Source organism: Mytilus trossulus, chromosome 1, assembly GCF_036588685.1.
Source record: "Mytilus trossulus isolate FHL-02 chromosome 1, PNRI_Mtr1.1.1.hap1, whole genome shotgun sequence".
Lineage (NCBI taxonomy): Eukaryota > Metazoa > Mollusca > Bivalvia > Mytilida > Mytilidae > Mytilus > Mytilus trossulus.
Genome location: NC_086373.1, coordinates 65395339 through 65467427, shown reverse-complemented (window position 1 = coordinate 65467427; position 72089 = coordinate 65395339). Strand labels below are relative to the sequence as shown.

Sequence of the window (72089 nt, the reverse complement as noted above, 5' to 3'; positions counted from 1 at the left end):
TATTTCTGCACATAGTAATAATATATAAGGTGATAGGGGATCCCCTTGTCGGCAGCCCCTCTGAATCTCAAAAAAATCTGAGAGATGGCAATTTTGAGTTACTGCAGATTGAATCTTAGTATAAAAAGTAGTGATCCAAAGTTTAATGGAAGGCCCAAAATTAAAAAAGTCTAATACACTTTCAATAAAACTCCAAGAAATTGAATCAAACGCCTTTTCAAAATCAATAAGGAGGAGAATACCAGGTATGTCATGTTCTTCTGTATACAATAACTTTTAATATAGTTTCTTATGGTATCACACTCGTCAATTTAAGTTTCGCAACTATTAAGTTGAGACGTACTATACATGCACATCGGTTAACGTTTCATAATTTCGTTCATTAATTGATATCAGTTATATAGAAGAATATGTTTTAACATTTGTGAATTGAGATTTTCACCTTATTTTGTAGATATGCTCTTCGTCTGCTGTTGTTGCACAAGTTGCAGAAGATGCAAATGTTGGTGACAAATTAATAACGCTGACATGCTCTGATCTGGATTCAAATGCAAATGCACAAATTACATATTCCATTGTATCCGGAAATGGCGATGCGTACTTTAGCGTTTCTACAGTCGGTGCTAATGGCGAGAATGGCGAAATTAAATTGGCTAAAACATTTGATTACGATGCTTTTCTAGCTAAAACTTCATATCAGGTGAGATCTGTTATATATATATATGTGTTACTACAGAAAAGGATTAGGAATGTGTCAATAAAAAAACAGCCCAATTACACAAAATAACCACAGAAGACATATTAAATAGCCAAAAAAAGGGTCGAAGGCATCATTTGTGTTGAATATACAAGGTTCTTTATATTGGTGATAAATGACAAAACAAAGTGTAAAATCTTTAGTGTTTCAATTCGTTTTTATTTAGATACCGATAACAGGAAACAAATTGTTGAAATGGCCTTGGTTTTGTCATATATATTATCTAAAACTACTAGTATATCATGTTAACATAGATTTTTATTTCAAAAATTATCTCTATTTTAGTATTCATTTCATATGAATATATGTTTCATATTTCAAATCACTTAAGAAATATGACCTGACGTCATTCTACATTATTAATGGGTATTGATATTGCATCCAAGGACTTTGATAACATTATTGGTTTTTTGCAACATGAATCAGTCCTACCCTACTTTACAAATACGTTTATTTAGTATTTAGATAGTAGTCTTGCAATAAATGAATGTTTTCAAATTGTTCAAAGGATAAATATTGTTTTGAATAGAAAAAAATACTAGATCCCGCTTAGATGTTTAACGCCGCCACATTATGTATGTATGTGCCTGTCCCAAGTCAGAAGCATGTAATTCAGTGGTTGCCGGTTTTTTTCGATGTTACATATTTGTTTTTCGTTCATTTTTCATATAAATAAGGCCGTTAGTTATCTCGTTTGAATTGTTTTACCTTGTCATTTTGGGGCCTTTACTAGCTGACTATGCGGTATGGGCTTTGCTCATTGTTGAAGGCCGTATTGTGACCCATAGTTGTTAATTTCTGTGTCATTGTGGTCTCTTGCGGAGAGTTGTCTCATTGACAAACATACCACATCTTCTTTTTCATATAACTGAATATCTAAAGCATTTGAGTGTCATTGTAATCTTCTTTAGATAAAAGTACGCGCTAGTGATGGTGGGACACCAGTGTTATCAACTGATTTAGATTTAACTATTAACCTAATTGGTATAAATGACATCAACCCAGAATTCATCGATACAGGAGCATTTGTCACAAGCCTTCCTGAAAATCAAAACACTATTGTAGACGGAACCGGATTTGTTTATGAAACTACAATATTTGATTCAGATCTGATTGACTCGACGCTGGGGACATTCCAGCCAGTAACTTGTTCAATAGCCGGTAAGTTTATTGTGTTTTTCAATATATCATCCGGTATGAAAATTAATGGCGTCATTAAGGTTAGACTAACATTATTGATATGATTCGTTTCAAACCCTTTTCTATGACTTGATCGTCATGAAATTATTTTATTTGGAAATGTCAACATAATAACATAAAATCAATGCTGACCATGTATCAGGGTTTTTTTTAAATTTCCGTATACTTTTTCAGATGTCGTAGAAAGTTTTTAAAAATGGAGACATATACAAAACAGATTCAGATGACACTTAAAGACAATGAAACCTGACAATATATTTGGGGAAAAACCACAAAACACTAAAAAAAAGCAATTTGTAGACGACTGAACTTTATAAACCAAACTAAAACCAAGTTAAATAAAAGTAATCCGGAAACGTAACCATATCCTGCATCACAGGTGGCACCTGATTAAATGGCCATGGCAAGTAAAAAAATATGTAAAGGAAGCGATGAAATCAACTTTATCATTAGGAACCCTAGATTCAAAAGCTTTTGATGCAGTTATATTACCCTCTATCAAGCAATCTTGAAACAAAAACACACAAGCTCTGTAATAAGGTATAAAATTAAAAATGAACAGTACACTCCATATGCAGGAGCTGTGTAGATATGGTTTAAAATGAACACTCTTCTTTTGTTGTGGCCGTGGCCCTTCTCTGTAGCACAAATATGTGCTGAAAGATACAAAATGTGTGAATTGAATTGAAGGATTATTTTAGAATATATGTCTACAATAATTGTTTCTTAATATTGTTGACAACAGCTGGAGACACAGTCATGTTCCGTGCAGAAACAACAACGTCACTCACATGTAAGATAACACTACTGAAACAAATGGATTTCGAGACTGCTACTTCACATGTATTGACGCTTCAACTTGATGATGCTGGATATACACCTGTTAAAACATTACAGAAATCCCTTACTATAACTGTCACTGATGTCAATGATAATGCACCGGTAAGCTCTGTTAAAGACAGTTTGTTGCACTTTGAACATTCAAAATTTGAGTTTATTTATTAAATTGTTATTATATTTTGAAGAATGCCGTTTTCATGTCAATTGCTTTCATTAACGAACAGAGACTATTTATGGGGTTATAAAACAGTTATTTTTGTTACTTTCCTATAGCTTTTAAATTTATAATCTAGAGTGGGTCTTGATGATTATATTATATTTAAAAGGGTTTGAAATCATATCCTAATAACATATATGTGCCCTATGAGTTTGGACAGCTACTATTTTTTAACAGGTATGTACGCCTGATATACATACGGTCACTATACAAGAAGATGCAACAGTTAATACAGTTCTGAAAGACCTGTCTGGGACATGTTCTGACGTAGAAACATCAGCAGCAGCCCTAACATACAGCATAACTTCCGGTAAAGAGATTTATTTTTTAACCTAATTGTAAAAGTTATACTCATTGCTGATCTACTACAGCTTTTTAACATAGAAATTGTTCTTCTTTGTCATTCAGATCTAATTTAATTTGTCAATGTCCTCCCTACAAAAAATGTATTTTAAACGATACGAAGGAATGAACACAAATCTAGATTTTCAATTTTAAAAGGTGTAAGTTATTTGAAATCATGTTACCATAATTATATTTGTTTTTCTTTTGAACTGTCTTATTCAAAATACATACATGAAAGAGAAGAAAGTCTAATTACATAAACAATAAGCTATTTTCATTTTTGTATTAGGAGATACCACAAAGTTCCAAATGAATGCAGCATCACTAGAATTGAAATCAACAATAGATGTAGACACAGAAACAAATCAATGGTCAATTGAAATAACTGTAAACGATGCGACACCTCAGATATATGCCACGCCTACTAAAGTTCTTGTTATAGTTGTCGTTACCGGTATTGACGATAATATCCCTGTTTGGCATACAGATCATAATGGGGTTTATACGGCTTGTGAGTTTTGTAATATTTCACATGTTCTTTCTGTAGATCATTTTATTCGAAATATATTTTGATAGGAATAAACAACCGTATATACGTACTTGACAAATGATATGCATATATTTTAAGGCGAACTTGATCTTAAATCAGCTGAATTGTTACAAATATAAAGACTAAAAAATACAAACGCTATAAAAAAAAACCTGCTTAGATCTTCCATATACTAAAATATATCTAGTTTACTGCAGTAGGGAAATTATTGTTATACGTTTGTTTTTGTGATTTCATATTCCGCGGGTACAAATATTCAGTATACTAAATTAATTGTTTCAAGTTTAAAAACTATCTGTCGTTTGGCTTGTAACAATTGTGAAGAAATAAAATTCGTTTTGGTTACAAAGTTGCTTCAAATGGAAGATAAATATGTTTCTTCACATAATCTCAAATATTTTACAATGTTTTGGTTTCAAAATAATGTCCTATTTTCAATGAGTGATAAGCGATATAACTTTACGTCGTCTTAATTAAATTGATTAAAGCAAGAGAAAAATACTATTTCAAAAAGCATTCAATATATCGTTCTAAACATCAACAGCTGCTTAATTTTACAAAAGATTTAAATCATAATTTTATTTTAAAAACCTGTGGTAAAAAATGTATGGATCTCCTGTGACCGCATTTGTAAACAATCATCTTGAATCTTTGTAGCCATAACAGAAAATAGTGCAGTTGGAACACAAGTTCAGACTATCGCTGCTACTGATGTTGATCAAGCTGCAACTGCTGATTCTACAATAACATACGGCATTGAAACAACAACATCTTTATTTGGAATAGAAGCAGACACTGGTGTGTAATTGGGTGTGATAATCACCTTTTTACCTAAAGAATATTTCTTTTATGATATCTTTTTACACTATTTCTATATAAAGTCTCTGATACGGATGTCGTATTTAGCTGCTTTAGAAGAGTTTATTTTTCCTTGTCCAGCAATAACATCCGTTTTTTATTTATGTTTTACATATAGAAAATGAGTGACAAGAAGTAAAATGACAAAATACCGAACTCCAAGGAAAGTTCATAACGAAAAGTACTTTATCAAATGGCGAAATTAAAAATCAAACAAAACAAACGAATTGAAAACAACTGTCATATTCCTGATTTGTAAATGACATTTCCATAGGTAAAAGATGGTAGATTTAAACGGGTTTTATAGTAAGACAAACCTCTCACTTGTGTTACAATTAGAATTCAATAACATTTACAACAAATAGTGAACAAAACAAAGAGACATAAGGTTCATGTGGACCCTTTGGCTTAAAAGGCCGTATTTTCACCTCCAAATTTACTTTGAGTACAGACACATATGTGAATCTGGTAAAGTTTTAAGGATAAGTATGCCCTAGATAGATAGAATTTAAATGCATTGCATGATTTAGAAAATTCATAACTTGGATTTTGCTGTGCACTTTTTTCGTCCCTGAATAAGATGATAAAATTAACAAACAGTTGAGTTTTCCTTGATATGGTTCACTCAGGTACACAGTTAATTCACCAATTATTGTCAGGTATCAATTGGCCGTGCCAATCAACACAGCTCACACACACTTCAATTATTACCTGTGAGCAAGTTCTCCAATCTCTTTCACAACTTAGGTTATTTTGGCACCTTTTGGAGGAATGGAAAATAGTTAACTGCAAAATCCTGGTAAGTTTTTATTTTTCTAAAACATAAAACATATTTGAAATTTATTCATCTAGGGCATGCTGTGCCTTAAGAATTTTACAGATGCGTAGGTTTATCTGTACTCAGAGTAAATTTTGAGGTGAAAATACGATCATTTTAGCCAAAGGGTCCACATGTACAGGTTAATAAACTCATCATAGATACCAGTATTGCATTTTTTTTAATTTATTTTAACTTCATATTTGTCCCAGACGCACGTTTCGATTACAAAAGACCTATCAGTGACGCTCGAATAGAAAAATGTTAAAGGTAAAATAAAGTACGAAATAGAAGAGCATTGACGACCAAATATTACTAGAAGTTTTGCCAAATACAGCTTAGGTTATATATTATTGAGGTAGAAAGCCTTAGTAAAGGAGTTGAATATTGGTGTCATGCAGTAACATTATAACCGTTATCACCATAAACAAATAAGGTTTTTTTACATTTTTATTCAAAATATGTCATATGCAATATGATATATTTAAATTTTTTTAATAAACAAATCACAAATAGTAAGCAACAGAAATTAAAAACACATAATTTATTATTTATTTTATTTAATCTTTACTTGTTATTAATTATAGGGAGAATATACGTAACTACAACGTCTTTAGATAGAGAAACAGCTTCCTCGCATGTTCTTACTATTTCTGCATATTCATCAACAATGACGGCATTAAAGATTACCGGAAGTATAACAATTACCGTTACAGACGTAAATGATGTCACACCTACATTTACACAGGTATATTGGATAGTGTTAAATTGTTACTTTACTGATAAATTTACATTGTAATTCGTCTTTGTTGAGTTTACAAGAATTTGTAGGGTTCAAAGTACAGTCTGCCAATCATCGATACGACATAAGCAGTGAATTGTATTTCGAAAAGTTTCGAGAAAGGCAAGGTGTTTTTTTCTACATATAGGTAAAATTCGACCAAGTGAAGAAACTAAAAATTGTAAACTTGTTGAACACTCAAGTAGGTGTACGTATTGAAATGTGGAAAAAGAGAATAACATAAATCTTTACCTTTTCAATCTAAAATATATGTCTTATGAAATACGTATTGCTTATTAGAATGGTTCAAGTTTTGAATTGCGTTGTAGGATATTTATACCGTAACTCTACCAGAGGACACTGCTGCTACAGCGATTTCGTTTACACCACCAATATTGGCATCAGATACTGATGATACTGGAGTAAATAGTCAAATCACATATGTTCTGACAGGTACTTACTCATTAGAAATCTTTTTTAGATAATTTAATTTTGGATGTCTTCTGATTGGCTGACGTCGTTTTGTTAATCATTTCATAGACACAATTTTGTCATGTGACCATGACGTCATCAACGTTGTTTCATGAATTACGCCGGTTTAAAATGGAATTAAGAGTTAGATTATAAGAAATAACTGTAATATTTTTTCTATCTATTCGAAATAACAAAAAAATGTTGTGCACACTGTTACAAAATCCGCTTATGCGCGTTATTCAGTGTGTACCACATTTTTTTTATGTTACTTCTTCATAGATAGAAAACATATTAGTCATTCCTTAAAGAAACAATATATATTTGACTGTCAAATTAAAAAACAAATGAATCCACAGCAACACAAACATATCGCAATAAAAGTTTTTAAATGACTACAGTTTTTGAAAAATGTCTTTAATATTGATGTTACAAGTATGAAATAGAAATCGTCTGCAAGGGAAAAAAAGAAACACCGAATTACTTAGGTGTCTATACGTTTTATCCTGTTATGTTTGTCCTTGACAGTCATATCACAATAAATTTTGTTTATAATTAAGGTGGACACACAATTACTGGATGTCAAATGTCTATCAACTCCGGGACTGGGATAATTTCATTAACAAATAATTTGGATTATGAAAGCGAGGCGTCATGTACTTTGATATTAGAGGCTAGGGATGGCGGAACACCTAACTTAGTAGGAACAGCTACAGCCATCATTATCGTTACTCCAGTGAATGAGTTCACTCCAAGTTTTACTGGTCTTCCATACAGCAAAGATGTTTCAGAGGACACTGCAATCGGTAAGATGCTTAGTAATTTCTTACCCATTATTCAACCCCTAAAATACCATTGATATTCTTATGGTTAACGTTGCAGTAAATATCTATCAAATTTCATTACTATATATAAAATTCTTCATAAAAACTATGCGTCGGAATTTCCTTGCCTGAAGTAAAATTCTTATAGATAAAAGTATAATAGTACAGATGGAAAATAAATCAGCTTCATAATAAAATTTGCACTATAATTAATAACACCGAATACATATTTACGCTCCTATAAACTAGGTCTACTGTTACAAACTCTACTTACATAAATGTTTGTATTGGATAAAATGCATGTTGCGGATCTCATTCCTATTAGTCATTAATTAAAATTACAAGTTTGTTGAATAATCAAAGCAACAACTGCTTTATTGATTGAAGGATTAAAAATTAATTTCATTGACAGGTTGAGATTAACATAAACTCAGTAAAGATGAACCAGACAGTAGACAATACGGCTTTTTGTGTTGCATACAGCAATATGTTTTCAATAAGTAATTTGTATTCAATAACAAGCTTAGATGTGTCTTAGAATATTTACTAGTATAAGCTATTATTTTAGGAACTTCCATATTTACAATCGCTGCAACGGATGATGATAATGGGGATGATGGTCGAATTGAGTATTCCTTGACGACACACACTGATATGTTTAGTATCGAACCAACCACAGGAATTATACGACTTTTGACAGGTCTAAACAGTGAAGCATTAAATATATACACAGTGGATGTCAAAGCAACTGACCTCTCGACTTCTTCCCGATTATTTACTACAACGTCTGTAACAATCAATGTCCTTGATGTGAATGAATTCTCCCCAAGTTGTATTAATGTAGTAACCATACGATTATCACCACCTGTTGCTGTGTCTGATGTTATCTACACTTTAAACTGTACAGATGGTGACACTGGCATTAACGGTCAGATTACCTACGGTTTTGTTACTGGTAATACCAACTCGGACTTCAGCATTGCAGCAAATGGAGACGTGACAGTGGCCAATACACTAAGTCAACTGACGTATGATTTAGAAATTCAGGCGTCAGATCAAGCAGCTGTACCTAAAACGTCAACTATATATGTTAATGTCATTATTGCAACATCTCCTACTTTTACTACTCTACCAGACACAAAAGATGTTAGTGAAGCAACATCTGTCGGAACAGTTGTCTATACAGTAACAGGGAATTCTGCAACTTCTTCGAAAATATTCTCTATCACAACTGGTAATGGAGATAATAAATACACCATTAATTCGTATACAGGAGCTATATATCTTCTTAATACACTAGATAGAGAAACTATTTCTAATTATGTCCTCACAATTCGTATATCGGATGATATAAGTGCAACATTTGCAGATGATACGTTAACATTTAACGTCCTTGACAGTAATGATAACTTTCCAATATTCGCAGCGGACTTTTTCAACATCCCTATTGTGGAAAGCGTACCTCCGACTACAGAAATTATTGATTTGGTAGCGACAGATGCGGATATTGGTATAAATGCGAATATTGTTTATGCTATCACGAACGGAGATCCTAGTAGTGTATTTACTGTTAATGCCGTGGGGAAATTAGTCTTAAATTCTGTTCTTGATGTGGAAACGGTATCTTCATATATACTTGTCGTAACAGCTACAGATGGTGGAACACCACCTCTTTCGGGTTCAACAACATGTTTCGTGACAATTTCTGATGTTGATGAATTCCCTACAGAGTTCCTTTCAACTGCTGCAGGTGGAATTTATTCTACATTATTAGCGGAAGATACGGCCATAGGAGCTAAAGTTTTCAATATATCAGCACAAGACCTTGATGCTACTGCAAGCATCACATACTCAATAACTGCTGGAAATACTGACCAATCTTTTGTTATGGATCGAGATACTGGTTTTATATATCTGAGTAAGAGGTTAGACAGGGAAACAAATGCAGCATATAGTCTGACCATACAAGCTGACAACGGGTTAGGGGATACATCAACGGCTACTTTTAACATTCAAGTAACTGATGTCAATGATAATCAACCGAAATTCACACCATCAACCGGAAATTACAACGTTGATGAAAATGAGGCTCTTGGGGCTCTTATTACAACAGTTATTTGTACAGATGCTGATGATGAACTTAATTCTAACCTAATATACACGTTAACAGCAGGAAATACCGGTAATGCGTTCCGTCTAGACGGAGCTGTAGTTGAAGTCAACACCGCTTTGGATTATGAAACAACAAGTCAGTATATTCTTGTAATAGAAGCCAAGGATCAAGGAACACCACCAAGATCTGCATCGATGTCAATTATTATTGATGTGAATCCAATATATCCTCTACCAGCATTTATTGCTGGTACTGATAATATCTCAAAGTTGGAAAATACGATAGTGGGCACAGTAATTTATGATTGTGATGCAACTACCGCCGGTGCAACTGAGGGTATCGCCGGTGCTCTCGGAGATTTAAACTACATTATCCAGTCTGGAAATGGTGAAGGCAAATTTGGCATAAATGAACATTCTGGGGAAATACAGGTAGTTGCTGTATTGGACAGAGATACAACTGCCAGTTACACACTTTTAGTTAAAGCTGTTAACCGCAACGATGTCACAAAGAAAGATTTCTTGTCTCTAACAGTGAATGTAGGGGACATAAACGATATAACGCCTTCTTTTGGTAGTAGTGAGTACACCTTTGCTGTAGATGAAAATGTAGCTTTGAATACTGTAGTTAATACAATGGTGGCGTTAGATGGAGATGACGGGGTCAATAGTGCGATAGTATACTCATTTACAGCTGGTGAAAACATGATACATTTTGCTTTATCGTCTTCAGGGGTTATAACCGTCAACTCTGCCCTCGATGCTGCAACGCAACCTTTATATTACCTGACTGTATCAGCTGTCGATGGAGGAACACCATCGTTAACTGGAACATGTAAAGTTATAATAACTATTAACGATATAAATGATCAAACACCATCATTCTCTGCAGCTATGTATAATTTAAGCTTATCGGAACTTGTTAATGTGAATGACATTGTTTTTCCGTTCCGAGCCAGTGATGCAGATACCGGACCAAACAGCATTTTAACGTATAGCATTGCGTCGGGTAATGGTGATTTTAGGTTTAGCATTGATCCTTTAACTGGTGATTTGAAATTAGCTGGAATATTAGACCGCGAAACAACAGATAGTTACGTTCTTGAAGTACATGCAAGTGATAGTGGAATTCCCGTCAACACTGGAACAACAGTTTTGTCTATTACAGTTACTGATGCAAACGATAATGACCCTGTATATACGTCTGGTCTGGGGACACAAACTCTATATGTGACGACTTCTAGAACTTCTGCGGTCGGAACCAATTTAATTACCATCACAGCAACAGATGCAGATATAAACAACAACGGACAAGTTGAATACTTCATAATTAGTGGTGATCAAGATTCGTTGTTTAATATCAATACTATCAGTGGAGAAATAACAACAGCAAACAGCATCGTACCTGCTAATGATTTATATCAGTTAGTAGTACATGCCGTTGACAAAGGTTCAATAAGACGAACAGCTACAGCAACTGTTCATGTCACTGTTGATCCTCCATTGACTCCAACTGCTAATGATTATACATTCAATGTCAACGAGGATGCATCGATTGGAACAAATATTGGTACAGTAGCTCCTGATCCTGTACATGCGCCTGGGGCAACAATCAACTTTTCTATACTCAGTGGCGATACAAATAATGACTTCGCAATAACTCAAATTAATGGACTAATAAGTACTGCGAAGCTTCTTAACCATTTTACAAAATCAGAGTATTACATTACCGTGTTTGTTGAAGATCAAGGAGACACTTCTATTAAGTATAACAAGGCTGTTCGTATAACAGTCGTCGATGTTAATGATAACACTCCTGTTTTCCCAGTTCCAAATCAAGCAATTTCAGTCGTTGAAAATTCACCAGTAGGTATATCTATTGGCAGCGTTACCGCAACTGACAACGATGTTGGTGTATTTGGTACAATAACATATGAAATTGATCCAACAAATACTATAGCCACTTCTTTGGTAACGATAGATAACTCAGGAAAAATTTTATTGATTGCCTCGCCGGATTTTGAAGCTCTTACTTTTTTCTCTTTTTTCCTTTTTGCAAAAGATGGTGGAGTTCCATCTTTAACGGGAACATCTACGATTAATGTTAACATAATAGATGTTAACGATGTCGATCCATCTCTTGTGGGAAATCCTACACCAGGATACTTTTCTCTCGAATGTCCATCAAATGCAATCACCCGAGACGTTATCACAATGCTAGAGCCTTCTGATTTTGGAATCACTACGTCGACAACTGATACAGTGCAATACATAACAATGAACGACCGTGGAGTATTTGATTTTAATACCACATCAGGAGAATTCTATGTTAAAAATTCAAACTATTTGTACGACCAAGCCCGTTACATTATGTGGGTGGTGGTACGGGTACAGTCGGCCAGTGGACAATCGAATGGAACATCGGCTATGATCAGAGTTGACTCTGTTACACCCAATCTACATCTGATTGTTCTGAAACATAGTGTCACTGCAGATGTGGTAGAAGCTCAAAAGTAAGTTGTATTTTGGAAGTTTTCGTTTTGAAAGTTTTTCATCGATCAACTTCTATTACTAAGATTATGTTTAAGAGAAATGATGTTCCTGTCTTATATAAAATCGTTTCAACACGATAACAATTGAAAAATATGTAATTTTTATTGTCCGGATAATTTGTTTAAATAATTCAAAACATTCGAACTTCAATTAGTCATACGAATTACTCCTAAAACAAAAGGTATTGGTTGTAATTACGATCAATTCTTTGTTTCTTTGTGTATTGAAGGAATCAGTTAAGGGCATCTTTACAAGCAATCTTTCCAACAAAGCGAGTTGAAATATGGAGAATCACTGGAATATCATCAGCAAGGCGACGACGACTGCTTGCATCTCAGTGAGTACATAATTAGTAATAAATGGTAGGTTTTGAAAATGTAGAAATCTTATTAGTTCTACAAAATGTAACATCGTAGGGACGAATATGTTTTTGTAATCCTTCTCCTCTTTTAGGGGCTCGCAATCACTAAAACTTCTTTTAAGACTATGTTTTTAATATACGTTCAATAACATTTTAATCTTAATAAATCTAACTGGTCAAATGTAAGACATTTGTTTTTATTGTTTATCATTATCATTTCTAGAGTTTATTTTACAAACGATTACTAGCTAGTTAAAACATTATTTGATAGAAGTACATACGATTGTCCCTAGATTTTTTTTATTAATGTTGATCAGTCTTTTAATTACTACGGTATGTATACGAGTGAAAATACAATTGAGTTGCAATGACAATCACATCAGCGAATAAAAATAAATGTACTCGATAGCAAATAGTTTAGTGCAATCAGAAACACATGTCCTATTGCTATTGTGTCTGTCGTATTTATATCATGTAGTAGAGGTGTCCGATATTGACGCCTGTTTTTTTGTTGAAATCAAACATACATATATTTATTTATTTCGTTTAGCAATGTTTAGCTTCTTTTATTATAATTTTATGAATAAAACATATCATCGGACTTGTACCAAGTATTTGAGGTGCATGCAATATTTTACAATTTGGAGTTTTACAATGAAAATTATATATGCAAGTCGTGTGACTACCAAATCACTAACCAAATAGAAGCCAAAATGCAAAGCCGATACTTTAATAAAATTCATTGACTCCATGGAAAATAATAATACCACTTGAATAATCACTTTGTATTATATAGCTCTTTGTTGAAACCATTCTGGTCTTCCTTTTTGAACTGGTGAAAATTGAGGTGAAATGCCGACTATATGTTTCATATTTTGTTTTCTTACTCACAAAGTATGATGTATCCTTAGTTTCATATTCAAATGGTCAAATATTGACATTCGGTCAAGCAGAGCTACAAATTTACCCTCCACATCCATATACATGTATAAAAATATATGTTTAATAATCATTCCAGGTCGGAGACTACATTTTATGTTGTGGACAGCACAGCAGCAGACACTATAGATGGCATAGAAAATGAAAAGAATTTCATGACACAGTCGGATTTACTTACTGTATTAAGCCAAGGTGACGGCACACCGACATCTGTACTCGAAACTGCTGCGTTCACGTCATTTCCAGTGACGTCAGTGGAACCTTATGTTGACACAACAACTACTTCATCTGAAAACTGGGCACAGACTACCGTCGGAATTGCTGTTATCACAACTATTATATGCGCATTAGTCCTTTTGGCACTCATCTTGATATTGTATTTCTGGTTTACCAGAAACTCTGATAAAGAATATAGGTATAACATTTTCTAATTATCTTATTATCGCACATAAAGATTTTACAATTTCAAACTAATGCTTTGGACATGTTTAAATTTGTATCATTTTTTTCTTGTATAATACAAACACTGGACAAATAGTGAAATGTGTCTACTCCAAATCACTAATGCTACCAGTATTAATGGTGATCATTGAATAAGTTTATGACATTCTGAATCTATCGTGGTTATTTTCGGGATGTGATATGTGTAGACAAAGCCGGATTTCCAGGGTGTTCTAGGGGTTTGTTGTATCGTCATTGTTGATTAAAAGTGCGGTTGTTTGCTTTGACGTCATAAATTTTAGTAAATATGGTATTTTAAAAACCGAGACCGATCAAAAGGGTTTTGGATTACATGGTTTGGTTGGGGATTTTTTTTAATTTTATGACAAATGTTAAAATGTGTTATGGTTTTGTGGTTCCGCATGTGAATCTTAAGGAAAGGGATTTAGATCTTAACATTATTATGCTTGATCAGTCAGGAATCTTGACAACGCTTGGTATTTATCACATCTTACTAGTATTTTACCGTTGTTTGGGTCTTTGATGAAAATTTTAGACTTTTAGCTTTGTTTCTCGCACAGCTGAGTAACCCTCATGATGAATGTTGTATCATGTACAAACAGTTTTTTCGACAATATGTCTCGTGGTTTTAGGGGACGAAATGTTCAAATGTGTTATATTTCTTTTTGGCTACAGTATAATCTGCAGAAAGTGATTTGCATTGGCAACTAGGCATAACTCATGCTTAACTAGGTTTACATTTACTGCCTTTTTATTATTCCTTATTTGTAATAGTAACCAATAGGTATTTTTTTCAATAGAATGAAAAATAGAAGATTTATGGTATTCAAAAATTCTATAAAAGAAATAAGAGCGGTTGGTTAGTCGTTTTACTTTTTGATACAGATGTTTATTATTAACAATTTTTATACCCCATTTACGGGCATTATGCTTTACTGGTCTGTGCGTCCGTTCGTCCGTCCGTTCATTCGTTAGTTCGTCTGTCCTATTTCAGGTTAACGTTTTGGTCGAGGTAGTTTTAGATGACGTTAGTACACATGTTCTCTATGATATGATCTTTCTAATTTAACGAATTAGAGATTTTATCCCATTTCACGGTCCACTGAACAAAGAAAATGATAGTGCGGATGGGGCATCCTTGTACTATGGACATATTCTAATTTGTAATTCCAATGTTGTCTTATTCAATCTAGGTTTAAATGCCTATGTATGTAAAGAGATTATCTGACTCAAATTGAGTGAAAGCGCTTACAAATTATTCTCCAGCATTTATTTTCTCACTTTTATTAATTTTCAGCTTTGATGACAAAGAAGATGACTGTTTTAAAAGTAAGGGTATCTATAAGTTATGTACAAAACATTTTATTGATATGAAATACATCTCATGTTTGTTTACTTTCATTATTTAATTTGCATTGGTTCATTAGAGTTCATTAGTTATATGTATTTCAATGATAAGGCTTATTAACCAACTTGATCAACTTTCCAACAGTTATTTTGAAGCATACAATAAGTGGGTTTTTTTCCCATTTAGATGAGATTTTTTTCTCACGTTGTGAAAATAAAAATACGGGTTATGGTTTATTTCCCCGGTGTTTTATTCAATGTTTAACTTTTCATTGAGTAAAACCAATGGTTTCTGTATGATGATCACACTTTTTTGTTACTTCTTATATGTAAAAACTTCGTATCAAAGTGTTATGCTCTGTATGAAAAATGAACCTTATTATATGTCTTAAAGTTTTCTTTTATACCATTAATGTTAAAATGGCCATGCGATAAAGTGATTTTTTTACAAATTTACAAATGTTTTACTTTTTGTGGCCTGTGGGAGGGGGCCGGTAGTCATATTAGATAATCTAGCTACTGTCACTGAATGATTACTAGCCGGTCAACACTGCGGTTGTGAAACAAAAAACGTGCCGCCATAAATATAAATAAGAGGGCTGGTATTAAACACCAACCTCCCCCTCACCCCCCCCCCCCCCCACCCAAATAATAAAACTTTTACTCTTTATTATATAATGAGTTGACTAAAAACTACCCAACAATCATAAAAGTCGTTTTGAGATTTTTCTATATTGTTTAATTTGTTCGCGGTAGTAGTTCCGTGGTATGTTATCTAGATTTTTAAAGCAGTTAAAGAATAAATGATTGTACCAAAACCGTTTTAAAACCGCTAAACTATTGTGAATTTTTACCAAAAGCAATGATTGTACACATATAATAATAGTATATATTATGTATCTTCGGTATAAAAGCTTATAGCGTTTTTTCTGGAATGGTCGATGTTCAAAATGCCTTTTTTTAAACCAAAAAATCAAATAAAAGAATACCTGTTCACGAGAACCTTTAAATTCTTTTTTAAATAGGGAAATAATTGCTTGATGTATAATCGGCAGTACATTTTTTAATATTGTAGATAACAATGACAAGATTCCTTACTTGTATGCAAACAGCCCATTAAAGGTAAGAAACATTAAATAATAGCTATTTAGGTATTCTCAATTGTATACATAAAACAAAGGTATACATAAAACAAAACCAGAAAGATGATGGTGCATTCGAACGCAACTTTCCAGTATTATGTAAATTGTGAATGATATAGTGATCTATTATGAAAAATAATGAAACACCAGTATACCAGTATTCCATGGTGAAACTTCTGGTATATATATCTTGTTTTGAAGTTATTCATTCAACGCTACCCATGCCAATTGTGAACTTTTCATTTTGAAACAAAATTCTACTAGCAGTGTCTGCATATTGAATATATATCTCCCCTTTGATACAATATGCCATGTAAAGATTTCCTTTATAGAGGGATGCTGCTCACAAGGAAGCTATTAACCGAAGAGTTTGAGATGGGGAAGATGAAATAAAATATAACAGAACCATCCCGTCTTGGTAACCCCTTACCGAATATCTGTTTCACAGATGACGACGGATATGTTCAAACGTCTTTATCATTTATAATTTATATTGCCCTCCTTATCCCCGAGTGTGACCTTCCGAAATAGGCTCATCTCCGGGTTTGTACTTTAAGGAGCAACATGACGAATAGCAAATGTAAAGCAGGATCCCCTTTCTGGACACCTGATTTTTGGCAGGATTCGTGTTGTTCAATCTTCAGTTTTCTAAATAATGTTGTATTTTATTTACTGTTGTTTTTGTTTTTGCCAGGGTTTTGTCAGGTTGTTTTCTACTCAAAAGTTTGAAAGTCCCTTTTGTACATTTTGTCTCTCTTTTATCATTGTGTCCATTGGTTGGTTTGTCTTCCAGAACTTTGCATACTAGACTCCTACTTACCGGCCAGTTACTGGATTTGCATGTCCTTAAATGGAATATGTGCGCAACAATACTTTTATGGTTTGAGTTCTTTCTTCATTTCAATTTAGTGAAGGAAAAGGGTGGATCAATCAAAACCACAACGTAAAAGCAAATTGTTGTATCCAATGTTCGTTTAATGTTGATGTTTTGGCCATTTACAGTTTTATTCCAAGGTTATCACTATTCCGTCCATTCATATAACATTGGTAATATATATCTTTTCAACACCATTTCAGATGGAACTACCACCTGAACCTGTCCTTCCAAGATCAAGCACACATGTGTTCAAAGGATTGCAAAGTGAGTAAAACTAATTTATCAGCAACAACTTCATTGTCATCTATAATGATGGTCTAGATTGGGTTTACAGAAAATAAATTATGGGAAATATCAGTATAAAAGGTTAATTAGATAATTATAAGAATAAATAGTATAAATTAAAATTGTAGACAATGGAAATTGAAAAATTCAAGAAAACACAAATCATTGAAGACCATCAAAACGCTATTAATTTATAAAGCTCTTTCTGTAAACTATATTTATGTTTTAATATGGTTGATGTGTGATAATACCAAATTAATTGTGCTACATTATAACAAAACTAATCGTATAACGTAGACATTCAAACTTATCAAAACTGCAATCAGGAATAGCAAAGTGATTTTGATCACTAAGAAAATGAGCTTCCAAAAGACTCCTCAAACCGAACCATTTTCTTACTTTATGGACAGTTGAAGAAACCTTAAACTTCAAACTTCATTTGTTTTTCCTATTTTCAACCAATGACCATGAACACAAGAACAAGAAGAGTAAAAACATACTCAGTTTAGCCTTTCCGAAAAGTATTGCTTTTATCAACTATAACTGATAAAAAAAGAAAAATATATACAACTTAAAAAATTCGTTGTCGAATCAAATATTTTTGACGACTTCACAAAACTAAAAGCATCATGATACAGAATTTAACATGAACAGTACTAGTGCTTCCATTTGCAAACGTACTGTTACAAATATGAAAACACCCAAAATGTATCACGAACCCACGGACATGGATATAATAAGTTAATATTATAGTACTTCTTTCTACTGCCATATCTTTTTAACACAGCCATCTAAGTTACACTATGTAATACGTACATCTCTTATTTTGCAAACCAAAATTTGTTTACCTTGTATAAAAATCATATTATTTCATATGTTCTAGATATTAAGACATTCTCTTTTTTAAAGATAATATAAGCAATAGAGGAACAAAGCCAAAGAAGGATAAACACAGTATGACGGTATCAATGATGAACTTTGACTCAGGAAAAGATGACGGTAAGATGAAATTCGTGTACTAACCATCAGTAAAACGACTGGTACCACATTTGGAGAAGGATAATTATACCGTAGTCCTTCCACTTTCGGAATACTTGATAAGTTCACTAGTTTGTATTGAGGTTCATGTTCCTGTAGTGCTTTGTGGAGTGCTAGCTGTTTGTCTATTCGTCGTTTTTCGGTTTTTGGTAATGATTTGACGATCACTCCAACTTTGGAGTTAGTTTTGATTTTCCTTTTGTATCATATGCCTCTTGACGAACAAACACGGTACCGGGACACCTAAACGCATTATATTAGTTAAGAGGGCACGATTCAACCCTCATACACTTTTTTCAATTTTAAGTGAACTATGATATTGGTGTAAAAAACAGAATTCGACATATAATATATATGAGTCGATGTGTCCACTATCTAATGGTTAGCTAACTCTTGTTTGAATTGTTTCGGGTTTGGTTACATTTTATAGTCGGCTATATGGTATAAGTTTGGAGCATTGTTGAAGGTCGCACGATGACCTATAATTCCACAAATCTGCTTTGTATGTTAAATAGTTGTCTATTTGGCAATTATCGGTTCTTACCATGTCTCCTAACATACCTGAGGAACTAATAATTGAAATAAACTCCTCATAAATACCATGCAGGATTACAATTGTGTACGCCAGACGCACATTACATCTTCAAAAGACTCATCAGTGATGCTCGACTAAAAACGTTTCAAAAGACCAAATAAAGTACGAAGTTGGTGGGGAATGAGGGGCATACAATTACGAAAGTTTTTGTCAAATACAGCTAAGATAATCTAATCCTGGGTAAACAAAAAGCATTATTTCGAAAAATTCAAAGATTTGTGAACAGTTAAAATAAAGTTATGACTATATCATTGATAATGCATGTCAACACTGAAGTGTTGAGCTAATGAAGATATATAAATCCATAAATGTGACATTTCAATTTCAGTTCCACCTGCTTTATTTCAAGATGGAAAATACATGAAGGAGAACCCCAATGCTGATGTTGGACGAGAAGGCACTATAACACCAAGACAGATCCTAATTGAGTCAAAAAGATCATTCACAGGAAATTATTCCTATTGAAAACGCCTTTCCAAGGAAGTGTGTTTTATATACATGAACTTTATAACAAATTCATAAATGATTTTAAAACTTAAAAATGTGTCACAAGTATATTGGTTAATGCTAGCACATGTTTGTATATTTTCAATGATAAACCGATTAACATTAAATTAATGAAACATTTTAATTTGACATACAAGAATAGTTTCCAATTAGTAAATTCGCGGATCTAGGGGTCTTAAGGGGCACATGTCCCCTTTTGTTAGCCAAATTTTTTTATTTCTCGCAATTCACACAATTTTTTTGGGGTATAAATCGTCCAAAAAAAGTGGTAACTTGCCAACATCAGAATAAGTCACTATCAAGACCAGTGTTATAGTGCAAATCAAATATTGAACTTTCAAAAAATCTAACTTCAAGCACGTTGAGAAAATTCAATCATTGGAAATATTATTGACTATTATAATAACATAATAAATTTTATTTATTTATTTATTTATTGACTTTGTTATAGTTATACACCTTTACACCTTTCAAAATGACAGCCCCCCCCCCCCCCCCCCCCCCCCCCCCCCCCCTTTTTTTTCCAAAAAATCCTGGATCCGACCTTGCTGTTTACTGTCTATCAGAAATGTTATTCGCGGATTGATGAATACAAAAACTTAGTTTTCTCTTTTGAATTGTTTTACATTGTCATTTAGGGGCCTTTTATAACTGACTATGCGATATGGACTTTCATCATTGTTGAAGGCCGTACGGTGGCCTATAGTTGTTAACTTTTTTGTTATTTTGCTCTGTTGTGGAGAGTTGTCTCATTGGCAATCATACCACATCTTCTTATTTCTATATAAGCTCTGGTTTCTTTGTGAACACAACTTTTTTTCATTGTTGAATACCAGTCTGTTGACCTATAATTGATTATGCATTGTTAATGTATCTATCTATTTGAACTATTGGCATTCATACCACATCTACTTATTTTTATACTGTGCACAAAAAAATACAACAGGAAAATATAAACTTGCATTTTAAAATTTCGTTTCATTAATGCTATTTTCTTAAAATGGTAATCACGGGTTTTACATTTTTGTTTTTGTTTAACAAGCACAATAAACGAAAATACAAACTTTGTTCTAGATCATTCACCTCAAAGCTTTAGGACAGACAGGACAATTGCCCAATAGTTGCCATTTGAGGGCAAACACTCAATAAGGGGTCATCATATGGTTTCTGTTGTATTGGCATCTTTGTAAATCTTGAATTGTAGGGGTTTTGATTTTCTTGTATTGTTAAAGGACATCCTTGTATTTTTCCCTAGTAGTTGTCTCTTTGATATAAGCCTATTCACATTCACACAAAGTTTGGTTAAAATCTGTTTGGTGATTTCAGTGGGGAAGATATTTTTATTTAGTTTATATCAAGGAAGGATCCTTAGCCATTGAAGACCCATTGGTGACCTTCTGCTGTTGTCTGCTCTATGGTGGGGTTGTTGTCTCTTTGACACCTTCCCAATTTCCATTCTCAATTTTGTTTGAAGACAGCAATAAATTACTCCCCCGTTCAACAACATTAAAATCTCTGTAACCTCTTTTTGAGGGGAATAATAGTATAACACAAAATAATAGAAAGCACTGTTTTATTAGCACTAGATCTCAGCACTGGACATTTTTATAAACTTTGAAAATTTTATCAACATAATCTTTACATGTATAATAAATAATCTTAACAAAACTTTACTATAAACATGACAAACATGTAAACGTAACACTTATATATATGCATGTGCATAAAATTATGCAGTTCAACTTCACAATCAAATACTCTTGTAAAAATTTACACTGTATACATGATATAATAGACTGTAAAAATGTATCTTTACAATTTATATATTTGAAAATCATAAATACATGATATAAACTTAAATGCTTTGTTTAAAGTACAATTGCTGAATTACATCATGTACAAGTAGGTATTACATGTATATCAAATTAAAAAAAAAAACACATTATAAGTTCTATCATTCCTTAATTTTTTCCCCCTCATACTGCTGTTTCCAAATACATTTTCTCAGCTGGATTTATATTTATTTTAAATGCAATGCAACTAATTGTTTCTCCTACTTATAAATTTCTGGTTGAACATGTTGAACATTAAAAAAATAAAACCAAAAAAATAAAAGATATATTTTTTTTTTGGCTTTTCTTGAGGACGTGTTAAAATAAATTCACCAGTATTACAGGGCTGACGGGCAGGGGCTTATTCAATAACACATAAAAATATAAAGAAACAATAGATATTACAGTGAATGATGTTTAAAAAGACATTTAACCATACAGTCATGTACATGAACCTAAATATTGGTTTAACCAACAATGCCAGAATGTAGGATTGCTATTTCTAGCTCCAGCATGTCCAGTGTATGTGTAAAAATGTTGCACTCAACAAAAAAACATGTGTAACATAAACATTCTTAAGCAAAATTTAAACTCTGTCAGCAGCACTAGCAAAGCCAATTTGGTGGATTGATGTCTCATTCCCATTAGTCCCAATTTTCATGATGTTAGAATGTTTAACAATTCTGCAAAGTTTTACAGAATTAGTTTTAAAACAAGCAAAATTTGCAATGATGTATCAAACTCATATTCACAGCAAAAAGCGCTGAGTAACATTTTGATTTTCAAATTAAATATATAAAATTGGTCTAAACCCAATGAAAGTCAACATGGTATATTATTACTTAAAATCTTAATTCAAAGAACAGTAAATTTTGACATGTTCAGATGTTCATCCCTTTAAGGTGGTACCTAACACTACAGGGAGATAACTCTGTAAAATCAGCAGAACGTTTTAATGACGTAGTGCTCATAAGGGAATATTAAGCTTCTCAACGATCAAAATAGGTGTTTGTCAAACTGCTATATAACCAGTGTAATTTTTCTGATAAAACAGTTGGTTCAAATTTTTTGAAATTTTTATATATTTTTGTCAAAGGGTCAAAGTAAATACTTTGTCAAAATGTTAAGAAAATTAAACGAGCCAAATTAATTTTAGTTAAAGTGTTAGGTACCACCTTAAGTGAACAAATACAAATAGCAATACCTTTTTGATCAAATATAATAATACATTACTGTAGTACACATAAATAAATTTAAACCATTTCTAAGATGAAGATACCTACAATGTGCTTCATTTTCTCAACAGCATCAACTACATGGAAATGGTAAGTCACTTTTAAGAATTGAATTCACATATATATATGTGAATTTAGGTGTAATACATAAAATTGGATCATTGGCGATCAATAATATGACAACATAAAATTTTGAATCACAATAGCATGGACATGATAATAATAGTATATATGTTACCTAAAGTATGGAATATCTACACAACAAATAAATAACAATATATTGTAATCCAATGAAAAAAGTTAATATCCTTACAACACTTGTACTGTACACATAAATATTAACCCACAGTAAACTAATCAAATTTTAAGGTTTCACAAGCTTTTCCCTGCAAAGTCAGGTATCTGACAATGACTTTTAACAATTAAATTTCTCAACAACATATCTTATTTTTTAAATTATTTTAAGTGAAAACTACTTAACAATCATCATGATCATGACAATAAAATTTTCTAAGGACTGAGGATGAATAATATGGGTGTCTTTTAAACCAGACTGGGTGTACAGTCAGGGGTACTACTTGTACAAGTATTTTTTTTATTAACTTGAAGAAGTAATATAAATACACTTATATAAGTAAATTTGAAGGATACTTATACATGTACAAGTGATTTTTTTTACTTGTATAGGTGAAAAAAATTGCTTTAGTTATGTCCCTTTAATAGCTATAGACATTCAATTTTTTTTTACTTATACATGTAAAATGTATACATGTATAAGTGAAAAAGTCATCATATCTTCTTTTCTTGAATTCTTAAGATTTCTTTGCTCTAATAGAATTTTAAATTATCTGCCTTTTGCAGATCTAAATGACTTTACAAATCAGTAGTGTAATTTCATGGGCAATGAAAATCCCATTTGTCTATTATCTTCAGAACACAGGTCATTTACAAACCCCCAAGGAGCAATTTTTGAAGGCCTTGCACAAATACTTAAGGTCTTTGCACAATCATTTTCTTTGTTGAATTTATGAGATGAAACATTGAACTCTTAACAAAAAAATTATGAGCTAAATCATTAAAGGCATATTTTACATCTCAGAACATCAGAATTTTCATGGGATTGTAAAACAAATCACTTAAGTACAAGTGATTTTTTAGAAAATAAGAGATTATTCAAATATTATAATTAACTTATACAAGTATATATTTTTTACTTAATAAAGATTAATTGTACAAGTAGTACCCCTGCATGACTGGTGAACATGTACATGTATATCTATATGACTTTTTTGTATGGAACATTACATTTTTGAACATGGTTTTAATAACCAGATTTAAGGACATGTACATGATTTCATATGATTTCATTATAACTTCAATTATTCATATTGTATTCATAGAATAAAGAAATAAATTAATTTCCATTAATAAAATATATACCTCAATATAGCTGGCTATTTTTGCTTATCATGCTTATTTTCGTGGCTAGAACAAAATTGCCAAAATAAATTCCGCAAAATTTAAAGTGTATGTGCTAAGGTATTGATAAAAGTTTTGAATCCGTCAAAATATTAACCCCTAAAATATTTCGTATACCTTATTCAATGAAAATTGCAAAACTTTAAACCTGCGAAAATAACCTGTTATACAGTATCGTTCAGCTTGTAAACATGGTAAATGAACAGTTGTCTGCTATCAACATAATCAATATTCAAGACATTTTTTTTCAGCTAAATTATAATTACGGGTAAATAAATTAAATTTCTAGCCCTCAATGATCATTTAATAAGAAAAAACAGACAGATCTATTAAAGTTGTAAAAAAAAAGTGAAAAAAGCACTACATACAGTACATATAACATACAATGATGTACATTTGTACATGCTAGTAATTTTAGTCAGTATGAGGCTTTTCATTCAAGAAAATGCGAACACAGCCATACGAATACATAGGTACTGGAATTGTTCCTACTTTTTCCCAAGCATTCTTTTTAGGGTCAAAGCACTCAATTATATCTGTGTATAATCTGTCTTTAGCTCCACGCCGTCTCCCTCCAAAAGTGTACAATTTCTCATCAATAACAGCCACGCTAACAAAGTCTCTTGGACATATCAGTTCTGGTAGAATTTCCCAAATTTCAGTTTCAGGTGTATACCGGAATGCACCTTCAAGTCCTATTACATAAATCTGTTTGTTAAGAACTGTGCTACCTAGACACATATCACATGCCGGAAGTGGTTGTGACAATATGGTACACGTTTCCATCATTGTATCGTAACACTGAACTGTATTGGTTACAATTTCATCATTGTTCTTACCACCAAATAAATATATGTGCTTATCATGGGCCACAAACCCCATGTTTTCAACAGCATGGCACAGGCTACCAGCTGTCATCCAAGAAGATCCATTTGTCCATTTTTCAACTGACTTTAAGACCATATCTTCATCAAATCCACCAAGTACATATAAACTATCCTGCTGGGCGGCCATAGCATGACGTCTTCTGGCAGTTTGTAAACTTGGTCCTCTTAACCAAGTCTCAAAGCCAGAATCATATTTCCAGAATTCAGCACTTCTCAAGCCCCCTGATACATATATGTCATTTCCAATCACACTGGCAGTGAATTCATTTCGCTTTTTAAATGGCAGTGGCTTCAAGGAAGTGAATTCTCCTGTATCAGATCTAAAACTTTCTACATCAATACTAAGACCATCAGCAAGTCTTCCACCAAGTAAAATGGCAGTTTCATGATTAGCACTTGTCAACCTAGGAGTGATTTGAAAGCTGTTTAACATATGCCGTCTGCTTGGGACCATGTGATATGTAATGGCTTCTTCATATAGTTTGAGTCCTTTTTCATCTTGCATAACATGAGGAGATTTTGAAACAACGTCAAGCAAGTATTCTTTCTTAATCATTGGAAACTTTACGGCCTCTAAAATTTTAAACCTAAAATTCTTCCTCCTTCCTTCATTCCCGTCAGCATCTAACCATTTAATGGCCATTTCAAAAACTTGATGCTCTCCATCACATCTTAACCTTCGGTCACAAAGAACATCCATGACACACTGTAGCGATAATCGACAAAAATCATCATCATTCACAATAGTTTTGAAATGAAAACATGCAAGCTCTTTTGAAATTTCATACAATTGAGAATGTGCATGCGTATCAGCTAACATCAAGGCAGCTATACAATTAGACTCGTTCATATTCTCCTTAAAAAATTTAACGCATAGATTTACTAGCGGCTCAATCTGAAACATGTAAGCCTGCTGGAATAAATCCTGTAAAATTGGCATAGTAATTTGAACACGTCCCGTGTAAATAAAATGGAGAACATATTCAAAAACGTTTGAATCCACCTGCTGTAGATCGATCTTGTTCTTCCTGCATTCTTCCATTCCTGAACTAAACATGGATTTGAAATACCTCGAGCCCGCTGCTAGAATGACTCTATGGCAGGGGAAATGTTTCCCATCTACGACTAGTGTGACATCACTGTAACCTCCTTCAATACGGAAGGTTTCAAAATTTGTGATTAAACTTTCTGAATGTTCTGGACTGGAATAATCTGACAGTCGACTATTGTCACTAAAATCATGGTGTCTGCTAAAAAGGCTTTGGGCTCCATCTTCAGCTTCTAATTCCATTTTTATACTACAAAAATAATTTAAAAGATCTTAAATACGGAATCTTATAAGATATATCTGGCAGTCTACATTGTCTATGGTAACTTACATTTTTTTAAACACAAGATTATTCACTTACAATGTATTGACATGATGTATAATATAGGCACTTGTTAATTGCTAAAGACTGTCAATGAGGGGGGAAATCCTATACCTCTTCCAAGTATTTTTTTTATTTTCTAGTACAGATATATAATTTTGGTGCTACATGTAGTTACCCTATATGGTTTCATTCATATATTGTACATCATCTATAAATTAACATTTTTCTAAATCTTGTTCATGTTGTGTGGTAATAATTTCAAGCTGTTCATGTTTTCTGTAATTGTCGATCTATAGTTTTCAAGTCATGAGGCTATACTTTCTATGCTTTCTACCTGTTTCTAAGCCTTGTACAAATAACATTGATATTTTGAGACAATGTACATGATGTACATGATGTATGGTTATTCTATATTTTACTTTTGAAGATATCACTAGCAAGTTTTTTTAGTTTGAAAATAGGATACATGAAAAGTTATTTCAAATAATAATGATCATGATGATGTCTTGAAAGGCTATCATCAGATTATACTTATTTTCTTTGACACCACATGGTGCCAAAGAAAAAAGAGGTAATATGAATTATAAAATGAATGACCGAATAACACCGTTTGTATTCGATTAACACTTGAAACTTTAATATTAGGACATATTGGTGACTTTTAACCATTGATTATTAAACAATATTATATTATAAGTGTATTTGATAACTTAAAAATGATTTACAGCAAGCAAGTAAGTTCATAAAGATTGTTATAAATATAGTGTCAATAAGTGTGTACATCCAACATGGTGACCATGCATGTCACATAGTTAATTACTGGAAATGTGAGGATATGATTGAAGCTTTAAACTTTCTGCTTGATAACATTTATGTACGTTTCGGCGATAAAGTGTATCGTCAGGTAGTAGGTATTCCTATGGGCACCAACTGTGCCCCTTTAATAGCAGATTTATTTCTACATTGCTATGAATCTCAGTTTATGACCAAACTCAGTAAAGACCCATCATTGTTACATTTGGTTGATACATTCAAAAATACCTACCGTTATCTGGATGATATTTTTTCGTTGAATAATCCAGAGTTCTCTAAATATACTTCAGAAATTTACCCAAACGAACGTACTTTAACTAAATCTAACATAAACAGCAGCAGTTGTCCTTTTCTAGATTTAGACATTTCAATTTCAAACGGGAAACTTCACACTAAAATTTACGACAAAAGAGACGATTTTTCATTTCCTATTGTTAATTTTCCTTTTTTAGACGGCGATGTGCCTTTGGCTCCATCATACGGTGTTTATATATCGCAACTCGTTCGGTTTGCCCGTGTGTGTTCTGATGTCATAGATTTTAACGAACGTAATCAATGCATCACTGGTAAATTGTTGTGTCAGGGATTTCGATACCATAAATTACTTAAAACTTTTACTAAATTCTTTCATAGATACAAAGATTTGATTAGTAAATTTGGCTATACCTGTAGAAAGCTTATTAAAAATGGTATTTCTCATCCTAAATTTTATGGTAATATTGTACTTAAAGCGAGGAAATCACTATGTGATCCTTGTAAACTCATCGAACCTTTAAACAAACTTATAAGTAAGGGTTATCGTACCAATATTGTAATTAGATCTCTGAATATAGTTCACATTGGCACTAATATTGATTTTGTCATTAGCAAATTAAAACATAACTAAATTTCATTATCTTTTGAGGCGAGATGTATAGGGGACACAGCCACGTTAACTTTTATTTCTATAGAAGTCGCTCTTCACTATACTACTACCTGTCGATACATTTATTTTTGGCATTGCACAAGTCATGTCTTCTTTGACTATTAATGACGTTAAAATACTAAATCCCTGTGATGTGTTTTAGTCGATTTTAGTCTCTGATGCATGATTTTTTACTATTAATTGGTTTTGGCTTTTAACTAGCTGTCAGTAACTGCGAGTACTCTCAAATCGTATTTTCTTGTTAATTCGACCTGTTGATACTGTTTATAATGCTTTTTTGTCATTTTTTATTTATATGGATCTTGGCTGTATACCAGCTTTGATTATTTGTAATATCTTCAATTTTTCACTTATTCTTACAACATTTGTATAAACTTCAAGATTATAAAAAAAACGTTTTTTTTTCTAAAGTGAACATTGATTGGTTAAATATTTCTCAGTGTGTTTGAATTTGTTTGGTAGCCTTTTGGTCATGACTGTTTGTCTCTAATATTTAATTACCTGTGCATTTGTATTCAGATATCGCAGATCAAATTTATTCGTTCTTTGTGTAATCATACGTTTTTTGATTGAGTTAAGTCTGCTAATTGATATTTTATCGTATGTTTTTAAATGTTGTGATGTTATGCTATTGTTTCAGAAAAAGGGAGAAGGTTTGGGCCCATTAAAACGTTTAATCCCGCTGCAAATGTTTGCACCTGTCCTAAGTCAGGAATCTGATGTACAGTAGTTGTCGTTTGTTTATGTAATATATACGTGTTTCTCGTTTTGTTTATATAGATTAGACCGTTGGTTTTCCCGTTTGAATGGTTTTACACTAGTAATTTTGGGGCCCTTTATAGCTTGTTGTTCGGTGTGAGCCAAGGCTCCGTGTTGAAGGCCGTACTTTAACCTATAATGGTTTAATTTTTAAATTGTTATTTGGATGGAGAGTTGTCTCATTGGCACTCACACCACATCTTCCTATATCTATGTATATATGCGTTATCCTTGGTCGCCATGTTGGAATATTTAATAAAACACTTAATTTATAACGATCTTTATGAACTTACCTGCTTTTTACATATCATTTTTAAGTTATAAAAAACTTCATTATATACTATTATTTAATAATCAATGTTTAAGTCACTAATATGGGCTCTTATTAATTAACTACACTCAGTACTGTTATTGATGAAAACTGCCTATGCAATATAAAGGTGTCAACTCGGCCAATATAGATTTGTTTCTGTATTGGCTGAGTTCTGATCTGGTATATACAGGATTTCAGAACATCTCTAGTTTTTAGATCGAAAGTCACAATAAACACAAACTGAAAGTAAACAAAGGTTTCATTTACTCACTATAAACCTGCTGAAACATTCAGTATGGAATATATTTCAAACTAAAGACGGTCATATTCATTTATAAAGCATTTTGTAAGCAGACAATGGAATTATTTCAGGTTTGGGGAACGAGCAGATAATTTTAACACAAGCTAATTTCTTGTCCACCTCATGCATGATGGTACAAATAGATTTTACTTTTACTTAAGCTTCTCATGTTTTGTAAACTGTCATTTATTTTTTAACCCCGAAACCAGGCATATGCATTCTGGAAGGGTGACCTGTAAATGTGCAAATCTATGTTCTTTGCTCAGTTGGCTTATGAATAGTTGTGTCATTTTAAAACATATAATTTCAACTCCTACATTATCTTTTTTTCAAATAATCAATTTGTTTCTGTATAACACATGCATGGCATTACCTTTCCAATTACTATTTATGTGTTGCATATAAAAATGTATAATATATGAATTGTAACACTTTATAGTGACTAAACAGGGTAGATCGACGAAGCTAATACCAGGTAAGGAATAACCACCAATTGGTGTATAATCCACTAATTGACATATAATGATATAGGCCAATTGACATATAATTGTTTGTTTTTCAAAGCAAATTATACAACCAAAATGGAGCATTGTTTTCTTAAAAACATTTCACATTATTGTATATAAAACATGAAAACAAGTCAAACATTCCTAGTTTGTTTCATTATTAAAAGTCAATCGTGGTCAATAGTACAGATGTTTCAACAACAAAAATGTTGTACACATGCATTCTCAAGAAACATCAGAAATGCAGCAGGCTTTGACAAAACTTAAACTTTCAGAGGACTCAATAATGTCATTGAATAGGTTGTATTAAAGTTGCAAAATGATGCTACTATCTCACGCTAGCATTTTATTACCAAAAAAAATGCATTATAAATCAATTGGACTATACCAATATATGTCAATTGGTGGATTGTAAGTCAATTGAGGTATATTCAACAGATTGGTGGATTATTAGTCAACTGAGGTATAATCAACCAATTGGTGGTTATTCCTGACATGAATACAGCAGGCCAAGGACCAATAACAAGGCCAATACAGGAATACTCATGTCATAATATCAATATTTCAAGTTTTAGTCATTCTTTCGAGGTACCAGAAAAAAAGGATAAATTATAGCCTTTCAGGACGTCATAACTATTTGGACTAGACTAGTTAAAAGTTAGCCCTGGAACCATAGCTGTTATGTAATTATGATATTCATTGACTATGTGCTTATCCAAAGATGATAGGCAATAGTTAAAATATATCATATGGACATAATAAAGAGCTGTGGTTTCGCTGCTAGTGAAAAGGAAGGGTGAAAAGTTTGACAGATGTCAGAGAGAGCTGACTCATGAGTGACAGACAGACTGGCAACTGACAGATTCACCTGAACATATGCACGAGTATAGAAATATACTTAAAATACGAATCAAATTTGTAATATAGCAGCCTGTTTTTACCTTTAAGGGCATAAAATTATGAAAATCAAGGTGGAAAAGCTGTCATTTCCATTTTCCGGATATTTTGTAAAGGGAGACTATTTTAATAAGTGATCGAACAAATCACCCAAAAAATAAAATAAGAACGACATGTACCATTTTATATACAAAACATCAACTTTTTTTATGGTCAACACTACTATTATTGTCAGTTTTACCATATATCATATATATATATGCCATCATTGCTCATTAATTTTTTTTGTCACAGACACAAAAAAGCAGAGTCTAAAATAGACTTAAAAAAAAAAAAAAAAATTATCATGGGGGGGGGGGGGGGGGGGGGGGGGGAGGGGGGTTATTATTTTTATTGCTTTTATTCAAGGACCAAGTCAAGTTCTGTTGAATCCCACCTGACAGACATAAACACCGAGTGATATATTCGTAAGAAAATATTGCAGAAATTGAAAGTAAGTAGAATCTATAGCTATTAGTTAAAGGATCTACCGGCATTTGATTTTTAGGGGGGGGGGGGGGGGTAGTGAATCTCAATGAAATAGGCAACACATGAGTATGAAGTAATGTTGTAATAAAAAGGGTGTTCAACTTAGCAACAACAACAAAAAACAGGATTACAATTTATGTAATCAAAAGTCAGAATATCAGTATAGCCTGAAATAAAATGACAGGACAGAAATTACAACTAAAAAGATGTAGAACAAAATTTTTAATCATAGTCAGCGCCCCCATAAAAATCTGTAATGGTAGCTCCCTAAGAAACGTATAATGAAAACTTGAATTACGGTGAAATGAGCCAAATTTGCTCAGGTGAACGTTAGTAGAGTCTTAGTACCCTGTCTGACAGATATGTCCATTTCGTAAGGATACTTTTGTTCTATTTTCTCATTATTACGGAATTTATAATTTCACAAAAAACATCGACTATACAGTTTTTAAGCAGTAGCTTTTTAATATATACCAAGGACATATGTGTATGATTTTTCAACAGAAGGAAACTGTGTAACATGATTTTTTTAAAGCATCTGTTTCTCAGTGATATTAAAAGTTTGTGCAAAAAGGTACCATGCAATGTCCACCGTCGTCACTGTTGCCAGATCAGCATCACTTTTAGTTTGCATTCAATTTGCAACGTTCTTCATCAGGCGAGACACTAATACCAGAGATGGGTAGCTCTATTTAATCATCGTGTCATATTTTCTGAATTTAAAAAGGTTAAACATCAATACATGATACCCCTGTCTCCAAAGAAAATTCGAAACTGAAATATATATAAAAAAAAGATGTGGTATGATTGCTTAATTGGTTTTCCCGTTTGAATGGTTTTACACTAGTAATGTTGGGGCCCTTTATAGCTTGTTGAACGGTGTGAGCCAATTAAGGCTCCGTGTTGAAGGCCGTACATTGACCTATAATGGTTAACTTTTAAAAAAAAATTGTTATTTGGATGGAGAGTTTTTTCATTGGCACTCACACCACATCTGCCTATATCTAGATACGTGCATGGGCATAGCGCAAGAGTGGTGAAATATAAACACCGTCAGGTGGTGCTAAGGGGACGACCATTTGATATTCGGGGGGGGGGGGGGGGGGGGGGGGCAGGAGGATTTGTTTTTGATCGGTTATTTATATTTGTAAACTGAGAGGACAGATTATTCATTTTCTGCACTATTGAAGCAAAGTTTTTCATTTTCATTCAAGCAAGGGACTGATTATTTATTTTCACAACTATATTCATGGTATTCGAAAACATGCAATTTTTAGAATATTTGTGGATTATGAATGAATAATACATGTAGAGTCAAGTTATTGTCATCTTCGCTAGCCAAGGGTTATGATCCACTCCTGCAAAAGAGCAGATGTGGATCCTAACCCTTGGCTAGCAAAGATGAGTTATTGTGTACCATGCATTTAATTCAAATTAATCATTATCCCCTGCAGAAATTTTAAGATTCAAGATTGTATTCATAACCACAGACACATACTTGTGTACAAGAGGAAAATATATATGTTGTGTACAAGTTGTAATGTTGTACAAATTATAATTTGTACAGAATTTTTGTACAAATTATCAGTGTTTCATGACCTGCTGAACAAAAATGGATGATGCAAGCACACATTCTTTTGCTCCGCATATTTCTGTCAATTTTTCATAATTTCATGATACCGTCTAATACAAAAACATTATAAGACCTCACAAAGATTTTGTATAGATATGAATATGGTATAAGGAAAAAAATAAAATTAGAATTTAAACCATTCAGGTATCCTCATTTCCAGTTTGAAGGCAAGGAGAATAGCACTAAATGTTAGGTTTAAGTTAAAAAAAAAATAATTTAAAACATTACACTGGTACATTTTATAAGTTAAAGCTGTATCACCTGTTGTAAGAAGGTAGGTGTCAAAAAACTTATAACTTGTACAAAAACCCTGTACAAATTATAATTTGTACAAACTTACATCTTGTACACAACATATACAAACATATTAAGATAATACATAGCGAGACAGGACAACCGAAACACAAATACATAGTATATTATAAAAGACAATTGGTATATAATTAGTAGTACCGTATTTTATACTTTTCTTTACAAAATGAATCATTTATATTCCCAATCAACAAACATGTATTGCATTCATACGTAGTATTTAAGTTTGGTTTTTTCCTAGCCTCTTTAAAAAGTATTGTCAAACATATTTTGCCGAGCGGCGCGAGGCAAAATTTTTTTTGAAGGGTTTTGAAACTGCTTAGACCCAAGAAGCTATAGACCTGCTGAGTTATTTATTTCAATACATTGCAAATCAGATAATTTATTTTCAAACTACTAAAGAACATCTTTACCATTTATTTTTTTAATGATCAAGGCTGAGTTATTTATTTTCAAAATCCTCCTCCCCCCCCCCCCCCCCCAGAATATCAAATGGTCGTCCCCTAAAGGAACATCACCTTCCAAAAAAGGAAAATTAACAATATAGTGAATAAAAAATCGTCCCTTTTGTCGTTAAAAACCGGCGATGGGACAAAGAAGCCATTTATATGTACACTTCAAAAAGATGGGTGCTATCTTGATGATTTCAGTCGTATAACAGGTTTAGCATATTTAATGAATGATCAGCCAACCATGCTAGGCCCCTATGAGTAGTCACGGTCGCTTAATTAACACCCGCTAGAAGAAGTTGACTGTATGGAAGTGAGGCTGACATCAATCTAATTTAAGTTTTGATCTCTGATTACGTTATACTACATATGTAGTATAACGTAATCAGAGATCAATATTTTAATTAGATTGGGCTGACATGAGAAGATGGGAAACTGATTCATGTGATTTCAATGAATATACTTTTGACCGTCACAGATTAAAAAAAATAGCAAATGGAATTATATAAATTAATTATTTACCATATTGTATGTGCATGAATCTCAGTACTAGATTGGCTACCCTCCAAGGTTGACGAACTCCATCTGCCCGAGGCTATCTGGTTTTGAGGCGCCAGTGGATCGCCTTCGTCCCTTCTCCAGTCAGTTGAAACAGTTCCACCAGGTTTACAGATAATAAACAACTCGTGAAGGTTGGAGTTGGCCTGACTTTGGTTGTCAGAGGCTGTATGAGACGCATGCCGAAAGGAGCATTTTCATGGAATTGAGAGCCTATTTCTCAACTCCACCCTTTAGCTTAACAACTTTTTGGAACAACAATTATGATTTACAGTAATTTTAGGATTTGTAACGGATTTGCAAAGCTTCTGTCCAAGTTTTGTACAAACTAGTATAGTTTAGGAAAGTTATTCAAATTCGCCGCCAACGAAAACGACGACGCTGCTGAATGTGTGGTTGCTAAAACCATATTTGAAGGACAAAAACTCCTTTCGGTATACTGTAATTATTGGACAATTTCGGCCGATTGACTAATTTGTAAATTTCACTTAGCTGAAAACTCATCTTTTAAAATTTCACTTTATCTTTTATGGATTCTAGAAAAATAATGATATTACAAATGAGTAAACTTGATCTTTAAAGGGCCATTACTCATATGAAAGGTCAATTGACAATTCTTTAATGTTTACTCATTTGCAGGTATCATTTCGTTGAAATTTCTGTCACGTTTGATTTCTTTGAAGATCTTATTGTTCTAGTCATTTCTACTTGCCGCCTTGTTTCGTTATAATCATGAGGCTAACTTCATGCAGGAACTTCTTAGGAAGAAAGATAAGAAGTTAGCAATATCCTTTAACTCTACTTTCCGCTATATAGATGAATCAGATGTTCTTTCACTAAACAATTCAAAATTTGGTGACTATGTGGAACGCATCTATGCCATCGAACTAGATATAAAGGATACTACAGATACAGTTAAGTCAGCTTCATATCTTGACTTACATCTAGAAATTGACAATGAGGGTCGGTTGAAAACAAAACTTTACGACAAAAGAGATGATTTCAGCTTTCCAATTGTGAACTTTCAATTTCTAAGTAGCAACATTCCAGCAGCACCTGCATACGGGGAATATATCTCCCAATTGATACGATATTCCCGTGCTTGCATTTCCTATCATGCATTTTACCCCTATGTTCTATTTTTAGCCATGGCGGCCATCTTGGTTGGTTTGGCGGGTCATGCCACACATTTTTTAAACTAGATACCCCAATGATGATTGTGCTCACAAGGAAGCTATTAAACCCAAAATTCCAAATGGTGAAGTTGAAATAATCCCTTCGTAAATTTTACGGACGCCATCACGAGTTGGGTGACTGTTATGGAATAACCGTTTCACAAATGATATCGGATATGTTCCTTACATCGTAACTAGAATCCCCTTCCCTTTCATGAATGTGACCTACCGAATTAGACTATTTATCGGATTTGTAATCACATAAGCAACACGACGGGTGCCACATGTGGAGCAGGATCTGCTTACCCTTCCGGACCACCGGAGATCACTTCTTATTTTTGATGGGGTTCGTGTTGTTTATTCTTTAGTTTTCTATGTTGTTTCATGTGTACTATTGTTTTTCTGTTTGTCTTTTTCATTTTTAGCCATTGCGTTGTCAGTTTGTTTTAGATTTATGAGTTTGACTGTCCGTTTGGTATCTTTCGTTCCTCTAATTAAACGTTTTTCTCATATTGTTTAAATTTTTAGAATAATAACCAATAAATTGCTTCGCTGAGTGCAGCTCGATACGACCGCAGATGTCCAGCTCTAAAAAGTTGGAGCCAAAATGGACACAATATTCACGCTTGATACAGGTCTGAATTTGGATTGTAATTCAATTAACACAATAGATTTCTGACACAGAATAACTGTTGTAAAAAAAACAATAATTTTATCCTGTTTTAATTTACTTTTGTGTAATATACTTTGCTGTTGGATATGATATAAAATAACAGCTAACACATTCAAGACAATCGTCATTTCTTTATACATAGTTTACAAGCAGTGTAAGGGAGGTAATCAACAAGTGTTGTTTAAATTGATTTGGATCACCTACCTTACACTGCTTAAATTGTCTCAATTGTCCTTTAACCAGAAAAAACTATATTTATGTGGAAATTCTTCAAAAAATAGGTTGTCAGCTTTTTCTGGAAATTTTATGGAAGACCATTCTAAAGTTTGTTCTACAAACTGCTTCAGTTTTGTAAAATATCAGTCAAAACTTTAAAATTTACTATAAATTGACATTTAACAAGGTGCATTTATTATATATATTTTTTCTAAATATTCCACAGGAGGCTGATTATTTTGACCTTTTTCAGATTTGCTCAATCGTTATATTATTTATAGGACTCCAACTTTCGAGGGTTATGTAAGTGGACCATATATTCAAATGTTCAACAATTAACATATTTTCAATAGGTTTAGTATAGAGAGATTGGCAAAACCATGAAATCAAATATCCATGAATATGCAAGTTTTCAGCAATCCACAAAAATTGCTACCCACAAAATTAATGAATCCACAGTACACCAAAACTACATTTTACCCCTTTGATGTTTTGAAGGTAGATTCGTGGTATACCACCATCTTGGATTGTACAATCACAGTAAAAATCGATATAGTTATTTGCCTAAATCTGCAAATTTGGAGACAGATTTGCATTTCAATGATAACTGTTTTTTTCTATTTAAAGAAAAATTGTTAATATCAAATCGTATTATACAAAATATTTTAACAAATATATATTTTTTTGGTTTAAAAATCATTTTTTTTCAAATGAGCCATTTAAAGGGAGATAACTCTTTTAGTACAAAATTTATACTGGGCTAATAGGGATTTTTTTTAATTTTTAGCTCACCTGGCCAGAAGGGCCAAGTGAGCTTTTCTCATCACTTGTCGTCCGTCATCGTCCGTCGTCCGTCGTCGTCCGTCGTCGTTAACTTTTACAAAAATCTTCTCATCTGAAACTACTGGGCCAAATTTAACCAAACTTGGCCACAATCATCATTGGGGTATCTAGTTTAAAAAATGTGTGGCATGACCCGCCAAACCAACCAAGATGGCCGCCATGGCTAAAAATAGAACATAGGGGTAAAATGCAGTTTTTGGGTTATAACTCAAAAACCAAAGCATTTAGAGCAAATCTGACATGGGGTAAAATTGTTTATCAGGTCAAGATCTTTCTGTCCTGAAATTTTCAGATGAATTGGACAACCCATTGTTGGGTTGCTGCCCCTGAATTGGTAATTTTAGGGAAATTTTGCTGTTTTTGGTTATTATCTTGAATATTATTATAGATAGAGATAAACTGTAAACAGCAATAAAGTTCAGCAAAGTAAGATTTACAAATAAGTCAACATGACCAAAATGGTCAGTTGACCCCTTTAGGAGTTATTGCCCTTTAAAGTCAATTTTTAACCATTTTTCGTAAATTTAATATATCTTTTACAAAAATCTTCTCCTCTAAAACTGCTTGGCCAAATTAATCCAAACTTGGCCACAATCATCTTTAGGGTATCTTGTTTAAAAAATGTGTGGCGTGACCTGCCAAACCAACCAAGATGGCCACCATGGCTAAAAATAGAATATAGGGGTAAAACGCAGTTTTTGGCTTATAACTCAAAAACCAAAGCATTTAAAGCAAATCTGACATGGGGTAAAATTGTTTATCAGGTCAAGATCTATCTGCCCTGAAATTTTCAGATGAATTGGACAACACGTTGTTGGGTGTTTGCCCCTGAATTGGTAATTTTAAGGAAATTTTGCTGTTTTTAGTTATTATCTCAAATATTATTATAGATAGAGATAAACTGTAAACAGCAATAATGTTCAGCAAAGTAAGATCTACAAATGAATCAACATGACTGAAATGGTCAATTGACCTGACCCCTAAGGAGTTATTGTCCTTTTAAGTCAATTTTTAACAATTTTCATAAAATTTGTCAATTTTTATTTACATTGTCCACTGAAACTACTGGGCCAAGTTCATTATAGATAGAGATAATTGTAAGCAGCAAGAATGTTCAGTAAAGTAAGATGTACAAACACATCACCATCACCAAAACACAATTTTGTCACTAATCCATCTGCTTCCTTTGTTTAATATTCACATAGACCAAGGTGAGCGACACAGGCTCTTTAGAGCCTCTAGTTACTTGTAGCAAGAAAACAAATTATGTGACACCATGTTTTCTTTTTATTTTCTTAAGACATATTATGAAACTTTTCTTCTCACAATTTATTTCAAAATTCTATCTCATAAATTTTTTTTATGCACACTAATTTGTTTTTTCATGAACAAAACTAACCAAATTTTGGCAATTTTCAACCCTAATAGCTTGAAAAATAGCACGGTGACCCATACTTATTATTAATTTTTTTAAAAGAGCATAGTAAAATCTTTATTTTGGCAAATTATAAAAAATAATCTGTCTCAAAAAATATCTACCTTAAAGCAACAGTGGCCTTGTTATTTGATAGAACAAACCCTAGATACAATTCTTAAACTAGATACCTATAGGAACACATAAGTTTTACCAAGAAGGTTAAGGACTTAAAAACATTAAAAGATGATGGATGGACAGATGGCTAATGCCGTTGCAAGAAATGGCAAAAGCTCACAGGTGAGCTTAAAAGTATATGGTCACACACGTTAGTGTTGGTTAGCTTACAGATATGAAAAACTCGCTTTAAGATTTCATACCAATTAACATACAATTTTTAATACAAAAGCAGAATAAGATGTTAAGAAAGTTATGCACTGACAGCCAAACAGACAAAGTGAAAGTATACCACCAATTATAATTATTTTGCTTGTGACAATTTTTTTTGGTTGAAAGCAAAATACTATAAATGTAAGATTTGTAAGTCGTTAAATGTTTATGTATGACTACAAAATATCTGCCTAAATTGTTATAAATCCAGAGAAATTTAAGTTAACAGTTTGTGTTAAACAAATGAAAACTGGCTAAAATCCATTTAATTCTTATTCTAAAATGAACTGAATTACTACTGTTAAAGATTATCAGATAAGTTTTTTAATATTTTCATTAAAACAAACTAAACACAAGACTTGTAAAAATATATTATTTTTTTAAGTAGGAAATTGCAGATTCATACAAAACATGAAATAAACATAATACAATGAATCTGATTAACAACTTTACCTCAGTTTCAGATATATGGAAAATAAAATTTAGAATCATTTGTAAAGATAAAATCAGAATAAAACCAACAACTACAGAAATTACAATTAAGGAAAATAAAACCGCCTCATTTACCACAATACAAAACATTGTACAATATTTTCCCATTTAATGCCACACATTGCAATATTTGAAGTAAGTAAGTTCTAATATCACCCATTATCATGTAGGTCTTGTTTACTTAACAAACTGCTTTGAGCACATCGTAAGAGTGATTTATTTACGCCCAAAACATAGTTTGCTAGGGATTTTTTTTGTAGGGGATATAATGAAATTTCAAACACAAAACTTGAGCTAATCTCTGACAGATTAAGTTTAAAACCAGTAATGAACTTTTCATCAAAGCTTTTAAAAATCATTCAAAATCAATTGGCCATTTTAACATGTTTAAGGACTTTAATAAAAATAGAAAAAAAAATTAACTACTAACAAGATAGTCAAACAAATTGACTGATATAACAAACAAGATGATGAAAAAAGCAAATGCCAACAGATGAAATAACCTTAGATTATGTGACCTATTAAGAAAATCAAAGAATGTATAATATACAAAATGATGTAAACAAACAAAGATAACAACAAGCTTGATTTATTCCCGTTACAAACAGTACAATCTGTAAAATAATCAAAATAGTTCAAATATCCTTTCATTATCTGTCTTACTTACAACTAAATTCAAAGCATGTATAAGAAACAAATGATAACAAATAAATAAAAAGTAACAAGCTTCATTTATTCCCATTACAAAATACAGTTTCTATTAAATAATCACAATAGTTCAAATGACCTTTGAGAATCTGACCTACAACTGTTATCAAAGAATGTATAAATTACAAAATGATAAAAAAAAAAATGAAAATGGCAAGCTTGATCTATTCACATCAGAAAAAAACACATTCTGTAAAATTATCACAACAGTTCAAATAACCTCTGAAAATGTGACCTACTAATGAAATCAAAGAATGTATAAAATACAAAATAAATAGCAAATAAATGAAAATAACAAGCTTGATTTATTTATAATACAAATACAGTTTCTATTAAATAACCATAATAGTTTAAATGACCTTTGATAATCTGACCTATAACTGAAATCAAAGCATGACATGTATAAAATACAAAAAGAAAATAATACTAAACAACATAACTTATAAAAGTTATAAAAACTACATTAAATATCATATTGCACATTGTCAAGTTTTACCTGTAAACATTAGAAAAAGTAATAAAATATTTAATACAGATATTTTACATTAATTGTAGTATATCTTCGAAAAAGAATCTGACCTAAACAACATATACGTACTATGTCTCTGTCTATATATTGTTTGCAGATATTAGCCTGTGTCTTTTTTGTAATCAGAGTGAAAAATATTTCACAAGTTGAAAATTTTGTATTCCAAATTAGAACCATCAAATTTTACATTGACTCATTTATAGATTTTTTTTAATTTTGAAAATGTGTCATTGAAATTCAATTATTATTTTCTTTTTTATCAGTAGACATTTACATAGACAATAATTTGTTGATAAAAATGTCGTTACTTTATTTTATATATTAATTCATAAATCCTAAAAAAGCGAAAAATTTAACCTATAATGAAAATTAATTTCATGCTATACAATACTTAAATAGTAGAAAAACAGTCTTTACAATGTAAAAATATGTATTGAAAATTACAACCCCAAGTTAAGTTTACTTATTCACAGCCAACAAAATGAATTTTTCACACCAATAGCTAACACTGAAAAGAAGTAAATGTAATTCCAACTTCTTAAGATTCATGTAAAAACAGATCTTATACAAAATGGCAGATCAAAAATCTTCCCTTCCAGATTAATGAAATGACAGATCTAATTTAATTAAGGTGGTACCTAACACTACAGGGAGATAACTCTGTAAAATCAGCTAAACGTTTTTTTAAAATACTTTGTGTTGTTAAAGGGATATTAAGCTTCTCAATGATCAAAATAAATGTTTGTCAAACTGCTATATAACCAGTGATAAAACGGTTGGTTCAAATTTTTTTTAATTTTTATATTTTTGTCAAAGGGTCAAAGTAAATACTTAAAAAATTAAACGAGCTAAATTAATTTTAGTTCAAGTGTTGGGTATCACCTTAAAATAAATATATGCTATTTGTAGACACAACTAACTAAAAATTCATCATACACAACTAACTACAAATTTATCATACACAACTAACTATAAATTCATCATGCACAACTAACAATAAATTCATCATACATGCAAATTTGTCAAGCCAATCAAGCATATCCATGACAGCCTTTTAATCCACAGGAGTAACTTAGAATGCTATTTTACAGTACATGTATAATAAATATATTGGTAAAATGTCCCTTAGTTCATATCATGTATAATTGGTGCCCTAATATAGATGGATTGCACTATGTATATTATGTACACATTAACATAATTGCATTGAAAAACAAGTATATATCAACAACTGTCTTAAAAAGTACAAAAAACAAACTATAATCACTGCAGTGGCGGATCCAGAAATTTTCATAAGTGGGGGCCCACTGACTGCCTAAGACTTGGCCCGTTCCAGTCCCACTTCAGTGATTCCCTATTTAAGCAACTAAATTTTTGCCCAATAAAGGGGGGACGGCCCCCTGCCCCCTAAATCTGCCTCTACACTGAACCAATTGTCAAAAAACCTAACCTTTCATTTCTCAATTTACCCTGCCTAAGGATTTAATGAGTTTACGAAACACTGCCAGAATTAACTAAAAATGTACTGTTAATTTAGAAATTGTTGTGAGGTTTTTATCATTGATACAAATTTTGAATGGGTGAGTATCTCAATAATAGAAACTTGCATTGATATCGATTACATATAATTGTATGCAGATTTCCCTTCTTTAATTGCAATAATTAATCTAGCATTTTTGTGCTTTTTGCCACAATCTCAATTGTAAATGCATGCACTAATTTCTAAATTTTCAGTATTTATTTGAATACATATGCTCATATGATGGTTTTTTATGCTATTCAGAATGTATTGTGATGTTACAATTTCCATTGAAAAAGCATGCATATTACAAATTCATATGAATTAGGAAAACATAGGTCCCAAGTCAGGAGCCTCTGGCCTTTGTTAGTCTTGTATTTTTTTAAGTTTAGTTTCTTGTGTACAATTTGGAAATTTGTATGGCGTTCATTATCACTGAACTAGTAAACATGTATATATTTGTTTAGGGGCCAGCTGAAAGACCCCTCTGGTTGCGGGAATTTCTTGCTACATTGCAGACTTGTTGGAGACCTTCTGCTGTTGTTTTTTTCTATAGTGGGGTTGTTGTCTCTTTGACAAATTCCCCATTTCCATTCTCAATTTTATATTCTAACCATAAATTTTCTAAGAACAGCGATGTTGCTGCTGCTGTTCATCTTAACACTTGCAATAGGTTATCAACAAAAGGACTTTTTCAAATGGCTGAATATACTTTCTTAAAAGCTACCTTGAAGCATATCCCCAAGAAAATCTATATTGTAGCTCTTCTTTCAAAAATTAATAAAAAGAGTGTTTTATTAAGGTACTTTTATCATGCTTGAAGATTACTTTAAAGAATACACAAATAACTTTTGAGTTCAGATCAGAAAAAAATGTTAAGGACTTTTTACATGTGACTCCTACATGGTCAAATAGGTCCTATGATCTTTGGGGTCAGGCAGTCAACCTTGGCACCTTAAGATTTCTGTTTCTTTTCTCTAACATAAGAATTGGACTAAAGCTATGTTGTGGAAAAAAATGTTTACCCTGTGTAATCAATAGTTTAACAATATTTGAAGTTAAGTTTCAACAGACTTGTTAAAAATTCCCTGAGATGTAGTGTAGTCCTTCATTCTTCACTTATTTTCTCTAAAGTGCAACAAATCTTTTATTTACAACTGACAAAGGAGAAGTTTCATGAAGGGTTAAAATTGGCCCTAATTTTTATATGTTTTTTTATATAGGGTCATGAAATCACAAATCTCACACATTGTGATAGTACTATTAAAACAAAAAATATATTTTTTGGAACCTTACTTTCAAATTTATGAAGCTATGATCCCTTAAATAAACCTTTTTTGTAATTTAAAGTCAATTTCAGTAAAATTGTCCATAATTTTAATTTGTTTTTGGCATAATTAATATTTGCCGCCATCCACAATCCAAAAAGTTTTTATATTGATGAATTCTATATCAAAATTGGAATCTTTTGGTTACCCCACATTTTGGATCGTAGAGGGCGGACAAGGTGTTTCTAAAGCTTTTAGGTCTGAAACTTGCACTAAATCATCATATTTAGACAAAATGTCCATAATGAGCTAACTTTGGAGAATATAATGTACTTTTATGAAAGGGACTGATTTTTTTTAGCCTTAAGACTTTTGGAACCAAATTGTATCCATTTTAATGTTTAATAATAAAGTTGATATTTTAGGCCATTTTGTGCCATAAGTGAACCTTGTCCGTTCAAAGTAAACTTTTTTACATCATTATTTGTCCTTTGACAGACAAGATAAAAAGATTCTTTGGAAAGTCTGAGAATTCCAAAAATAACAGCTATGATGCATATAAAATGATAAAACTGTCTAAACACCTCCAAAATATATAAAAAACATGAATTTTGTAAGTGATGCATTTGTACATGTAGTATCACATTAGAAGAACTTTCACATAGATATACAACAATATCATTTAAATTATAATAAATAAAACATGCACTTTTGGAAAATTTAAAATTAAAGTTTGCCATTTTTGATAAAATCAAAGATAGGTAGTCCTTGATGTTTAGATTCCATATATTTAATGTGAACTGAAACTCAAAATTGAAACATTTGATGATATCAGATGCCATTAGCAATCTAAATGCACTGTTTTTTGCACTATTTGTCTGATCTTCTCCTGTATCTTTTCATCTCTCTGAAGAACATCTGTAATCATATTTTGTTCTGTATAACAGACTCGTAAGATGGTGGTGCATCAGAAATCATTGGATCATGTGGGTAATGTAATGATTCTAAAGGTGGTGCTGTAAAAAGAAGATGTAAACAATAAAGAACATTCTAATGAGTTAAGTCCTTTTTAACTTATTTTCATACACCAAAAAAGAGATGTGGTATGTCTGCAAATAAAACTACTATCCACCAAAGTTCAAATGAAGTGGACGTTAGAAATTTTAGGCAACCATACAGCCTTTATAGTTTTGTTCTGATGTTGTATTGCTGCACATGCTATACACACTAGTTAACATGTCTAACCAAGACACATTCTGTATTTTCCTATCCCAAGTCAGGGGTCTGTTATTTAGTGTTTGTTGTTTGTCGTTGAATATCATAATGTTTTTCATTTATTGTTTTGTGCATAATTCAGCTCATTAATTTTCTCATTTGAATTGTTTTATATTTGTAATTTCAAGGCCTTTTATAGCTGTAGGGTATTGGTTTTGAAGTCTGTAGAATCTCTGGTGTAGAGCTGTTTCATTGGCAATCGTATCACATCTTATTTATATATGAAGTACACATTGGTATGTAAGGTCTCTTATTTAGCTTGTTGAAGAAAAACAATCACATAGAATTATATAATTAAAAATGTATGTAAAAATTATCATACAAGATATTTGACTTTTATGCATAAGCACCCAATTTTATGATTTTTTTTCTTTATTCATTAACTAAATAAGTCTGAAAATTTCAAGCCTTTAAGATAAAACAGTAAAAAAAAATTACCTCAAAATTAGATCATTCAGTTGTGAGATATTTCTGTAAATATTTGGATATGAACTTCAGCATTATTCGAAAATATTTTTGGATAAATCATTTTTGTTTAAAAATCTAATTATAAATGTTAAAGATGAATACAAATATGTAAAGGTGACCATTTGCGGTGTCAAGTCATCTTAAATATTTAAGAATGTTAATTATGTAAAAAGTATAAACTTCAAGTTATTTTCTACATAAGAAAATGCCTTTAACATAACCAACTCAGTAACATGACAGTTGTTATTCGTTCTTTTTAAGTGTTTCAACTTATATTTTGCAATTAGATTCGGGACTTTTCATTTAAAATTTTCCCTGGCGTTCGGTATTTTGGTTATTTTACTTTTTTACATTCTATAAATGAGATAAATTAACTTACCTGTTGGTTGCGTCAGTGGAATATTAGTAATGTTATCATAAGATGGCGGCCCTTGTGCATATGTATGAGGATAAGGATCTGGTGCACTCGGTTGAATATGAGATTGCTGCAAAGGTGCAGATGCAGCTTGTCTCCGTGGAGATCGTCTATTCTGTGGCTGTCGTATCACAGTACCGCTGCTAGACCTCTTCCGACAGCAACAACAATAACATACAATAATTACAATAACTGTTCCACTGATTACTAGTGTTAACATTAGAACCATATTTAAAGACATGTCTAAACGATCACCTCCATCTTCCCATGTATTTGGAGTTATCACAGTTGTGGCTGAAATTACAGAAATTGTCATAGTATTTCTTTACATGTAACATGTTTATCTTTTACAAATTGCGACATCGATGGAGAGTTGTCTCATTGTCAGTCATACCACATCTTCTTATTTCTATAAAATATATGTTTCAGCATCACTTAAAACTAGATAAAAAATTCAATAAAAACATATGCTTACATCCACTTCAATTAAACTCAGGTCAAAAGTGTCTCAACATACTCAAGAGTCATAGGAAATTATACCACACCTCCTTTAAATAATGCAGTGAGGTTAGAAAATTTGACACTTTGAACTGTGATTGACTTTTAAACATTTAAAAGATGGCCACTAAGTAGGCTGCTTTCAAGTGATTCAATCCACTACTATTAGTTTATCTTGACTTTTTGTTTAACATAAATTGTCATCCTGCCTTATTTTTATACTCAAAACTCCTGTCCTGCCTTTTTAGCAAATTTTATCTTAGCCCTCCCCCCTTAAAAATCAAATGGTAGCTCCCTAATGTCTTCATCATTTGAACTCTGGTAGACTGTTATCTAAATGGTAATCATCTACATCGTTGAGATGCAAAAGGTCTTAGACCCATCAGGCAAGTACTAATTAAGTCATTCCATATGGTGCTCATTAAAAACATTTTAACATGTGAAATAAAAATTATATATACTATTTATACTTACTTCTTGGTATAGGTCCATAAGTGACTTTTAAATGAACTCTGCTTAAGCGAGATTTTCTATAAGTTTTGAAGACTATAAATATTCCATTTCCAACACCTGATACACATATGGGTTCTTTTATTGTTGCTTGACTATCACAAGTTAAATGCTAAGATAAAAAAAAATGTTCTAAACTGCAACTTCAAATCATATAAATCAAAAGTGCTTGTTAGCACTGAATGGTAAAGATTGCTTCAATTTATCAGTGGGAACAGGGACTTTCTAAACTAAGTACTAGTATAGAAAGTCCATGGTGGGAATTAAAACTAAATATTGCATTGATTGTAGTTGATTTAACAGCAATTCTAGACAAAAGGAAGATAAATCCAATCTCTTTTAAAGAGGACTTTAACAATGACATCATTTATATTTTTTGAACAGATATTAGATTCCTGCATATTGTAAAAGTTATGTAATTTTCTTAACAAGTCAAGTGTAACATCATTTTGTGCCTTGAATATATGAGCATATATAACATCGTTAAATTTCTGGAAATGTTCATAAATAGGATGTAAAGAATGTTATGATTGATGTACTATAATTTGTGCATCAAAAAGGGAGTAACAAGCCATGAAAGATTTACATTTCAAGTCCATTCCATAAGGTTTTGATTGCATTTCATGCAATCTTTAACTAAAAAATGGTGTGCATTGTTGTTTTGTTTATTTTGGTATTATATAACTTGTTTCTATCCTGTACATATTTTGTCCAATTTTTTCTATTCTTTATATTTTAGCACCCAATTATTCACTATTCCCTACTTTTTTGACTCATTGTTCTTGATTCTGAAAACCCCCAACCAGAATCTTATATATGAAGGTATATTAAAACATGTAAAAGCAGGTGATGATGATATATCTATTGGAAACTCAGGGATCTCCATGGCCTGTTTAACGATGGTGCCCCGCCATCGTTCAAATGTCTTGCGCCATCGTCAAATGACTCGCCCCATCGTTAAATTGTCTTGCGCCATCGTTAAATTGTCTTCCGCCATCGTTCAAAACTTCATCATTTTTGTAGCCCGACGCCTTTTTTTTATCAATTATAATCAAATGCATGTAATTGCATAACCCTTAGGCTTTTTAAATTATAATCCAACACAGTTCTAACGCCTGAGGGATATCCGGATTAAGATCGCTAATCACTTGTACCTGAGCCTGCACAGGTAGATCAACAAACCAGACAGGAGAATACTATCTGAGGATAGACGATCCATTTGTCGAATTAATCAACTAAGTTCAGCAAATGATTATGATAATTTAGATTAAATAAATAAATTAATAATCCAGTTACAAAGAAAATAGTTTAACAAGTCGAACACGTGCTTTATTTTGACTTACGCAATCAGCATCCCCCTTTTTTAAGAAGTACAAAATAAGACGCAAAACAGTAAATATTATTTCATCACAAATAACTTGAGTACTGCTGTAACAATAATTTAGAATGACTTTAAAAACTTATAAATATTTCCTGTAAAGAAATATCGTATCGTAATTCCGAATTCATTTCGTATATATTTTTACAATCAAATTGATACATCCGCGTTTCCGGTTTCTATTCAGACTCGAAAGATGCATGTTGCACAGCATCAATTTGTCAGATAAAGTCATTTAAAACCTTTTCATTTGCTTTACAAATCTCTTTAACCTTTTACATAACCCGTACGAATCGTTTTGTTGTTGCTGCAAATCAGCCATACCGGTAATGAGTTCTGAATTTGACAGTGTCCACGAAAAATAAGCCCCACATCATATGATTTTTAACCCCAATAACAATTACCAAAAATACAAGAAATCTACATGGGGACCTTCATGACAGCTTTGGTCATTCTAGACTAAGGGGGGACCATGAAGACTTGGCATTTGAATGGTTAAAAACGGCAATAAATGAACATATTGATACTTTAATTCTATAATGAAAATTCAAATAAATATAATTTAAATAAGCAATGAATTAGCATGTTCACCATTCCTTGTACGGAGGGATAAAATACTTCCGATCGCGCTACACTGTACAGCGTAGACACGGTTTGTAATGGTGAAAGTTCCTCCATGGTTCAATTTTCATCCATGGAGATCCCTGAAACTGTGTGTTTTGATTTATACATGTAGTTCAAAAAGCCTTTTTTTTTTTTAAATTCTTGTTAATTTTTCATAGTTTCTTAAACGGATGCAAATGTTAGATGTATGAAAAGTGTAGAATGAATCATTTTCCGCTGAATTTTCAATTGTTTATAAATATATGTATATCAAAAACAACTTTGTCAAGAACATGGGCCTATCATTTTCTGCTTTTTAAGTTCTGATATTTATGTACCATGTATACTATCAATTTATAATAGTCTTTTAAGAAGTTTTTGTTATTGCGAAACAGAGGAGCAAACATCCTTAGTCAAGTTAGTGGACCGTAATATCTGAATCTCTTTAGTTAAACATAAATACTACCCACCACTGTAGCAGTTTTCCCGTAAGTAACCAGTCCTTCATATATCTTCAATTCCATGGGACACAGAGTCTCGTCAATATTGACATGATCGACAGTCACACAGTATTGACTACTTCCATAGTAGCTTGGTATTGTTATGTCAAAATTACATTTATCAAGTATTTCATATGCAGTAAATATGTATGTCTGTCTTTTCTTCACAAAGTTTCTTGATTTGCAATCATCATCTTTTCCTGTCAATTTAAAAGAGAAATCTGAATATGGTTAGTTTCAGTATTTGTTTAATCATTTATATCAGTAAACTAACTAGAAGTGTTGTGGAATCATTATTTATTGTTAGATACCAATTTTTGTAAATTTTTTTAGTACAGATGTACCACAAAATTAAATGTTTAACCAATTAACCAATTCTATAGGCTTATATGCAAATATCAATAAAACTTCAAAATTTAATATCCCGAACATGCAAATTTTCCTTAATCCATGAAAAGTGATAGTTTTCAGTACCCATGAAATAAATGAATCTTCAGTATCATTTAATAGAATTTAACTTCCCTGATATAGATGCCCAAGGAAGCTTCAAAATATTCTCCTGATAGGATATCAAATCTCACACAAGAGTCTTGTCACTGGTTATAAATGTATGTTATAGAAGCATTAACAGTAAGATTTTAAAATGATTGAAAGTTATGACATGTATGAGGTGCTTTTAATATTCAACAAGTCTTTCTATGTTGTGATGTTACACTGTTACAATGTATTTCAAGTAAGGGTGAAAATTGGTTCCTGTTAATTTAAAACTTTTTTTAACCTGCTGTATATGCATGATATGTTTGCACCTGCCCTAAGCATCTAAGTCAGGAACCTGTTTAGTGGTTGTTGTTTTTTTATATGGTTCATATATATGTGTTTCTCGTTTCTTGTTTTTTTATATATAGATTTATGATAGACTGTTTGTTTTCCAGTTTGAATGGTTTTACACTAGTCATTTTTGGGGCCCTTTATAGCTTACTGTTTAGAGTGAGCCAAGGCTTACTGTTGAAGGCCGTGCCTTGATCTATAATGGTTTACTTTTAGAAATTATTACTTGGATAATATTTTGTCACATTGGCACTCATACCACATCTTCTTATATTATATCTAATTTCATTGTACTTACTGATCATTATTGAATCTGGGGATATAGCTGACACATAATCAAATATCATGACCAACAGACACAAAATGATATTCATGACCAACTGCTTTCCATCCTAAAAATGATAAATTTATGAACCAATATGAAATTCATGAAAATTTGTATCTAAAGACTATTATATATATATGATGAATCCACAGTATACATGTATGTTATAAAATACATTATGTCTCATTACTGCATAACCAGGAATTTATTCACCTTTTTTATTTCTAATATCCACATATTTTGACATGTATGTTTGCATTGTTTCAACTGCATATTTTTATCTGTATTTAATGTGCAAGTGTCATCTGTATGTATATATTCATCATGTTCATGAAGTTTATTTTTCAACTATAAAAAGGGTGTACGGTATCAAGGAACCTCAATTTTAATTCCTAGGAACAGTTCTCAATTTAGATTATTCCCTTGTAAATAAGTATGTAGATTCTTTTATTATCAGGACTACACAACTTGATCATGACCAAATGTGAAATATGAATAAAAGGACAAAATTGATTTAGGAGATAAACACATTGAGTTTAAAGTGCTAGCTATATATAGTCATGTTACACATGTATGTACAACAAAAATTTAGTCAACTAAATTTTTTTAATAACAACCTTTATCTTGCATTGGTTGAATGGATAAATCATAGTTTTAAAAGATGTATATCCGACTATATGCGTACTAAGTCAAGTTGATTAGACTTCAACTTCATCAAAAACTACCTTGACCAAAAACTTTAACTTTTCCTCAACCAAAATATTTAACCTGAAGCGGGACAGAAGGGATGGATGGATGGACGGACGCACGGACCAGAAAACATAATGCCCATAAATGGAGCATAAAAAGAAGATGAATACGGTATGATTGCCAATGAGACAACTCTACAAAAGAGACCAAATGATACAGATGTTAACCATGTTAACTGCTATCTGTTACTGTGCATGCAACAATTTCTGAATTTACACTTTATATGATCTGTACCATTTCTAAGTCCAGATGTGTGTTATTCCTTATAGACCACAATCAGTTATCATCCTTCTGCACAGTGTTTCATATTTCTTTGTTCAGAACTTTTAACTATTCATCCTGAGAAAAAACATGTTCTGAAAAATAAAATAATTGTTGATAATAAATTGAATAATTCAAAATTACAAGTGACATAACCAATGAATGCCACGATACCATAATTAACATGATTAAGAAGTTATGTTGTTGGTTACTGAATCTCTGACATGTCTGATGTTCACAACATAAATTTAATCTCTTTTCATTCATATGGACTACCTATTTTAACAAGCTGACTAATTATTGGAAACAATTTGTGCTGTTGGATAACTAACTGTCTCTCTGATGTTCACAATGTATCTCTTTTCATTCATATGCACATATCTCTTTTCTAATTCAAATGCGCTGTCTATTTTTATAACGGATTCATCACTGCATGGAACACAGAACTTACACTGTAATATACACTATACATGCTACATGTATAGGTACATAAACCCAGTAAGACAAGAAAGATGCACTCACAGCTGACTAAATATCATGTACATAAATTAAGTTGATAGTTTTCTCATTTGAACTGATTTACATTTGTCATTGTTCATGTTGTTTGTAATTTTACAGGTCAGGAATAACCACCAATTGGTGGATTATACCTCAATTGATGTATAATCCACCAATTGACATATATTGGTGTAAACCAATTGATGTATAATACAATTTTTTTGTAATAAAATTGAGAAAGGAAATGGGGAATGTGTCAAAGCCACAACAACCCAACCATAGAGAAGACAACAGCCGAAGGCCATCAATGGGTCTTCAATGTAGCGAGAATTCCAGCACCCGTAGTCGTCCTTCAGCTGGCCCCTAAATAATATGTATACTAGTACAGTGATAATGGACGTCATACTAACCTCCATATTAATATTATACACAAGAAACTAAAATTAAAAAACGTACTAGACTAATAAAGCCAAAGGCCAGAGGCTCCTGACTTGGGACAGGTGCAAAATTGTGGCAGGGTTAAACATCTTCCATTTATATGGATAGTCTACCTTCCTACGGATAGAAACAAGTGCCTGTGCCTGTGATACAGATTGGAAGTTTGAGAAATCATGCTGATGAAAATGGATGATGGATGGCTGCTTTTAAAATGTCCAGTGACAAATTAATACATGTAGATCAATTTAAAAAAAAGGGCAGGTAAAACGTGTACCTAATGTTCAATACCAGCAACAATGATGTTTAAACTAACAGTCAACTGTAAGAAAAGTAAATTGTATGTTGTTTTCTTTTTCCATTTTGTTTTGAAATGTCCCGAAATGTATAAAAAACTCCGAAACGTTCCAAAAGTTCGTAATCTCCAAAGTGTTTATATTTTTTTTACTGTAAAGTGTCGAACTTCTATTTTTTAAGACAACTTTTCGAAACACCGCACCAATTAATGAAATAATCAGTTGCGGATCCAGGACTTTTCATAAGGAAAAGGGGGGGGGGGGGCTAACTGTTTTAAAAGGGTCAGTGATTTCCTATATAATCAACCAAATTTTCACCACCAAAAGGGGGCCCAAGTGCCCAGGACCCCAAGATCCGCCTATGATAAACATTAAACGATTTATAATTGAGACTATATTGCATAGTTTTTCTTCTTTTAAAATAGTTCTCAAAGATAACAGGATTATAATTTAATACGCCAGACGCGCGTTTCGTCTTCATAAGACTCATCAGTGACGCTCAGATCAAAACATTTTTAAAGCCAAACAAGCACACAGTGGCTATTTGACCGGCACCGGCAAAATAGCAAATTTACTATTTGACCGGCACCGGCAAAATAGCAAATTTGCTATTTAGCCGGCTCTGATTAAATTATATCTAACTGGAATTAAAATTTAAGAATGATAATCAAATTTCAAAATTTTCTATTTAAAATTTTTTGTTACTGTTGATCATATAAACACTTAAATTACTTATCTAAATTTTTTTTTTTTTAAATGTGTACACATCGAAAATTCTACAATGATAAAAATATGATGAATCTATTATGAATAGAAGTGAAGTAATAAGATAAATTTAAAATTGAAATACAAATATGACAATAGTCACTTTGTAGCTATACTACATTCCGGAAACTAGTATACTATTTTCATTTACGGAACCAGCATTTTGATTGTGTTGCCGATGCAATGGCGGAATGTTCTTTCAGTACCATGAGGAGACTTGAGAAATACAATTATAATCATGCTATTATCTGGCTTGATCTTTTAAACAAAAACCATGAAAAAATAAGAATTTTATCAGACACATTTTAGAATTATATTTGAGAATGAAAAGATGAAAAAAAAAAGACTTAAACAAAGAGAAATGTAATTGTATATTTATTTATTTTCTCATTTTAAAAAATTGCATGTAAGTTGCACAGACGCTGCTCCTTATTCAATCTAGCTCAACCCAATACACATTAGAATAGATATAGGAAGATGTGGTGTGAGTGTTTTTCTTTAATTATTATTATTTTATTTTTAATTATTTTATAATTTTTATGAGGTCATCGGTTAAGTTCCAGCAAATTGTGAGAATGCAGAATTTTTTACTATTAACACCAGACCTTCCAGGGGCCTTGAGGGCTCCAAGACCCCTCGCAATATGACTTACCGTGGCCTATCTACATGTGTAACATATGGACACAAGATGTAGATACAAAGGAAGCCAGTGTAATGCATATGTGTAGTTCCTGTTTTGAGTGGCAACATTTATCTTGTGCTAGACTAAACAATTTCCAAAGGCAAATAATTGGTTTTGTAACAATTGCATACGTTAAATCGTGTGTCCATTTGAAATTCATAGCAAACAATTATTAATATTGTCTTTCATATCTGTTTTATGATGTAGTTTTGCATAACACTATTTTTATCCGACTGGAAGAATATTTAAACCTGGATTTTACACAGATTTAAATTTGAAAATCAACATTTTGTTATAAATATTTTAGAAAAAATATATTTAATAATGTGTTTTCATGCTTTTAATTAATATTATAAAGTTATAAATTATTTATTTATGAAAATCTTTTATATTTTATAGTGCAGTATTTTTAATGCTTGATATTGTGATAAAATGATTTTAAATTATTATTGAGCTTTTTTATTCTCTACTAATCACATCAATGAACAGTTTTATTGCCGGCTAAATAGCAAATTTGCTATTTTGACGGTGCCGGTCAAATAGTAAATTTGCTATTTTGCCGGTGCCGGTCAAACAGCCACTGCCCAAAGTTAAAGAGCATTACGGACCCAAAATTTCAAAAAGTTGTGCCAAATACGGCTAAGCTTAAGTAATCTACTGTAACAAGTAAAACTATTTCTGAACTGATAAGAAAATCTTAATTTTTCGAAAAAAATATACTTTTGTCAACAGGAAATTTAATAAAATGACCATGTAATTGATATTCATGTCAACACCGATCGGAAGTGTTAAAATTGCTGCTCCTTTTAATTTATTTATGTTTTTGTTGTTTTTGTTGTTGTTGTTTTTTGTATTGTTTTGTTTGGTTAACAGGTCGTTAATGAATTTTTTTTTTAAATCAGTTCAATGATTACTTTTTAAGTCTTGCATCTTTGGAAAATTTTAAACTGACTATATATTTAATAATGTGTTTTCATGCTTTTAATTAATATTATAAAGTTATAAATTATTTATTTATGAAAATCTTTTATATTTTATTGTACAGTAGTTTTAATGCTTGATATTGTGATAAAATGATTTTAAATTATTATTGAGCTTTTTTATTCTCTACTAATCACATCAATGAACAGTTTTATTGCCGGCTAAATAGCAAATTTGCTATTTTGCCGGTGCCGGTAATGTATAAATCATTGTTTTTTTTTTTAAATGTCCGTATTCTTTATTTGTTAGGCCATTTTTCTTAGTATTCTTAAAATATTTACCTGTTTTCTCTATTCTTTTAATTTTAGCACGTACCTTGGCGCTAATTTCTGTTCTGGTCAAGTTTTTTTTATCTTTTAATCTGTATTCTCTATCATTTGTGTCCTTTATTCTGAGGCATTTTTTTCTTTTATGTCTATTCCGTAAACCCAATCCAAATCCTCTGCTAAACCGATTTTAAACTGAGAGTTTGGTTACCATTGTTTATAAACATGTCTATTGCCAAGGATTGTGTTGACCTCTACATGCCTGTTGGTGTTGATCTGTTGTTTTTTGTTGTTCTTTTTTCTATATACCGCCTCTTCTTTAATTGGTCATAAATAAAATAAAACTCATTACCTCTCACACACGCCTGCCCTCACAGCACCAGCATTAAGGTAAATCATTGATTGTAATGCACATAGGGAGTAGGAAGACAGGCCTTTTAGACAAATGATGTTTATAGAACTATAACAAAATCTTTGTTTAGACATGCATGCGTTGGCATTCTTACATTTTATTAATAAAATAGACATAGGAAGTTTATGTGGTGTGAGTGTGCCAATGAGACAACTCTCCATCCAAATAACAATTAAAAAAAGACTGAAAAGGGATCGAATAGCTAAGTTTTGTCGATAAATAGCATGCGCCATCAAAAATATCGTATTCCCGTATTCTAAAATGACGCACTTATATTGCATGCTTTGTAAACAAGCCAGAGACATATATAATATGTAGATATAGGAAGATGTGGTGTGAGTGCCAATGAGACAACTCTCCATCCCAAGTGTATATATGTAGATCTATCTTTAGATGTTTGGCTTGATTCACTAGAAACTTTCTCTCATTTGATATGATAACCGGACCAATTTTATGTGCTGGTATTTAAAGATATTCAACTGTGCTAGAAGACATGCATATAGTCAAATCATTAAAGCACAAACTGATTCAGTCTAAAGAAAACCATTTTTCAGAAAAGGACCACTGCAGCTCGTATTCGGCAATCATGACTTAGACGCAGATCTTCGGGAAAGTTCGGAGAGTCAACAACCATGAAAACCTGTAAGATTTCTGCTGTAAACTAGATCCCTGCTGTCTTTCGCTCTTTTCTACACATGATAAAAATTGGCTGCGCAATTGCGAATGACAGGAAATAAAAGATGATGTTTTAGGTTTACTTACCTCATTGTCTTCGATACAATATAAAGACAGATCACCTGGAGCAGTTTCCAACTTAAATAAATCTTTGGAATGGGAAAGTTTGGAAATAAGAAGGAAAAAAGTTAGATTAACTATGCTATATAAAATAAATTGTGGGTTAGTTGAAGTTTTTAAGGACAATTTAACAATATCTGATAGACGAACTAGGGGGAAACATAAATTTAGGCAAATATCCGCAACAAAAACAAATTTCTATAATTTTCATTTTATACTCGCACTTTTTTGGACTGGAACTCACTACCTGAAGCAATGGGTATGTCTGACACCCTGGAATCCTTCAAACGTGGCATATCCACTCTAACATTTGAAGGATCCACAACAACTTACTAAACTTGGGTACAAAGCCACTGTACATAATGTATATATGCTATTGTTAACTATTTTTCTTTGTCATATTAATTTTAATTATTCCATATGTACATAGCACACAAGTTCCTGGGAGTTTAATACTCCTACCTAGGAGTCTACTCCCGTATTTGGAAAAAGAAAAAGAAAAAGAAAACCAAAAAAACAAGTTGTATTTTGATCTTCAAATTAACACTTTAGCAAGGACTGTTATTTTAAGCGTCTCATTGATACCGATCATATCCTTTCGGAATCCAAAGTATAAACAAAAACCACAAAAAATATTATAATGAGATTGAATTTTTTCAGATGTATATTTTATTTTGTAAGTAAATATTATAAGCACAAAAGAAGGGCTTTTATCTGTAAACTTATAGACCTCCCAAAAAGTGTACTGCTTGAAAAGAAAAAAATCCCACCTGCATCAAGCAGCTTAATTGTCAGGGAATTTTCTTTATGGAAAAATATATTTGATCAGTGTTTTTAATAGACAATGTAATGCATATTTTTTTTTTATCACCATATGATTAAATTAAAGATACAAATAATAAATTAAAGATACAATTAATTTCCCTTTGTCACACCTTACCAAATAGCTCGAACGGACGCCTAACAGATAACTTTTTTTCCCAATCCCTGTATATCCATTAGACATTAGTTCTTATCCGTAAGATGTCCGTCCATAGGCGTTGCGTGTCCGTTTAGAGTCCGTTTTATCCGTCGACGTCCGTTCTGTCCTGTGGAAACTTTTGAGCATGTTCAAAACTTTGAACGGACACCAAACGGATGAGTTGTCCGTTGAACTTCCGGTTGGCGTCCGTTTGTACAATACTTGTCTGTTTTGTTTCCATTTTGTATCTGTACAGTGTCTGTTATGCATCCGTTGGAGGTGTGGCAGATAAATTCCCCAATGGACTCCTAACGACATTTAACAGATAAAACGTATGTTGAACAAATGTGTAATGGACTTCTACCGGACATATAACAGATAAAACGGATCTGAAACGGATAAATGCCAATTGAAAATTTTCGGGTCAGAAATGACAATTATTGGTATGTCAGATTTTTTAAGGTTCATGCATTCTGATTATTCATTATCGATCTAAAGGATAAGGGCACATCTTTACAATCAAGCAGCTCTTGTTCAGGACAGACACTACCCTTTGCCGGCATTTTGAAGAACAAACAAAAACCAGTTACACAGAAACAATTTGAACATTTATGCGATTTACATGTATTATTATTGTTGCCTTTAATATTTGCTTATATCTTGTTTATCTGTTTTATCCGGTACGCTTCCGTTATTTGTCCGTTTGATGCGGTATTCGTCCGTTGGATGTACATTCAACATTCATTAAATTATATGTCCGTTACGTTTCCTTTACTGGTACGTTGCATATCCGGTGTGTGTCTGTTATGCATTCGTTACACGTCCGTTTTACATCAAGGGACTCCCAATGGATAACAATTTTGTTACTGGACAACTTTTACTTTCATCCATTAGGCGTCTGTTCGTGCTATCCAGTAAGGTGTGACTGAGGCTAAAAAGGCATTTTTTTTTAGTAAAAAAATAAAGCTTATTTGGATCAATGAGATTGATAAACAATGGTGAAGAACAGAAGAAGCAAAAAGGGGTGACAATGAAACAGAGCCAACAGTCATTCAGGAGAAGGGCGCAGGGCCTATTTTTGGAAGTGGGGATCAAATTGTTTTAAGCTTGATCCTTTTGGGATCAGAGTATTCTTTTTTCGAATTTCGTGATGTCAGGATTTAAATTTCTTTAAATTTGGGACCTCAGGATTTCATGTTTTTAAGTGCATGATTTTTGGATCAGGATCTCCCACCCCCTCGCCCCATTCAAGAGTAATCAATAAGAAATTGAATCATTGAAGAAACTCTGTGTGTATACAATAAAAAAAAATGTTTGGCACTGAAATCCAGATCATGCAGATAGGGATAAGAAGTTAATTTAATTCAGTGCCAGCTTTAGGGGGGTCGGGTGGTTGAAACCCCCCTTTTTTTGATGATCAATACATTTTTATGTGCATATATATTTAGATAGAACCCACCCTTTAATCTGGGTTGGGGAATACCCTTTTAAAAATGGCTGGATCTGCCCCTGTAATTTATTAATGGAACACTTCTGATCCGGTTAGTAACTAATTTTGAAGGCAGAGATGTAGAGTTTTCTCCCTTAGTCATCGAAATTTATTTTAGTTTGAGGCTCCCGCAGGTTCAAAAACTACCTACGACCTCGGGGCCTTTTAGAGGAGACTTTCGACCTGAGGGCCTTCTAAAGACGACCTGCGACCTGTAAAATTTGGAAAAAAACAACCTCCGACCGACTTCCGTTCTCTGTGTTGGGAAAAACAACCTGCGACCTGTACATGTTCCTTAAAAACGACCTCTTGACGAATTTATAAGCGACCTTGCGACCTAAGGGGGTACCCTGTGGGAGCCTTTATTTTATCAAGGTTATAACAGACATACATCATATCATGTATATAGTTCCCGAAATTGGCAAGTGTTAATAATTGCTCCAAGCCATTTCCTACTGAACATGCTGAAATAAACTTATCTTGCAGATTCCATCATGTCCATAAGACTGTACTTTGCCCAGTCACATCTTTATAAATTTTACTTGTATTTGTCAAAAAATCTGCTTAATTGAACTTTTAATCAATTTTTTTTTATATTCTCAGGTTTTTATTTATGACAATGCCTAGTAAGGTAGATCTTTTTCTGAACATCTATTTTGGTCATCTTTCAAAAATACTTTTTTTTTCTTTCTAAAAACATCATGAACATTTAACCAAATATCATTCAATGTCCAAAAAACAACTTAAACTTGAAATTCAAATATTAAACTATTTTTAAAAATGATTAAAGATGTACTTTGGTCAATTAAGGTCTTTTCATTTAAGACTTCAATAGCTCATAAAAGGTCATGCATTTACAAAACTCCCCCCAATGTTTATCAAAATTTTAGCTGATTCTAGATTTCTCTATTTGATTTGAAATCAAAATTATAGCAATGCAAAAATATGGTAAAAGTTATGCCTCGTTCACATGTTCATTTAATTCGAATTGTATGAGAATCGATTCACAAATCACGTTCTCACTCTCTTCTTTTTAAATTCGAATTGATTAAAATTGGCTATATTTCGTTCATTTTTTTACATAAATAAGGCCGTTAGTTTTCTCAGTTGAATTTTTTACATTGCCTTATCAGGGCCTTTTATAGCTGACTATGCGGTATGGGCTTGGCTCATTGTTGAAGGCCGTATGGTGACCTATAGTTGTTAATGTCTGTGTCTGTTTGGTCTTTTGTGGATAGTTGTCTCATCATGCTCATTGGCAATGATACCACATCTTCTTTTTTATAAATCTCATTATCCAATTCGCATTAGAAATACATTTTTGTTAATACAAATTAAAAGTTAACGTTGTTCGAACAGTAAAGCGAATTTAATGCGCATTGCAATTTGAATCAGAATTTATGTTTGGACGTTAAAAGTTTCAAATGTGAAGGAATTAAACTATTTCATATTCATGATATTAGTTAATGAAAATCTTATTAATTTACATGGTTGATTAAAAATGTATTGATTGAATTGGAAAATAAGTTATCAACATGATCAAGGTTATCAATTAAGTTCAACAAAGTTACTGCCCAAAGTTTTCAAGAATTTCAAAATGCCCACTAAAAATAAGAATATATATGGTAACAAAACTGTTACCATAGATTAAGAAAAAAAGATAAGACAACTCATGAAAGTAGCTGTAACAACACATGCATGTTATTTTGCTTTGATAACTTATTAAATTACACCATTGTTCACCTTTACCATTCAAAGGAGACCCATACTAACAGCTCCTGACTTGTGATGACAGACACATAAAAAATGAACTAATAGAACCTCAATTTCCCATGAGGCTATTGGTAGCTGTTTAAAATCATTAATGACATATCAACTGCAAATGTTTTTTTATTTGATAGGAATTAGTGTGTTGACATATTGAAAACAGATGTGGATATGTGATTCAGAAGCAATGACAGAATATCTAGGAACAATTTTCATTTTCCTGTCCTTTCTTGCTCTGACAGCTTGTAGGGTACCAGGTAAGTTTATCTATCTACTACTCATTGCTAGTAACGGAAATGCAAGGTACCTACATGACCTAGGTAAAGTTAAGCTACTAAACTTACTTGTAGGATACCTGGCTTAGGTAAAGATAAGACATTTCATTCAAGAAAAGTACAAAATGATTTCAAAGAATAAGATGAAGAACTATAAATCTCCTGTGTGTTATATTTGTATATTAAAGGTAATATTGGAAAATATGAAGGTCACCAAAGTTATGTTACAAAATAGAGGCGAAATATTCAAAAAGGATATTCAAGCTCATAAGTGGAAAGCGACCAAAAGACATACTACTGTACACAATACACATAAAAAAATAAATAAAGACTGAGCAGCACAAATGCTACCAATAGCTTGGGTGATTTCTTGCACTGTGGAAGGGTAAGCAGATCCTACTCAACATGGGCATGATTTGGCACCTTTCATGCACTGGCATTGTCATCTTTCTGAGGACAAAACACATGGTCAATTATATATAATACATATAATGACATGTACTTATAGCTTAAAAAAACATGTATGGCATAACAATTGTTAGGATAAATAATTAAACCACTGATATTTTATTGAAGTAATATATATCTACAAAATACATGAAAGTACAATAATTATATACAATACATATTTATCAAATATTCATAGACATCAATGGACATGATAAACATCTTGTTTCATAAAATTGAATTTTCATTGTTCATTTGTAGTTGTGACATTAAGGACTAAAGAAAATTGTACGACCTACATCCTGGTACACAACGTCCTACAGATTGAATGGTTTGCTGATGTGTTATTGAACTGTACAGTAGAAGTGGATACCATTAAAACTTTATCTGCATATGAATACTTGTGTATACAGCCTAAAACTTTGTATTTTCCTAAATGTATTGCTAAAGTTACAGTTTATGAGAAGTTCACCTCAAATCCACCTGTCATGGTAAGTAAATGAGATAGTTTATATAAACATGATAATCATTGTCCGAGGTTAGGGGAGCATTAACACGCTTTACAAAATATTTAGCATGTTTAGGTTATGTAATTAGAACTATCATAATTATAGAGAAATTGTATTATTGTATGAATTAGTGTTTCATTAGGAAAAGCTCACTAACACTACCAAAACAAAATCATTGACAACAAATTTATTTGGTACACACGTACATGTAACAATGGTAATATTGCGCATGTTGCAAGATACAATGTCATGGAAGCATTATTTAGTCATTAGAAAACATTAAAGTTATAACACTTCAGACAAACCACTGCCATGTACATGATGTATGAATTGAATTCAATCTATACTTATACACACACATATGATTTATCTGTTATTTTTTACAGACACGTAATTGTGTGAACAATTTGGACCCTACATTTTGTACCCCAGGAAACAACCCATTTCTTATCAAGTTTGAGGCTCAGCAAAAATCTGGTGCCCACGTTGTGTTCAGAATAGAAGGCAAAAATGGACAATATAGTACAGGTAATGTGTTGTTGTTTATAAATAAATTTTGAAGGTCAGTTTGTGCCATGACTTTTTCCTTGACCTTTTTAATCTGTTTTAAAATTTGCAATATAAATGACAAAAGAAGTTCAATACAAATTGTAAATAAATGGATAAGAGAAGGAAGGGACCACTAAATACATGAAATAGGTGATCTTGGCTCATTGCTACTGGGGGTTCATGTCATTTCAATGTTCATCAAACATTTGCCTGGGTAACAATGTATGAACAATTATAAAGACATACTCCGAAAAAACAATTTTTCTCAATTCCTCAAAATTGTTTCCCATGAAAATAATTAAATCCACAGTGTTCTTTTTTTTATGACATTTGCTTATTTGTCCAATTATCACCAATCACAACAACTTAAAACTGTTTTCTATAATTATGTAGCTGCACAGATCTTTTGTTTAAATCTGTTTCACATTAATGCTCCAAAACTGAAATGCATTTTGATGAAACTGACATTCAAAAATGTTAGTTATACTGATTTTGATAGTTACCTCCCTTTATACAGAGCTGCTCCAATTAATAATAAGCAAATTAAACTAGACTCAGATTACAGCGTCAGGGAATGTGTATCCTAAGTCAGGAGGCTGTTATTCAAAGGATGTCTTTAGTTGCTGTCTGTCATTTGATTTTAATATATTGTTTTATCATGGTTTTTTCTTTTGATTTATTTTACAGCTTGTCAGAATGGACCTTTTTTTGTAAACCTTGTTTCATGTTGATTTGCTCAATGTTAAATATATAAATACCGTCATACCGTATGGTCTCATTGGCAATAACACCACATCCAATGTTTTTTGTACAATTCAGGTAAAGATGCAAAAAAAAATCAGTCAAAAAGATAAATCAGTCCTGCTTTTACAGGTTTAATTCAGTTGTTTAATCCTCCAATTTTTCAAAGCCTAATGTTTGTAATTGTCATTATTTATTTATTGTTAGATTATCTGTACTTTATATCAATAACTTCCAAACCACTTAAATTGTGAAATTGTTTTGTAAACAGCTTAAGCTCTATATGGTGTACATGGTGTAAATGGTATAATTTGCACCTCCTATATAAAAGTGAATGCAGAATACTTTCTTGGTTGTTAGTAATGAAACATAGGAGTATGCTGTGGCGGATCCAGAAATTTTCATAAGTGGGGCCCACTGAACGTGGTCATGCTTAAGAGATTCCCTATATAATCAACAAATTTCTCCCAGAAAAGGGGGGCAAAATCTGCCTCTGGTATGAGATTCCAGAATTGTGTGTATGAGAGTTAGAAATTTGCTTATTATATCGAGAAGTGTATGTACGAAAAGCAATTAGTCTGAGTAAGAGTTTGTAGGTATTTAGTTTTTCAATTTTTTAAATCATTTTTTAGATGATGACGATGATGATGACCACAGTGCTGATGCCTTAGTGACACAAATTGTCTTAGCTGTAGGTTCCATAACTACATTCCTAGCCATTGTCATTTGTATATTTGTCTCCTGTCGACATTCCAGATACCGTAATTGTGATTCCTCATCTGAGAGATCATCTCCAAGAACTGTACAAACAGAGATGGCAGAAGGGGAGGTAACTCGTCCAGGCACCCTGCCAGAACTTGACAGTTTGATTGGAAGTACAAATAAACAAACAGGTAATGAAAGAATATTGAACCTTTAAGAAAGGAGAAGGTCCAGTATGACCCCTTTTGGACCCCAATATGTAGCATTCTTAATATTGAAATGTAAGTTGTATTTGATGATAATACATCATGTACATAAAATATATAAAGGTTGATGATGAACACAGATGTGGCCACTTTCATTATTTACAAAAACCATCTGAAAAGTAACATTATTTGGCATATTTGATAGATTTTTCATAATTAAGCGTTTTTAATGACTAAATCAGTTAAAATCTTTCCCATAAACTAATTGAATCAACTGAAATGGACACTTTAGTGTTTAAAAAGTGTCCAAAATCTTTCGTTAGATGAACCTGAAATTTGAGGTCAAAATCAGGCCTTAACAGACCTACTCCTTTCACAGATTCCCATAATACACAATAAGAACTATCTTAAATATCTGACTACACAATAGACCACGCTTATATTAAGGACTATCCTCCTAATATCACCAAAATATTTCTCGTCTGTGTCATAGGCAATCTTAACTGTTTTCATTTATTTAGGTTGGACTCAATTATCTATCCATTGTAATGTAATACATATTTATCATTTTCGCCAGGCCATTATGATCCAAACTTAAGAGGTAAGATACAAACTATTCTCATTTAACTGGGAAATACAGGGGCGGATCTAGGATTTTGGAAAGGGGGGGCAAAGATTTCAAAGTTTTGGGACCTTTTTTGGGCTAAAAACATAAAATAAGTGTAATATCCACTATTTAAACTGTTCCTGGCTTAGGGCATGTAGATTCTATAGTTGCTGTAAAGTGTAAGGGTTTGGCATTTTTTATGCTGTATTCTCCCTATTAATTGTCCATCATACAATGATAGTATTGATCCAAAGCTATGTACAGATATATTTGATGTATACTTGTCAGTAAAAAATAGACATTGAAATTCGATGAAAATTACAATACGACTTACACGAGTTAAAAAAAGACAAACACGCAGTTATTATTAAAATATTTGATTGATATGTTTCACCCAACATAACTTAGGGAAACGAAGTGAGGGGTTCCAAATCCATCAAAGACTACGAAAGTGTCTAAAATGACAATGAAGTTGTGAATGACTGTCGACAAATAGAGACATAAAGGTCACACCCAGCAGGCAGGTTACAGTCTTGTCTTGAAAAAAGTATTCAATATGTATAAGTCCGGCGAAACAGACATTCCAGTCAGACATACAAATCCCGGTCACAAAAAATACGCCCTTTTTATTCATTATGTTCATTTCATTTTAAATTATTTTGTTGGAAATTTTCGTTTTTAAATAGCAAAAACGTGGACAAGACTATTGTTTTCAATCCAGATACCACCAGAATTTTTGATTATGGCAAGAATCAGTCAATTTTTTTTTCTCTCAAATATCTCAGACTACCTCCTCATATCAAATGGTTCGAACATGAGACTTGAAATCTTTCTGAAGCTTATACTGACTGAGGATCATTATTCATCTTTGTTATTTATAAAATAGGCTGGGGCATTTAGGGTTAAACATGTTTTCGTAGGTAAAAATATTATGGAACTTTTTTTTCATGAGAGTGTAATAGTCTATAGAGTATTTACTATTACTTTCTGTTTGGTGGAATAGTGACATAGAAGTCAATACTTTCTTGCTCAATCCTGTGTCGCTTCGAAGGTTTCCTGATTGTCATGACATTATCAGCCTAAGCAATGTGTATTACTGTAATTTGAATTTCAAAATGACCGAGTGCCGTTTTTTCAACGCACTGGTCAACTCCACCATAGCAATTCACATGACTTTGACAATCAGTAAATACCAGCGAAAAATATCTTTATAAGTAAGGAATTATGGAATAAAAATTAAAAACTCGGAAAATGATAAAGTTCACGAAGTCTAGTCTGATAAATCATTTTTACCAAAAAACAAAAAAAAAAGTCTGAGCAAAGGGAAATAGAACAGTTCGCAACAGCATTGTGCATGTAGTGTAATGAACAAAAGCCAAAAATTGAAGATGAATTCAAGTCATATAACCAAAGTTCTTTGACTACAGTTATTCTATGTCAGAAACCTACTATGTGTCAAATATTTAATTACAATCCAAATTCAGACCTGTATCCAGCATGAATAATGTGTCCATTTTTACCTCAACTTTTCAGGGTTGGAAATCTTTGGTCATATCCAGCTGCTCTTGGCAAAGCAATTTATTTTCAATTGTTTCTTGAAGAAACATTTAGTATAGTTCTTCCGATAAATTAATGAGAAAATGTTGACTTTTTCAGATTCATTAATGAGCCAACCCGGTCAGAGAGACACACCTCCACCGTCCTACTGGGATGTTTTAGTAGATGATGCTGTTGTAAAGTGATAATTTGAATAATCCTTTTTGTATGATACAGTGTTGATTTATATGTGAGAATCTATTTGTGTATGAACTCCATTGTGTAACAAGAGAATTGACAACAAATATATGTGCTGAACACTGGTTTATATCATATCATAACTTTTGTGCAGGGGTTCAATCATTTAATAAAAATCATTACATCTGACATTCATGACAGTGCTGATTAAATAGTTTGAATTTCCTCTGGAACCATATAACAATAGGATGGATATGAAAAATATTTGGTTATGATACAAGGTCTTAAAAACATTTTTATATTACTGTGCTTATCCAGTGACCTTTGGGGTATCACAATAGCAATGACTAAAACAGTTTACCAAATTGCAGTTAGATTTCTACTCCAACTAACTGATCAACTGGTAAAATATTTTAGCAGATTGCTCAAGTAAAATGTTGTTAGTATGAAGTGAGTGCTGTAAAATAAAAATGTAATACTTACCATCCAGAGCCAGTTAGTTGATACCTTTGACACTAATTTTTAACAAAAATAATATCTTACTATAGTATGAGTAACTGAATAAAAAGGTCTAATTTTGACATGGAAACTTCTATCATAAATAAATGATATAAATGAATAGTTCCAAACATTGTTTTGTGGGTGTATATTTTATAGCTTTGCCTTCTAAGAGACAGTTATTGTGCAATTGTGATTCGAATAACATTTTCTATACAAATTACTGATCTGCTGGCATTAAAGGGAAATAATTTTTATTGAGTTCAAATGTACACTAAAAATTTAATCAGGGTTTTAACAGCTTTTTTCAATATTTTAAATCATCTTTCATAATTAAATAAATTTCATTGTTCTTTTCAGAACAGAGGATAAAAGTTGAATAATCACAGAAATAATGTTACAAACAAATTAAATGGGGAAATTTGATATTTGTCAGACAGAACAAAATTTTGCTGATTATCAATCATGTAAATTATTTCCCTTTAATGCCAGCAGATTAGTAATTTGTAAAGAAAATATTATTTGAATCACAATTGCACAATAACTTTCTCTTAGAAGACAAAGCTATAAAATATACACCTACAAAACAATGTTTTGAACTATTCATTGATGATATTTATTTATGATAGAAGTTTCCATGTCAAAATTATACCTTTTTATTCAGTTACTCATACTATAGTAAGATATTAGTTTTGTTAGAAATGATTGACAAAGGTATCAACTATTAAACTGGTTCTGGATGATAAGTATAACTTTTTATTTTACAGCACTCACTTCAAACTAACAACATTTCACTTGAGCAATCTGCTAAAATATTTTACCAGTTGATCAGTTAGTTGGAGTAGAAATCTAACTGCAATTTGGTAAACTGTTTTAGTCATTGCTATTGTGATACCACAAAGGTCACTGGATAAGCACTGTAATGAACTATAATGTACATCATACTTTGTAAAACAAAGTTAAAATAATATCTACATATGTCTACTGTTGAAGTCCATTCATATATTGCCTTCTAAGTGTTTTGTCCATTTAATTTATATTCTAGAGTCATCCACTTCAATTATTCTAGTTTATTTCATATTGTTTACACATCATATTGTATTTGTTGTACTTGGATTTTTCAAAACATAATTTTGGCCAAGGTACATTAAGATACCTTTTTAGAATATCCCTTACTAGATTAGGTGAATCATGTTTCTTAACAATTATATCTGTTCTTACTTCTCAAAATGAAATCCATGTAATATCAGTTTGTATCAAACATATCATTTTGAAATGTTAAATAATTATTTATTGTTAATTACAATTTTGTACTTATCTACTCTGTGGTTCTGTTCATGAATGTTGTTTGTTGTTTTGATTAAATGCTTGTGGAATTTACAAATTTGTGCTTTTAGATATTTTTAATGTTTTCTGATTTTTTTTTTACATAGGAGCAAGCATGCACAGTATAAAACACAAATCAAGCCAATATATATTTAAAAGTGACCACTGACCGTTCATGATGTAATTTCTATAAAAACAGAAGCAATGTTTGCTTAAGCTGAGAATACATATTTTCAATTACTATATTGATTGTGCAGTGTTATTTTAAAATTTCAAAATCTACTATTCAAAGAACATTTTGCAACACATCAATTTAGATTAATGAGGAACAATATTTGAGGACTTGAATTTTGTTTTAAAAGTGTTAAAAATGACCAAAAATGAAAAGCATCCCTGTTTTAATGATATTGAATAGGTTAAAGAGGAAAACTGTAAAAAAAACATGCTATCAGATCAACCACTTTATTAATTTTGTGCATTGTATGTGTTTTTGATAAGACCATGTTCAAAAAGTTTTAAAAATAGTGGCATTTAATTCACAGTCACCTTCAATTTTGTGAGCAGTGTAGCTCTCTTTTATTAGTATAACTGTGGTGGAGATTTACATAGTAACTCAAAGAGATGAAATCAGTGATAGTTGATTAAATAAGATACAATAGTGATTATTTTGTTGAATTGTCATTCACAGCACAATAACTGTTAGAGGACTATTAAGGATATTGGAACTAAAATGTCTCTCTGATATAACTCCTAAGCTCTTTTATGTTTATAGTGATTAATAACCATGACTGCTTGGTTATAACTATACTTTCATAATAGCATTAAGGACTCAAATACTCAGTTGATTTAAATTTAATTATTACATTTTTTGAATGTGTCTTGGTAATTGAGAGCTTGAGCTTTTCAAGCCAAAAACTCTATTTATAAATATTTTCCCTGTGTAATATCTGTTTTATTAATGTGCAATATGAAATTGTGTTCTTACTTTATTTGTTTGTTTGTTTAATTGATCTCATTAGTTGTAAGAAAATATAGTCATAATTTACACAAGTGTTCATTGTTATTGATGTTTATTCATTTATACTTCAATTTTGTCCTTCTTTACATGTGTTTATTTTTTATCTATTTCATTTTATAATTTAAGACTTATTTTTTATCAAATTGATTTGAGTATTTTGATATTGATTAATATATTAAAAATACTTTGAAGAATTTAATGTTGTTTCATTTATCTCACTACTAAATGCTCCGTCACTCTTATGTCACCTTAGAAGTGTGTGGACCTGTTTTAGAAAAAGGCTTGGTTTAATATTCATGCTATATAAAATAATCTGATGAATATGATTTGCAAAGCTTACCCAGTAGCTATGATTATTATGGGGTGTCAGTTAATATTGGAATGAGTACTTATGTACTTCCAACGACATAAAGTATAATTTCAAAGTATAACTAACTATATTTATATTCCCGATGCCCATTTCTGGATAAACTTTTTAAAGCTATAAAAGCTAAGGTTTTGAACTGCCTTGATTGTCTAATGGAAGAGCCTGCTTCGAAAACTTGAAGTAATGGATTCTATTCTTGACAAAATTAGACTTAAAATGACTTCAAAATTGGTATTTACTTCTGTACTGTGGTGTATGGAATGATTGCAAGGGGTAATGTTCAGTCTAGTAGGTTACATCTGTCCTTAACCTCATTTTCATTGTTCATTGGTAAATTTTAGGTTTTGTGTTTTGGTCTATTTCCATGTACTTGATGCCAGATGTCAACTAATTTTGGTGTTTTAGTGATTGTAAGGTCTGCATGTCTATTCAACAGAATGTATCTGTTCGAACAGCGGTATATTATTGTTGCCTTTATTGGCCTCATTGTAAGGAATGCAAAACAAAAACTTAACATGTTTATGCGATATTTGTAGGTAAACCTTTATCTCTAAGACTTTCAAAATAAAAATCAATGGTTGGTTTTCCGTGTGTGAGCCTTTGCTTGCTCTTGTGGTTTTCCAAAGGTTAAGTTAAGTAATTTAAAGTACATGTCTCAAAGGTAGCATTGGGAAACTACTATAACAGATTCAAAAGGTAACATTGCGAAAATTAGATTTTATATCCAAAAGGTAACATATGTGAGAATATATGTAGGTCACCAAATTTATATTACAAAAAAGAGCCAATAGAAACCAAAAGTGTATTCAAGCTCACAGGTCGTAAACTAACTAACAATGTCATGGCAAAAAATGGAAAAACAACCAAAAGAAAAAATACAATATGTACTGTAAACAAAACATGACAGAGAATACTAAAAACAGATCAGCACGATCCCCACCTAAAACCAGGGTTGATCTGAGTTGTTCTGTAATGGTCAACATACCCTTCTTCACATGGCACCTGTCACCTACTGGAATTCTGGTCTTTCAGATCTAATAATAAAATTAACGGTGCCAATTTTCTTGCACCAGATGCGCATTTCGACAATTCATGTCTCTTCAGTGATGCTCGTGGCCAAAATATTAGAAATTCAAAGCTTATATAAAAGATGAAGAGCTATAATAACAGTCGATCAATATAGTACAGATTTTGGATATCTAAACGAAAGTTTGCAATACATTACAATTGTTATTTAACCACTGGTAATTTATCGATGAAATATACAAAATGCATACATTGTTTTAGTTACAATAATTATTAACAAATATATTGAAAGGCATTTTATTACACACAATTGGATGACAGTAAATTTGTTTAGTGTGAATTTTAGTAAATCAGTTTTGGTACTTTCTGACCATTTATCGTTGTCAACATATTGTCTTCAATGAGAGACATAACGTCTATACAATACATTGAATATATTTACATTACATATTCACTGACTGTCCGTTATACTTATGTGTATTACTTAACGTAAACTCATATTTATTCATAAGAAATTTTTTCATTGTGTTTTATAAAATGATGCCTAGAGTTGATGTGTGAATTAAAACACAACACCTCTTCATTTCATGTAATATTCATTTAGATGAAAAAATCTTTACTTTTATTTAAAGCAAGAAACTTCAGTCCTTTTATTAGGTTTGCAATTTTAGTACACCATTCGTAAAGTGCATGTTTATATTAGCTTATCAATTTTTGGTCAATTGTTCAAAGGTCAAGGCTGAGACTACTATAACACAGTTATAGTAGTCTCAGGTCAAGGTCACTAAATAAAAGAAATCAATTTGGAAATATAATTTCTGGATGGTAACATGAGTATCTTATATAGTATTTGAAATTTTACTTCTATATGTGTGGAAGTCGAGGTTCATTTGATATTTCTTGGCAGTGCAAGCTTGTACTTGTTTTCCTCTCAGAGTAAGGCACGGGTGTAAACTTTGTAGAATTCATGGAGGAATTGTCACATTGACATATCAAAGTAAATAATTATCCAAGTAAGAGT

General features: G+C 32.0%; 3 protein-coding genes across 3 annotated transcripts; 1 reads left to right on the top strand and 2 right to left on the bottom strand.

The window, feature by feature from the left end:
* Window positions 1-24415: 24415 nt before the first annotated feature.
* Window positions 24416-31320, bottom strand: LOC134682366 (kelch-like protein 24). The gene is made up of 2 exons (XM_063541762.1): window positions 31243-31320; window positions 24416-26609 (listed from the first exon to the last, which is right to left on the bottom strand). The coding sequence occupies exon 2, from the start codon at window positions 26600-26602 to the stop codon at window positions 24839-24841; it is 1764 nt and encodes a 587-aa protein (XP_063397832.1). The 5' UTR covers window positions 26603-26609; window positions 31243-31320; the 3' UTR covers window positions 24416-24838.
* Window positions 31321-41415: 10095 nt separating this feature from the next.
* Window positions 41416-53037, bottom strand: LOC134682350 (uncharacterized). Its single transcript, XM_063541761.1, has 7 exons — window positions 52927-53037; window positions 51690-51811; window positions 50679-50772; window positions 49523-49752; window positions 47036-47183; window positions 46028-46357; window positions 41416-44921 (listed from the first exon to the last, which is right to left on the bottom strand). Exons 2-7 carry the CDS (start codon window positions 51690-51692, stop codon window positions 44830-44832), a joined length of 897 nt encoding a protein of 298 aa, XP_063397831.1. The 5' UTR covers window positions 51693-51811; window positions 52927-53037; the 3' UTR covers window positions 41416-44829.
* Window positions 53038-57450: 4413 nt separating this feature from the next.
* On the top strand, window positions 57451-67081 carry LOC134709566 (uncharacterized). The gene is made up of 6 exons (XM_063569736.1): window positions 57451-57522; window positions 61198-61320; window positions 62047-62276; window positions 62681-62822; window positions 64217-64477; window positions 66756-67081. Exons 2-6 carry the CDS (start codon window positions 61227-61229, stop codon window positions 66839-66841), a joined length of 813 nt encoding a protein of 270 aa, XP_063425806.1. The 5' UTR covers window positions 57451-57522; window positions 61198-61226; the 3' UTR covers window positions 66842-67081.
* The last annotated feature ends 5008 nt before the right edge of the window (window positions 67082-72089 follow it).

Bases quoted from the DNA above. Each gene is read 5' to 3' on its own strand.
- LOC134682366 (XM_063541762.1), bottom strand. From the start codon at position 26,602: ATGGAATTAGAAGCTGAAGATGGAGCCCAAAGCCTTTTTAGCAGACAC.
- LOC134682350 (XM_063541761.1), bottom strand. The intron at 47,184-49,522 runs GTGGGTAGTATT...TTTTTATCTTAG, and splicing joins ACGGGAAAACTGCTACAGTG to CATTTAACTTGTGATAGTCA. The intron at 44,922-46,027 runs GTAAGTTAATTT...TTCTTTTTACAG, and splicing joins TCCACTGACGCAACCAACAG to CACCACCTTTAGAATCATTA.
- LOC134709566 (XM_063569736.1), top strand. From the start codon at position 61,227: ATGTGGATATGTGATTCAGAAGCAATGACAGAATATCTAGGAACAATT. The intron at 61,321-62,046 runs GTAAGTTTATCT...GTTCATTTGTAG, and splicing joins GACAGCTTGTAGGGTACCAG to TTGTGACATTAAGGACTAAA. The intron at 62,823-64,216 runs GTAATGTGTTGT...ATCATTTTTTAG, and splicing joins AAATGGACAATATAGTACAG to ATGATGACGATGATGATGAC.